The following is a 61,548-nucleotide window of genomic DNA, read 5'->3' as shown; positions in this document are numbered from 1 at the left end:
AAAGCAAAAGATAGAAAGTCCCTTTATGGGGTCAGCCCCGTGGTTAAACTCACACACTGCTTCGGTGGCCCAGGGTTTCGCCAGTTCAGATCCCAGGCGCCGACATGGTAAGTCGTCAGGCCATGCTGAGGTGGCACCCCACACAGCACAACTGGAAGGACCTACAACTGGAATATACAACTATGTACTGGGGGCTTTGGGAGGAGAAGAAGAAAAAAAAAAGAAAATTGGCAAGAGTTGTTAGCTCAGATACCAATCTTTAAAAAAAGAAAAGTCCCTTTATAAAATTTATGTATGATTTGCATCAAACTGTAATGTGTATTTTATGTTTCTTCTTTAACAATATATTTCACAATTTAAAAGGGGCTAAAATGATCTTCGCTCTATATTGTATCCTAGTCACAAAAAAGTTGGAATAGATTACAGAGTTTAATTGAAATTCATGAAGCCCATACATAAACTAGAGGGAAACACAAGGAAATAAATACCTAAGGGGAGTGCTGAGCAACTAGGAACTACTTTTTTAAGAATACAAGTAAAGGTAAAAAACCATGAAGAAAAAAAAGATTGATGGATTTTATTACATAAAGATGCAAACCTTTTTGTAGGCTGCAATATTAAATAAATAAAATATAAAGGGAACCAACCACCTGGGCAAGACACATTGGTGATATAAGGGACATATCTACCTTTTAGGAATTTGGGCTGACTGACACTGAAATTTTGGCACAAGGAAATAAGGTAGGGGATCTGCTAAATGGATGTGTCTGGTGGAGATGTGAGGGTACAGTGGGTTTGAGAATGACAAACGTTTAAAATCCTACAACATGGGAGCTCCAGAATTGCCACACGGGAGGAGCTTGGAAAAGGATGCTTCATTCACTGTAGGTACAGCACAAAGGGCTTTTTGAAGACTTACAAAAATATTGGGGGGGGGGTGGGGGGTGGAGCCTGGAGAGTGGCAGGGAGAGCAGCTCCATATTACCAACAGAAATTTATGAAATTAAGACTAGTAGGGGCCAGCTCCGGGGCCTAGTGGTTAAGTTCGTGTGCTCGGCTGCAGCGGCCCAGGGTTCGGATCCTGGGCGCGGACATGGCACCGCTCGTCAGGCCACGCTGAGGCGGCGTCCCACATCCCACAACTAGAAGGACCTGCAACTAAGATATACAACTATGTACAGGGGGGGTTTGGGGAGATAAAGAAGAAAAAAAAATTAAAAAAAAAAAAAGAGTGTTCAGAGTGAACAAGTCTTTGCAAAGGGCTCTTGACTGAGGAGAACAGTTGGACCAAATAATAATAGTGACGATACTCTTTCCAAGGACACACACTCCTGTTCTGGCAGGGTTCTGATCTACCCTAAGAATGTGGCCTCTTTTAAATTCTATCAGGCTGATTAAATTAGGTGTGCAGGGATTAGCCAAAGATGATGAAAGGATACAGATTCATCACTTCGAAGGTGTGAGTACCGAGATAATTGTCATTCTCTTGTCCAGTTTCTCTTTCGTTAGATGTAATTTCCCCCTCTCATTCACACAGGGGTTTTTCAAGAAAAGCAGCAGTTCTCAAGCGGACCCAAGAGCAAGAAAATTTCGGTGAGTTACCTAAGAAGGCAAAAGCGGGAGAAATCTGTTATTTGTGATACGGTTGAGTTAAATTGTATTTGTGTCTTTGAGGCTGCCCTTGATTTGTCAAAATCTTATTGCCACGGTATTTCTATAGACCGTGTAAAATGTATTTAGTTATTCAACATATATTTATTGAGTGCCTACTATGTCCAGGCAGTGTTCTAGGGGTTGGGGATACAGCATAAACAAAAGAGATAAAAATCCCTGTTTGCCGCTCCAGGAGAGACAGACAATTAAAAATAAGCATACACTTGATCAAGTAGCAATGAATGCCTGGAAGAAAGTAAAAAAGGGTAAAGGAAGGGAGAAGGATGGCCGTCCTATTTAGATAAAGTGGCCTTAGGAGATTTTTTTTGACAAGATGATGATTGCTTTAAACCAAGTTCAGTAAGAATTTGGAGTGTGTATTTGGGAAGTCCTGGTAAATTTTGCCACATCTTGGCAGTGTGATCTTCTTCTCAGTGACTAACTTCTCTGAGTCCCCCTGTAAAATTAAGAGAGGATGAGGAAAATGCATTGTAAATGATAGTGATTATCACAGTTTATGAATGCAAGCTGATTATATTATGAATTTTATGGATGTAATAATAACTTCCCCAGGCCCCAAAGTAAGAATATTCCAATCCACTGAGGGGGTTCTTGGCACAGTGCCTGGCATTTATAATTAGGAATGGGATTTGGGACCAGCCACGGAGTAGGCACTCCCCTGATTCTGCGAATTCAGAAAGTGTATGATTGCTAACTTCAGTTCCCTCATCTATAAATTGGAAATAATGGTGGTGCTGACCACTTAGGGTTATTTCTTTACATTGTTAAACTGACATTTATTGAGCCACATTGAATCATGCATCAGGCATGGTCCTAAACAATGGAAATGTATTCATTCATTTAATCGATAACAGCCCAGTAAATCAAATATTATTTTTTAACAGAAATTTACAGTCAAGGAAACTGAGGCACAGAGGAGTTAAACCTAGAGTACATTTAGGGTTCCAACCCAGACAACTTGGAACCAGAGGCTGGCAGCATTACAAAGCGCTTAGCCCTGTGCCTAGCACGTAGTAAGAGCTCAATAAATGTTTATAGTGGTTGTTGTTGCTATCACTTCCAGCCAGGGGCTGCAGCAGAATTTCCACTTAGGAAGAGCTTAGGGTAGCCAATTTGTCGGAAAGGGAAACTACGGGGTGCTCGCATAGCAACCATAGTATACTGCATAGCAACCATAATGTTTACTGAAACTGGGGGGCTTGGAGGAGTTGGTGGGGATTGTGGGGAACAGGGAGTTAGCCGACCAACGTTCGGCACCCCCACTGTACCGTGGAAACTAGCACGGTAACAGCCGCAACCTGAGCTCCCCTTCCGGAACCGCCCTATTAGCCGGTCCTCTCGGCAGCCTCCCCCTCCCTTTCGAGGCAGATGGTTTCTTCCGTTTCCCCGGCTGGTTCAGGTTCCGCGCTCCGGAGTCCCAGAACGCGAGGTCACGTGGGCGGGCCGGTGCGCTTTGTGACGCCGCGGGCCCCGCCTCCCGGCCCGCCTATCCGCACACGCCGGCCCCGCCCCGCGCGCGTCGCCCGTGCAATCGCTGCTTAAGAGACCCCGGAGTCGGGCGCTCGCTCGGAGCCAGGCCGCGTCCGCCATAGTGCCTGGCTTGGAGGTGTCGCCTGCGCCTGGTGAGGGCCCGAGAGCGCGGGGGGGCAGAACAAAAAGGGAGCCGGCGAAGCCCTTGCCGTCGCCCGGCGCCTTCCGGGCGTATTCTCGCGATTCTGGGCCGAAAGGCGACGGGAGCGAGAGGCGAGAGAAGCGCGGAGCCCACGGCGAGAGGAAGCGTCGGGGAGCCTCAGCGGCGTCGCCAGGGTCCGCCAAGCCCCCCGGCCGCTGGCTGGGGCCCGGGGTGGTGAGGAAGTGCTTCGAGGCCTAGTTGAGGCCTAGCCCCGGCTTTGTGTCTGAGGCGGCGGCGGCGGCGGCGGCGGCGGGGGGGAGGCGGAGCCGGAGCCGGGGGCGGCCTGCGGGAAGGCCTCTCCTCCGCCGACCGCGCGTTTTCGGCCTAGGCCGCGGGGCCGCGCGGGCCTCCGGGGAGCAGGCGACAGGGGTTTGTGTGCGGTGGGGGCCTGGGCCTGGGGAAGCCGCCGCCCGTCGTCCGGAAGCCAGGAGGAGGCGAGAGGCCGCTCGTGGACTCCGGGCCTGACCCTCTCCCCTCGACCTCCTCCCGGGGCCTGGGTCACCCCGATCCACGGAAAGAGAGACCAGCCGGGAGGTGCGGCCGCGCTATGGACCCCTGACCCCGCGGGGTCATTTGGACTCTAACGTGTGGACTGACCGCTCACTGACTGCACCGCCTGCCCCCCGTCTCCTGCCGGCCTTTAGCATGAGCGAGGGGGACCCAGCCGGGTGACATTGTGCCCGTTGGCGGATTCTCGATTTCCCCTCCCCGGTCCTCGTCCACCTTCTCCCACATGAAGTGATTCTGAGTCTCGGGGGGGGTCTGGATTATTGTTTTTACGAACCCCTGCTTGTAGTTGGGGTGGGTATTTAATCTGAGGCCTTAGGGTCCTTCGGTGTCTTTGAGTGTTTTGTGTGTGTACATATTTGCTCTTAAGTTTATAAATATACATATATTGAGAGTGTCCACGTCTCCTCGCTGAACCTTAGGAATCCTTTGGCACCATGTCCTGTGTGCATTATAAGTTTTCCTCTAAACTCAACTATGATACCGTCACCTTTGATGGGCTCCACATCTCCCTCTGCGACTTAAAGAAGCAGATTATGGGGAGAGAGAAGCTGAAAGCTGCCGACTGCGACCTGCAGATCACCAACGCGCAGACGAAAGAAGGTAAGAGCCACATGGGCTCCGGATACTTGCTGCTTGAAGCTGGATCCTGGTTGTGAGATGCCTGGCAGGGGACTAACCGCCATTATGTCCCTTGTAGGGTTGATCGTTCTAATAATTTTCATCCAACTTTGATAGCCGAGGGTTACAGCAGGCTGCTTTGGAGTTTTGCTTTCTGCGTACTTGGATCATCTGTAACAGGCTAGTCCCAAAACGTGGAAATCTGATTATGCTTCTGAATTGTTTTTGAAAATGAGGATTTGCGTGGGAGAGGGTGGCGGTGTTATCCAGGTTCTTTGGGTGCCTGCTTGCCTCGTGCCCCGTTGCTAACTTGTTTTTCATCGATGGAGGGGAGGAGAGCACATGCAAGGCTGCCTGTTTCTTAAAGCAGCGATAAAGATAACTTCTCCAACTTTCTAAACCCAACTACGTTTTTGGGTTTAATGGCAAATTCCCCTTCTTCTCTCTCTCCCTATTTATTTATTTTTATTTTGGAGTTGTCTGCGTTGTTGAGAAGGGATCCTCACTTTAATATTTTTGAAGATTTAATCCAGCTAGTCTTTTATGTTGGAATTGCTTTTGGAACTTGCTATGTTCTCAGGTGACCACTTTTGTGTGTAAATTCCAGTATTAGTAATACAATAATTAAGTAGTTGAGCTCCGAGTTCATCACATTACTCTTAAAAAATTTAGCAATTCAGTAAAGATCAAAAGTACAGATTTTTCTTTTTTTGAAGTAGTAATTGCTAGACTTTACATGATTATGTTGATACTAAAATACTGAAAAATTGTAGGCTGCTACCATATGAGTACAGATAAACCACCGATTGAAATCTTTTTAAGTTCTTTTTAAAAGCATTTTATAATATTGAGAATTTAACCGCAGATAAGAAAATATGACAAACACCCTTTTTAAATTCTGACTCTGAACTTGTTTTGGTTTCTTTTTCTCAGAACTGTAATGCTGATGTGTAGTTTTCAGTGGGTTGGTCTTTTGAGTTTTATTGATGGGATGAGAAGAAATAAAGTGAAATTCTGATTAGATTAGGATATTTTATTGATCACTAAATTTGGCATAAGGTGTGCCATTGGTTCTTTTAGTTGAAATGGAGGGAGCACTGCTAGCTTATGGTTTGACAGGTAGGGTAAATCTGGTGTAAAAGAGCCATTTTTTATTTACATCCAGAAATAAGTATAATTGTATTATGTTAAGGAACAGCACTACTGGTATATCATGACTCAAAAATGTTCATTAAGGAAGAACTTTATTTACTCACATGATAACACATAAAAGAATATTCTCCACTTCCCCCTTTTTTGAAACATGTCATACCTAAGGGACACGTCATGTGAGGCTTTGGTAATTGTAATTATGTGTAGCATCCCTCTACTTAAGGAGAGGCAGCATTGTTGGTGGTCATGAACAGTTGAGAAACAGCTTTTTAAAATATTTATTCAAGAAAACATCTTAAGGAAATTTTCTTTAAAGCCACCAAAAGCATCCCTTAAGTATTAGAGTCACACTTCACAGAACAGATGGATTTATAAGAAATTTAGACTATCGTGGTATGTTAATGGTACTTACAAAAGAGAGGAAAGAGAACATAAAAGAAATTAGAGGTATTAAGGCAGTTGTAATCGTATACTATACAAGTTTCATATTTTAATGGAGTGTTACATGCTTTAATCATTTGGGGCTGGACTTTGTCCACCTAATAATTTAATACAACTTTATTAAGACTGACATAAATACGATTGACGGAATTCTTGTCTACAAATTTAAGATTTTTGTGATATTGTGTTATTTTTTTTCCTAAGCGAGGAAATTATGTGGTACATTATTTTTACAAATCCTGAAGGCCAGGGAAATGCTTTGCCCACCAGCATATTTTCTTTTATATATTTGCGTGAACTGTCCTTATTGGAGAAAGCTTTGATCTTAGATTGGTTTAGAGAAGGAACTTCAGGGGAGAAAATGTGCATTTTATGCAGCCCTCAAATTAGGGGAGGAAAAGATAGTCAGTGATAGTAGTGCAGAGTAAGTAAGAGCAGAGTAAGAGATAGTAGTAGAGTAAGGGACTACTGAGTTTTATGGGAAATAGGATCCAGTGTCATAAGGCAGCTGAGTAAGACTGCCACTTGATTTAAGCACCATACAGTGAATTAAAGAGTAAAAAATAAATGTTTATAGCTTCATAGTTAGGAGATTGCTTAGGAGGGAATGCTGAACTGGATCACTTTAGTTTGAATTAATGTTTAAATTACCTGCTGTGTTTCTATAAAACATTCCTTACAGTTTCAGAAATCTGTCCATTTCTGTCAGGATCCATCAAGGTTTAAGACCCTTAAATCTTGAATAGCCTAAAATGCTTAGTTCAGAATTTCATGTTTTAGACTTAAGAATCCTGCTTCTTTATTTCTACACCATGTTTCAAAATGAATCTCAAATGACCTTATGTTTTCCATATATAACTTTACTATATAAACTTATTTTCCTACTTTTCTGCATCTTCCCCTCCTCCCACAAACAACAACAAAACAGCTTTCATTCTGAACTTAGTGTGAAAGATTTGGAAGCTGAGGATGAAGTGTTTTTGAAAGACTTATAATCTTTCTCTATTTTCTGAAATTCATCTTGTTTTTCATTCCATCCATGGTCTTCATGTTTTTGCTTCAGAAATTATGCTGGCTTATAGAAAGAGTCCTTTGAGGCTAACAGGAGGTTAGGGAGATTTTTTAAGGGTAAGAAATCATGAGTGTAATTCAGATACTTAAAAGGTCAATTAGAGCAGCTAGCGTTAGGCACCTGGCTTTTAGTTTGACCAAGTACTGTGCTGATCAAATTAATACATTGTCTTGGAAAGCTACCGTAAACACATTTGCTCTTTTTTCCCCCAGTGAACGCTTTTAAGAGTTGTTACATATTCAGAAACTTTCTGTCAGGTGTTTGACAGCAAGTTTTATTTCTAGAATTTACTTTTTAAAGATCCTCCATCCCCCTGCTCCCAATTGTTCTTACTCAGAGCTTGCTTGGAATTTGGGATTATTAGGAACTATCCAAGATAAGGATGATAGTCTTACATTGGTATGCCTGAACCTAGGAAATTGCATCACTCTAGTTGGATACTGTGAGATAGAGCCTACTGCTTGAAGTATACTAAGTTTTCCTGAACAATTTAGTTTATGTCAGGGAATCCTAATAGTATCATGATTAAAATAATAAAGCTGAGATAGATAGATAGATAGATAGATAGATAGATAGATAGATATAAAAGCTTAACATGCGTACATATGTGATAAACTTGAAATAATTGGAAGAACAGAGATATTCACCCACTTGGTGCTGAATAACTTAAGTAAAGCAGGTAAACTCAGTAACCTTAAGAGTGGACCCTAATATCTGATTGCGTGATTAAGGGAGATGGGTACATTTTTTCTCTCTCCCTGTGGTGGGTTGTTTTTCTTTTTGGTAATTTTACAAATTCCTTCCTTAATAAATCTTTTTACCATAGTTAAATTCATTGGTCCAGTTTTTAAATTTCATTCTGAGAGAAGTATCACAAGTAACAGTCGAAAGAGTAGAAAAATAGGATCCCGGCCTTCTCAGAAAGTGCTCTCAGTGTTCATCCAGTTGCTTAAGCCAGGAATCCAGGAATTCATGCCTGATTCCTCTTTCTCCTGCATCCCCTTACCCCATATTCAGTCCATCCCCAAGCCTTAGTGTTTCTACCTCAAAACTGACTCTCCATTTCTCTCTCTGTCACAGCCCATCATTATCTCTTACCTGGGCTCCGCAGCAGCCTCCTTATTAATCACCGTTTCTACTCTTGTTCCCCTACGAATTCATTCTCCACTTAGACACCAGAGTTATCTTTTTTTGTTTTTAACATAAATCAAATTGTCATCATTTTTCTTTAAAATCCTTCGATGACCTCTTGTTGTACTTAGAAACAAAATATAAATCAGCGTATGATCTGTACCTTTGTACCTGTATTTCAAATCATTCTTTTCATTTTCTTCAGCTAGTCTGGCCTTTTTTTGTTATTTTTTCACCTCTTTTCTCTGTATCAGCTTTTTTGCACGTCTGGCTGACTTCTCAGCCTTTAATTCTCAAAACTCAGAGGGGCCTTCCTTGGGTCAACATTCTAGTCAAAGTTGTATCCCCCATTTAACTTTTTGTTCTAAAACCCTTTCTTCTGTATTCAAAACGTGTCATAATTTTTTTAGTCTGTCTTCCCCAGTAATACTCATGTTTAGGGGCTAGGAGAGACAGAATTTCTTCATTCTAAATAACAACTTTTTCTCATAGTTCGGATGTTCAGCATTACTGGCTAAATAAACTAGAGAATAACTTAGTCTTTCCGAGATTTGGGGTTCCACAAAAGTAGAGGTGCCAGAGCCAAGAACCTGCTGACACTCTTTGATGTCCTTTGAAGAGAGGCTCCTATGGCTTTGGATATTTGTTCTGAGAATATCAGTAATCTAGATGCCAGGAACATGTAGTTATTAAGGCTTTTTTATATTTAAGTTCATTTCTCATAAGATTTATGTTTGGTTGAAGTTTTCTAATTGAGGCCTGAGACTTACCCAAATCTCCAAATAGAAATTCAACTCTTTTTCTTTTTATTTACAGAATATACTGATGATAATGCTCTCATTCCTAAGAATTCGTCTGTAATTGTTAGAAGAATTCCTATTGGAGGTGTCAAATCTACAAGCAAGACATATGTTATGTAAGTATAAAGTCTCATGTATTTAACTTCTCAAAATAGACTTTTTTATACTTTGAGAAAGAACAAGTATATTTTAGAACTAAACTCATTTCTTTACCCTAATGAATATATCTTCTCAGTCCTTAAAACTATGAGGATGAGTTGGTTTGTTTTTTCCTGATTTCTTCCCCAAGTTAAGTTAACCTGTAATTAGGAGTAAGAGCTATTAGGAAGAATTTTTGCTCTATATAGGCAGTATTTACAAAGACAAGAAAATAATGTTCTTGAGGCTGGCCCGGTGGCACAGCGGTTAAGTGCACACGTTCCGCTTCACTAGCCCGCGGTTCGCCAATTCAGATCCCAGGTGCGGACATGGCACCGCTTGGCAAGCATGCTGTGGCAGGCATCCCACATATAAAGTAGAGGAAGATGGGCATGGATGTTAGCTCAGGGCCAGTCTTCCTCAGCAAAAAGAGGAGGATTGGCAGCATTGGCAGCAGATGTTAGCTCAGGGCTAATCTTTCTCCCAAAAAAAAAAAGAAACTGATGTTCAAATAAGTGAATAGATATATCTGTGCTCTTCTTTGGTTTTATTTGTCTACACACTTTCTTTTTTTTCCTGTTTTTTCACTATAAAAATGTGTGTGTCTTAAGAGATCTGTCCTAAATATTCTGACAGCATCAAGAATATTCAGTAGTGCTGACATTTGCTCCTCATCAATAAGGGGCTCTTTTTGAGAGGCTCTTAAGTTTGTAGGCTTTGTGGACACAAATGCTGGAATCAGGCTTAGGTTTGACTCTTTACTGCTTCACACCAGTTCTGTGACTTTGGCTAAGTTATCTAAAGTTTGTGCCTCAGATTCCTCGAAATAAAATAGGGATATGAGTACTTAACTCAAGAGAGTTGTAAGAATTAAACAGTGCCTGGCACATGGTAAATGCCTGTTATTGGGGTAAGAACAGAGCAATATCCTAGGACTAGTCTAGAGCTTAAGAAAATCACTAAAAAGGCAGGATTAAAACTTTATATCTTTATCTTTCTCTACTTTCTTGCAATGTTAATGGTTTTAGAATTATAATATGTGAAAAGAGTAACATCTTGGGCTGTTTAAAAAGGGTAGTGATTTCTACTTAGAAGTTAGGTAACCTTATTTGAAACAGTTTGGCAAATTCTGAGTTTGGTCATTGAGAAATTCTGGAATTTGCCAGTCCTAGGAAATGGAATGTGTTCTTGGAATTGAGGTAAAATAAAGTCATTTCTTGGAGCTTTGCCTCATGTGGGCAAGTATTCATTCTAAGATTATTTTCATTAGTTTGCTTTAAAGTTATATTCCATATCTTAATGTTTGGAGGTCCTTTTGTGTACTATTTTCTGTATAGTAACAACTTAAAAAGCTGAATTTTTTTTTTCTGTAAATACTAGTGAACTATGAGTTTGTAACTTAATATAATTTTAAGAAGTTATAAAGAATTAATTCTTAGAGTCTAGTGTGAAATTACGCTTAACCAAGTGTTTTTTTAAAGTAGCAAACATTCAGTTTCGTTAGATTTTGTGATGTTCAGAAACTCTTGGGGAGAGAACTATTTGAAGGACATGGCACAATAAGTTGCCTCTTAGACAGAATTGCATATGAAATCATTGTGTGTATGATTTCCTTGGTCATGTAAAATGCCTCTGAGTTTGTTGAGCAAATACTAGAAAATGAAAATTTCGTTTTTGTCTGAGGACTTCCAAATCGTGCACAAACTTAGAAACTCCTTTCAGATGGTGTCTAACATTTCTCCATAATGGGGATAGCATAAACTTAAAACTAAATGTTTAAAGGCTATATTTAGCAACTCAACTCCTGTCCCTTTTCCTGTGTGAACTTTTAAAGGAATTTCTGCCTGGGCTTATTTGTATTTACTTTTAAAAATAGATTTGTCTAATTCTCCATAATCATTTAACTCATTCTTTAAAATATTCTGTCAGACTATGTTGCATTTTTCTGGAAGTTAGAATTTTTGTTCAATCTTTGGTCCTTTTTTTTTTTTTTTTTCCTTCTGAGGAAGATTAGCCCTGAACTAACATTTGTGCTAGTCTTCCCCTATTTGATACGTGGGTCGCCACCACAGCATGGCTGATGAGTGGTATAGGTCTGCGCCCAGAATCCAAGCCCATGAACCTGGGCTGCCAAAGCAGAGCACGCTGAACTTAACCACTATGTGGAACTTAACCACTACACCACAGGGTTAGGCCTGGTTACTGTTATTTGAGACTTTCAAAAATGTTTGAAGTAACTATCAGCCCACCTTTCTGAATTTGAAATTTAGTTTTTGGAGCACAGCAGTTTCTCAAAGATCCAAATTATAAACGTTAACAATAGTGGTATTGCTTGAAGAAAATCAGATGTGTAAAAATTTACATCTGTACCTATTTAAAAAACTGGGGAATAATAGAAATGTTCAAGTTATTAAATAACCACAAAATTTCTTAGCATAACAAAATCCTCATACTACCTTTCAGAAAATGTTTATTGTAAGTGGCAAGGTACATCTGTTCTAGAATTCCCCAATGTGGATTTTTTTTTTTAAAACTACAGATGCACCTTAAACTGTTCAAAGGTGGTAAAGATTAATCAAAGCAGTGTATTCATTGCTTCAGAAATTGGCTGTTTTTAAACCTTTGTATCAAAGGAAAATCGTGTTCCCAAAAATGTGTGATTGGAGATATGTATTAAGATATTTTAGTGCAAAAATTCATAAATAATTGCTCATAGGTAACTAATATTTTTGTTTTTCTTTTTTAGAAGTCGAACTGAACCAGTGATGGGAACTTCAAAAGCAGTATGTAAAAACACAATCTCACACTTTTTCTACACATTGCTTTTACCTTTATAATGTAGCAGTGAAGTAAATCATTTTAGAACTTACTATGCAACTGATCATAGTGCATATTGTAAATAAAATGTATTTTGATGACAGCTCAGTTGAATATGGATATATGTAGCATAATTTGCACACTTATTTTGTAGAAATGGGTAATTTGTGCCCCCAAAACCCTGTTTCCTATTAAATATAGCATTCTCCCTGTATGACACTGTGTTGTACAGTTAATGTATGATCCTTTTTAGATCGTGTAGGTTTTACACTAATGAACATGATAACATGTTCTACATCTGTCTGTCTATAGTTAGTATTTTGTATGTATGTACAGGCTGTTGTGTGCTTTTTGTTTCTTGCAATAAAAAAATGTTTGGAGTGTATATTTTGCCATTTTCACGTTGTATCACTTAGTTTTTGTTAGTTTTTTTTTTCTGCCTGATTGATGGCTTTCAAAAATGCATTAGCAACATGCAAAGCTTATATTAAAGTTTGATGCTTTCTTCAAGTTCAGACACGTCATAGAAAGGAGGTTTCCAGAGACCATTGATGCAGCTTTATTATAGTTTTGCTTTGTTTGACAATTTTGAGCTCCTATTCTTTGTTTATATCCGTACTACACAGTGAAACCTGAAATTGGGCCCCCCATGAGTATATAAATGTCTCATTGATTTTATACAATTGAGTACGTTGTTTTCAAATTTTAATGCAAAATCTTTGACTTCTAGTCTGCTCAGTTGTCCAGATTAAAACATTTCCCTCTTTCTCATAAGACATTAAAATGCTGCATTAATTATAAGCTCATTGAAAGCTGTAGTTTATTGAAGGTAACTCCTTTTAACCCAGGGTAAGATCTTAATTTTTATTATCACAAATTAACTTTAATTATGACACCATTTTGACTTTGAGCTCTTAAGTAAAAGGTAGCGGCATTCCTAAGCTGTGGGGTGAAACATCTGTTTGAGAACACAGGTCTGTAGTAATTGGGTGCTGTAAACTCGGTGGTTCTCTAAACATTTTACTACTCAGGCTTGATTTGTACACAATACAAGATGTCTGAAATCTTCATTTAGAATTCAAGGGTATTGCTTGCTGTTTCACTTTATCCTTTTTAAATACTACTGATCTTTAATTGTGTATCAGGCATTTCACTAACCTTGGATCGTTGGATCTTAAACATGAAATCATAGAATATCTGAACTTTGGACTTGTTCTCTAAAGTATACGGCCTTTAGTTCTCATGGAACTAAATATAGTGATTCAAAGATCAAAACTCTTAGTGTTTCGGGGTTTTTTTCCCCTCTTTTGGGGTCTGTGGAGTTTTTTTAAGCATAATGCTGTAAAAACTGTCCAAGTTTCTGTTTTGCTGGTGATTGGTTTAAAACTGATTTTTATGTATCCAAATGCTAGCACAAATTAGATTGACTATCCTGGTGACTGTAGTAGTTAATGTAACACATTTTGTGTAAAGTACATTTTATATAGTATTTAAACTAATTCAGATGAAGTTTTATTTCTTGAAAACAATTATTTCCTTTTTGTTTATTAGCATGTGTATAAACACAAATCACATGTTCATAAATAAAGTTAACATTCTTTTAGCCTTGTGTGTTCCCTGGCATGTCTGTATTACACTTATAAGAAGCAGTTTGGTTTACACTTAATTAGGTTTCTCTTTTCTTTCTTTTTTTTTTACTACTTTAAAAATGACTTTAATTTTTAGGTAGAATTATCTGAAATCGAGACATTAGATAATTTAATATCCCCATCATTTATTTGCTTGGGGTACATTTGCTGACATTTAGGATGGAGAGAGAAAGTATTCATCAAGCATAGTAGTACCCGTCTTAGGAGACTTCAGAATCACTTGTATTGTACACATTCACAAAACCAAAGTAAGACGGAGTTGCTAAACCAGATTTTTAAAGTTCCAAATAGTAAAAGTAAATGTGTGTACATTTTTGGTAACTGAAGCCAACTCCAATCAAGGATGGCTGTTTCCGTCTGTATTCCTCAGCTTTGTTTTATTTAGTCATCCTTCCATGTTGGGACTCCAAAGCTGGATGTTCTTCCTATTAACTAAACATCAGAATTACATTTTGTAGGATCCTTGAATTTCAAGCAACTATAGTTGGCATAAAAGATTTCAGATTCTTGCTCCCAGAACCAAGACCACAAATTAGATGTGCGGAGCTGTGTTGATTTTAAGATGTCTACGGTGTGCATCTTAGAGATGCAGTTTTTTTGAAGACTACTTTCTTTTTTAACATGGCAGGGTTTTTTTATCGTTAGTATCTGAGAGTTACTATATTTATTGATGTTTAGTACGTATAAATTCCTCATCATTTTTAAACCATTCCTTGTCAGCATTTTTTGCTTATTTCTTAGTACCTGGTACGTTGGTATATGTAGAAAACAATTGGATGCCTTTGTAAATTTGTGATAAATTTGACCTCCTTGTGGATTATAAGGTATTTAGGTGCTATAGTGATTATTTGGTTGAAAAAGTGATTTAGATGCCGTTGCATATCTGAAACCACTTTCAACTCAATAAATATATGATAATAGTAACAACTTGACAGAAAGCTAAAAAGAAAGGACAAGAAAGCCCAGCATAAGAACAAAAAGACAATTATATTTTAAGTGTTAGCAGTGGGAAGAACCAAAAATGCTAGTTTTATAGTTCCAGTGATGAGAAAGTTAATATAACTGATTGCTTTCTTTATAAGGAAGTGATCAGTATTCATATTCTAGATAGTAATGGTCTATTTCTGAAGGCTATTAATTTGTTCTATTGGTTAGAAACATAGATTATGATTGAGAGCAATTTGTTCAGTTCGTGGTGCTTAACTCCTGGTTGATGTAAAATGTAACCCTCTTGAAAATAGATTGAATAGGTCAGAATTAATTCTGAATAAAAATAGGATATTTATGGGGGTTTTTTGGTTTATTTTTTTAATTACCCCTTGAGATTAGTTCTTTAAGGAAAGAATATTTCAAAGCTGGGCAAGAGTGAGAAGCCATTGGTGGATTATATGGAACATAGGGTTACTCTACAGTCCCTCAATGTGGGGCTAAGAACCTTTTGTTTAAATGTGCCTCCCAGTAATAAGATCCGTCAAACTAACTTTTAAAACCCAAAGATCGTTATAGGGTTTATTTTAAATTTCGCCGACATTTGTATTTACGTTTATTGAATTCCTACTGTGATGGGCATTGCCAGTTACGTTTCTGTTGTTGCTCTTAAGTCGTGCTGCTTTTATTTTAATATTATTAGTTCTTTGGAATACTTGAAAAATACCTGATGAAGACTCACTTCTTTGGGTTTTTTTTTTTTGATCCAGATATCTGTCTTTCCATTTTAAACAAGAGTTCTGACCAGTAATGCATGAGAAATTCATAACGCTGAAAAGCAAACCACCTGCTACATGGGAAGCTAATAATGTTTTCATTTTGGTACACTTGTAGGGAAATTATATCTTTAGAGTTACATGCTAAAGATATATGTGTGTGTGTATACTTAATATATATATATACTCATACATGTACACTTTTTAAAAACTGATAGTAAAATAATTTCGGGATGAAATAATGAAAAATTTTAAAATGTCTCGTGAAAATACATTTTTTTAAGGCCCTCTTGTATCCTTCATATATAATACTTGCTCCGTTTGATTAAATTAGCTTTCTTTTCTCTACATATTAAAGTCCATCATCATACATGACAGCCGTTGGCCCTTGCCCCAGGTTACTTTTTGTGTCTCCATTTTGGGCTTAACATCTTTGCCCTGATACAGTTGCGGTTTCTTTGGCAAGAAGCTGTTGTTGTTCTATGTACGGGAGAATAAACATACTGAGACTGAGAAGCACATGCTCAAAAAAAGAGAAAAATAGCAATTATGTGGGAGCTGTTTTGTTAAAGCAATTATCTGAGCCTTTAAAGAGCTGCATGGTTTTACAATGTTGTATAATGGCGTTCCAGGCAAGTTAGAAGGATTTCTTATTCTTTGTTCTAGTGTACGTTGTTTTGAGCATTATCCAATTGAGACCATTGACAGACGCAGGACTCTAATTTAGTAGTATTTAGTCACCACTCTGAGCAGATTTCCTATTCGATAGACTTTTCTTTACCCCATTTTTTCATTGTAATTGAGTCCTCCTCAACTGTTAGCCTTTATTACTGTATGTGAAATAGGTAGAGAAGGATAAAGTAGGGTGAGCTGCACTTTCAGCTTTAAAATAGAAAATAACATTCTTTAGAAAATTTCTAAGAAAATGCCCAATATTTGAACATTAAGTGGCAGTAGGGACTAAATGATCACTTCCAGATGTTTTCAGTGTGGAACTTGAATGTGTGTTTAATTTTTTGTGAACAGATTGATGACTCTTCTGCGTCTATTTCTCTGGCCCAGCTTACAAAGGTATATATATATATTCTTGAAAATATAAATCTTTTTCTAACATTTTTTTAATGTGCAACAGTTATTTTAAGAGGGGTTGGGGGAGGAGCTATTTTGCAGAAACAATGTACATATTTTTTACTATCCTGTAAAGAGTAGTTGCCATTTTGAGAAGATAGGGGGCGTATTTTGTCAGCCTCACCATAATGTTGGAGTGTTCATCTTCAAGACAGAAGAAACACATGAAGCTACACTTACTCGTTTTTTTCCCTCAAACATTTTGTTTAATTATACATTGGAAAACTAACAAAGTTCTGGAGGAATTCCCTGGTTTTGGCTGTAAATTATGTGGACTGACTTTAAGCAGCCAAAATAGAAGCTTTCCTTTATATGGACGATTGTGTGGTTATTTCTTGAATATTTGAATTGATCCCTTGAAGGTCAACATTTTAAATGTGATACAATTGTTTCTTTATGCTATAGACTTGTAGTCTGTCTGCATTAGGAGAAGTTTTAAACAACCTAATTTGTTTGAACACAGACTACATGAATTGTGTAAATGTATAAAGCTGTTTGCAGGAATATACCAGTGTGTATGTTTGGCAGAGGGGCAAATTGTTACCTCCTGAAATCATTGTATATGCCATGTTTGCTCTAAGATTGCTTGCATTTTCTGCTCAACAATGTGTACCTTTTGTTTGGGAAAGCACTAGTGATGGATTACTTTATAAAACAATAGATTTAGCTTGCAAATCTTGTCTTAAAAAAGTAAAAGGCAAATATTGCAGAATAGGCAGATTTTTTCTTTTTTCTTTTTCCTCCTTCTCCCCAAAATCCCCCAGTTCACAGTTGTATATTTTAGTTGTGAGTTCTTCTAGTTGTGGAACATGGGACGTTGCCTCAGCATGGCTTGCTGAGCGATGCCAGGTCCACACCCAGGATCCGAACCTTTGAAACCCTGGACCGCCAAAGCAGAGCACGTGAACTTAACCACTCAGCCACCGGGCTGGCCCCCAGGATAGGCAGATTTTTGAGGGCAAACAAGGAAGTTTTCTAGTTTTCCAAAAATCCTTTTTTCCATACTATCAGAAATATAAAACCAAATTTAGCAACCAAGATTGAGTAGATAAGTTTTCCATTAGTGCTGTCCCTATCTTGTCCTTGGCTTTGTTACAGGTTGTGTCCCTTTCCCCTAGAATGTATCTCAAAAAATGTCCTAGTAACAAATATAGCTTTTTAAGCTCCTCTTCTGAGAAAACTAAACATTAAAATTGATGATTCTAAAACATAAAATGAGCTAAAACCATCCTCATAATTTTCTAATGCAAAGTGATTTAGCCTAGAGTTAACATCTTTAGTGGTTTATAGTTCACTATGTCAATTCTTATGTACTGTAAGGACCATATATGAGTTTGGTCTATTCCTACCATTGTTTCTTTGTGGGAAACAGTTGGGGAGTTTTGGAGGTTTGGGGGATTTTTTTTTTTTTTTTTACTATTTGTAAGTTGATGTTTGGGTTCAAACAAATTAGTTGTTCAACATCTGTAAACCAGTTTTCTGTAAATGTGCCATTGTTCAAAGCTCTGTTAATGTTAAGCATTCTCTGTATATAAAATTACAATAAACTGTTAAAACTGGTTGCTTGTTTTGTGGATGAATGTAAAGATAAAACCCAATGAATGGCTGATATGAGTGCTAGATGCTTGAAAATTCAAATTATTAGGATTCACTCCCTTAGACCCTGCTTATATCTAGACTATTGTATATAATACCTTAAAGATGAAGGTCATAAAGCTTTGGAGAGTTGGATGAAAAATTATCAACTCTCAATGCATGTGCTTTACACTTAATTTGAAACTGACACCACTACGTAAAGAGCCTTCTGGCCTTTAATATCTGTGCATAATGTGTTTAATGTTTTATCCCCAACCCTACCTCCAATTTGTAAGTATAAATTATAGTCATCATGCTGTGACACTTGAATTATTTTTAAGGTTTAAAAACATCAAGTGTTTCTTTCCTTACTTAATCTCAGTTTTTAACTCTTAGAGGAGGAGTATGCAAAACTTAATGTAAGGTACAAACAGGGTCTAAGGTTTGAGTGCCCACAGAAGCACTTTCTTCAGTCCCACAGACACTCAAACATCATGTAATGACCTAAGGAACTCCCAGTGCCTCTTCTAAGTTATACATGTAAATACTGTTTTTATGTAAGATTAGATACTGCTCTTTACAGGATGAGCGGTGTTGTCTTTGGCTGTGTGGTCTTAAATGTGTTTCTAATGTGTGTGTCAAATAATTACCTGTTAAACAGACTGCCAATCTGGCTGAAGCCAATGCTTCTGAAGAAGATAAAATTAAAGCAATGATGTCGCAATCTGGCCATGAATACGACCCAATCAAGTAAGTCCATAAATACTTTACACCAATAGGTACCTTGGGGGGGGGTTCCCTCCCCCCCAGTCAAAAGCATTATTTGTTCAAGTCTTTGTGTACATGTAATTTTTTTTCTCTTGCAGTTACATGAAGAAACCTCTAGGTCCACCGCCTCCATCTTATACCTGTTTTCGTTGTGGTAAACCTGGCCATTATATTAAGAATTGCCCAACAAATGGGGTAAGTGCAAAGTGCAAAGTATACCTTATTTTTCTTACAGTTACTTCTTAGCCATCTTATTTTTCTTGGTAAATACTGCCTTCTCTATTAGAATGGCAAGTGAGCACAGCCCTTGGAGCCAAATTGCTAGGCTTCAGAGCCTGGCTCTGCCAGTTAATAGCAGAGTGAACTTGGGCAAGTTACTTGATTTCTCCAAGCCTGTTACTTGTTCTCTGTGAAAGAGAGATAATAATAGTACTTAACTCACATGGCTGTTGTGAGGATTAAATGAGATCATATGTGTAAAGCACTACAAGTAGTATAGGCAGTAAGCACTGCGTGTTAGCTAACATTAAATAAAAGTAACTGCTTTCTATCTTCCTCTTCTCTCCTTTCCCTTCCAAATAGGATAAGAATTTTGAATCTGGTCCTAGAATTAAAAAGAGCACTGGAATTCCCAGAAGTTTTATGATGGAAGTGAAAGATCCTAACATGAAAGGTGCAATGCTTACCAACACTGGAAAATACGCAATACCAACTATAGATGCGTAAGTATTCAAATTAGGTACGACCTGTGGAGACTACAGTCAGTCCAGGTTATAGTGTTTTATTTAATCTTGGGCTTGTATCTTGGCTACTAGGATTCCTTGTGAACATTGTATACCAAGACTATTAGTCTCCACGTGCTGCATTTCTGTGTTAAAAATGAGGCTGCAGTCTGCTCCATTTAAAGCAAATTTAAAATGGATTTGGGGATTTTTGTTATCACCTAGTGCCACTTCCCTTGTAGTCTTCTAATTTTTTCTTTTTCTGTCATTCCCTGCTTTCTTCCTCATTCACGTACATACTCTCACATAATGTTATATGCTATTTGCATTTTTTAAGTGAACAAGACAAATATCTTAATCATTTTGAGAAACAAGAGGCTTAAGAATAAAAGTTCTGCAAGATGTCAAGGCATTTAAGTGCCAAGAATAAATGAATACTGAGGTATCTTGAATAAGTTTAGATATACTGTGTGAGTCTTAAGAATCTAAAGTATGGTTTATTTTGTAAACCGTTAGTTCAGATCAGCTATAGTTATGCAAGCTATAGCTTAATGCTTATTTATAATGTATTTTCAGATTTTAATTTATGAGTTTGTTTTTTAATTAAGTGGATAGACATGAAAACCTAGTGGCATAGTTCAACTAGATAACTTCCAGTTTTATCTGCTCTTACTAATATATTTAATTACCTTTCTGAATACCATCAACAGTTGTGAACTCACAGTATACCACACAATATTGTGTTCCTTTGGACTGTGGTTCTCTAACTTTATTGTTTATAAGAATCTCTTGCAAGAGTATGTTCAGTGGTCTGGGTCCCCTGCTCCCATTTTTTGATTTAGAGCTTATGTGATAGGACTCTGATTCTGCATTTTTAACAAGACCTCCGGAAGATTATGAGGTTAGGGGATCCTCAGGACATAACCTTGAGAAACATCAATTTAGAGAATAGATGTCCATATTCTCAATGACAAAAAAATCATATATAAGAACACAGTTTTCCTCAGCTTCATGCTGTATTGTTGAAATGTCACGTAGTGAGCAGATGAGGACAATGAAAATGGCTGTGTTACGGAATGATATTGAAGAGATCTAGTGTTTTGGGGTGTGGACTTTAGTAGATACAGTGTTTTATTTTCAGATAACAATTAATGTTTCCTAAACTCCTAACCCTGTTCACTTTCTCAACTTCACCCCCATCTGTTTTTTATCAGTCACCATCCTGTTTTTGTGGTTCATCTTAGATAGTCTTTTGTTATACTGTTTCTAATTCAGACATTTCATACATGCTTCCAAACAACTTTAGGTTGAAATTGATGATTTTTACGGACACAATTTAAGAGCAGACCGCTTCATCATCATATAATATAAAAATGTATGGAAGTAAAAGTATTTAAATAGAAATTTGTGTTGGAAAAGTTAACATCAGCTGTGAACCCTAACTAGTAATTAACTTCATTGCTTTTGAATGCTGAAATACAAAAGCCCATTTGTGCCAAACACTCAGCAAATACTGGGGAAAATGGGAGCCCAAATATTTTAAATGAAACTTTCACCCTCTCCACTAACACCACTGATAAGCAACTCAGACTCTTCTTCTGTTTCTTTTTCTATCCTCTGTTCTCCTCTTTTTTTTTTTTTTTTTCTTTTCTCTCTTTTGGGCAGTGGGAGACTCCTCTTTCACAAATTGGGAACAATGGGGCATAAGCAAATTGATACTTATTTCTGGAATCGTGGTGATGTCTATGGAGCAACTGCAACACAAATAACACACCTAAGGTACCCTCCTCTGTCCAGCTGAGAGTCTTCCATTTTCAGCCTTGAGCTAGACACACCCTGTTCCTAAAGGAAATAGAAAGGATTTCCCTAGGAATTCCTGTTTACAAATTTGCCTGATTACAGAGAAGGTGGGAGTGTTGGAAGCACTGGTGATGAGTCTGAGAATAGCATATTTTTGCTTTTTGATTTTTAATATATTTAATATCCAACATTTCTACAAAGTGCATTTCCACAAAAAATGGACCCAAAATGTCTAATGAGATGTTACTTTATATTTTTGTAACACAGATTCTAATCATTTAAGTCATTAATATTTCTTAATTGACTATAAATAGATTAATCTCTCTTTTAAAATACTAATTATAAGTAGATCACTGGATTTGAAGTCTAATTCTGGCTATTAATTATTTGCGTGGTTGGTGACATATTTCTCTAGAACTATCTGCCTTAATAGTGTAGTATCAGTACCAATTTTAGTTTCCCATGTTATGGCATTCACTCTAGTACCTTCACAGATTTTGGGAACTGTTAGACTGTGAATGGGAAATATTCCCCCCTCATCCCCAAAAAACATAGTAAGGTAGAGAATATTGTGATTTGGGTGTTGTGATATCTAAGTTCAAATTCCTGCCACTTAAGTGTAACTTTGTGGGACTGAATGTGTGGCACTGAACTTGACCTCTTTGGCCCTCAGTTCTTAGAGTTATGGATTCTAAGATCCTTTTAGCCTCTTTTATAGCATTTCTTTGTTTCTTTTGTTACACTTATTGAGGATTTTGTTTTATGTCCTGTTTCGGGGGAGGATGTTCATAATAACTACCTTGTTCTGGAAGGTATTACACTTATATAAACTAATTTGGCATTTTACTGAATTATAAGTTCTCATTACGGTATAGTAGAAAACAAATGTCTTGGAGATACTTTGCCTTCTTAACAATGTTAAAATACTAAAACTTTCTTTTACAGAGAAGCATATGCAATTGGGAAGAAAGAAAAACCACCTTTCTTACCAGAGGAACCATCGTCGTCTTCAGAAGAAGATGATCCTATCCCAGATGAATTGTTGTGTCTCATCTGCAAAGATATTATGACTGATGCCGTTGTCATTCCCTGCTGTGGAAACAGTTATTGTGATGAATGTAAGAAATATATTGAACTTTTGAAGATATATATTTTATTTTAATTTGTGTATTTATTAATGCTGAGGAAGATTTGTCCTGAGCTAACATCCACTGCCAATCTTCCTCCCTTTTTGTATGTGGGCCTCCACCACAGCATGGCCATTAACAGATAAATGGTGTAGGTCCATGCCTGGGAACCAAACCTGGGCTGCTGAAGCAGAGCACACCAGACTTAACCACTAGACCACCAGGGCTGGCCAGACCACATATATTTTAGAATGTGTGTATTTACTTGGAAAGGCTCTTAGTGACATTGTTTGTTTTATAATAAAATATGAAATGTAGGTAATTGATAACTTTATCAATGAGCATTTAATAGCAATAACTATTTTTGTTGCTACACTTTTTTTTAAACAACAGCCTCTTTGTCCTTTTAAATGTTAGAATTGACCACCTTCTGTACGTTCATTGGGGTGACTGCACTGAGGTTTTATAAAATGTAGAACTTTTGTTTCCTGTATGTTTTAAATGATACAAAAAATTTTAAAAACCTTTCGGTCCTCACATATTCTGAAAGTATTTTTAAATGGTACCTAAATCCCTTTCCTGGATTGTGAAAAATAGCTTATTCTGTAATTCCTAAATGTAATGAGAACTGTTCTCTGTAAACATTTGCCATGTGATTACTTGTGGCTTTTTTTCCTAATTATTTATATTACCACTTGGTTTTTTTCTGCCACTTACCTAAATTTATCCCTTTTTACTTAGATTACAGTGGAATCATCTGAAAATTTCACTGCTCAATCCCGCTCTGACCTTTTCATTCCTAAACATAGTTTTGGAGTCTAAGTCTTTATTTTGGGGTTTCTTCAGTGAAGACCAGAGTCAAGAAGAGATCACTTAAGACCTTGGTTTAACAAACCATTTCTTATTACTGGGTTTTTACTGCACTGAAGTATAATCAGTGAATCTGTAATTGAGTGTTATTCTTACCTACTGTGTTATGTCTCTGATTTCCTTAGCTGAATAATGCTTCCGTTTTTTTCATGCCTTTTTCTTATGATGCTTTTTTTTAAAACCCTGTTAGCTGTATAGAGTTTCTCTCTCTTTCTAGACTGTCTCTTATTTCTGGTTTTGTTTTGTTTTGTTTCCTTTAATATTCCAACTGCTAGCTACGTGAAGAAAATAGTATCTGGGAAAGAGTGATTTTTTCTCCCAATTTACATGGTGGTTTTAAATTATATCCATAACTTCTTAAGGTAGAGACGTTAGGGAAGAGTGTTATCGGCGAGAGATTTTACTTTTAAGTTTCTTAATCTAAGAATAGAAATAATTAGTGATAAGTGTTTTAAAAACAGTAATGTAAGTGAACAGATGTGAGCTATCTTTTTAATTCATTCCCTAAACACTGAGTTTTCACGATGCTTTTATTAATATTTAAAATTTTATACATAGGTATAAGAACAGCACTCTTGGAATCAGATGAACATACATGTCCAACATGTCATCAAAATGATGTCTCTCCTGATGCTTTAATCGCCAATAAATTCTTACGACAGGTAGCTATCTTTGTATCCCTTTTATGGAAAAAAGTCCTTGTGATCTTTTAATTGATTTAACTGTACTTCTGTAAATAAAATACTATATTACATTTTCTGCTTTTTTATGTTTGGTGTCTGTAGGCTGTTAATAATTTCAAAAATGAAACTGGTTACACAAAAAGACTACGAAAACAGTTACCCCCACCACCACCCCCAATACCACCTCCAAGACCACTCATTCAGCGGAACCTACAACCTCTGATGAGATCTCCAATATCAAGACAACAGGATCCTCTGATGATTCCAGTGACATCTTCCTCAACTCACCCAGCTCCTCCTTTATCTTCATTAACTTCTACTCAGTCTGCCTTGGCCCCTCCTGGGCCTGGAAATCCATCTTCTACCCCAGCTCCTGTACCTGATATAACTGCAACAGTCTCCATATCAGTCCACTCCGAAAAATCAGATGGACCTTTCCGGTAAGTATATATTTCTCTTGGTTAGGAAACAAGTAAGGTGATTGATGTAGTTTTTTATTATAGTCTGTTCAACAGTCATTTTAGTGACCTGCAATATGTATCATCCTTGTGGACTGCTGTGCTCAGTAAGCTGGGTGACTTGAAAAAAATGACTTAGTCTTATTGGAGGAACAGGCAAATGAAGGAGATTCATTTGCCAAATGGTTAAGCATCCCAAGGTCGAAAACTATACAAGTTGCCGACAAACCCCTGTTAATGAATTATATACTATAACAGCTCTGCAGTTCAGAGGAGGAAGAGTTTGCTTGTGGTCATAATGATGATATTGGAAAAGAGCAGATTTGAGCAGAATTAAGAACAATTTGGACAGATGGAGAAGAGGGGATAAAACATGGGTAGAGGTAGAGAGGACAGGAATAATAATTGTTTGGGAGCATAATTATGTAGGAGAGTAGTGAAAACTCACTTAAATCCTACTACTTCAGAAATGAAAGGGACCTTTTACCGTGAAATCCAGTGGCTCATAAATTCCTAAACAAATCAACCAGCTTTTGAAAGATAGATGCCAGGGGTCTGTTCCAAATGTACTGAAGCAAAATCTTTAGGGTTAGGACCTTCACGCGTATGTTTAAGAAATCTCACTGATTAATTTGTTTGATTAATGGCGGCAATAATGCTCGGAGAGTTCATTAGCTTATCCAAGATTACCCCTTTGATTTAGTGGTAGGGCTGGAAGTAGAATTTACTCTTAGTCTTGTCTTTTTTTTGTCCCACACTTTGATTTTCTTCTTTTTTTGAACTTTACTCTTCTCACAACTGAACCAATTTCTATCGTATTTGTGGTAGATAGTACTTCTTAGATAGGTTTCTTCTTACTTTTCACTGAAATATGAAGAACTCTCTAAAAGTCCATCCTCTCTCACTTTCCTCAAAAGTTTTCATCATCATCATTGATTTAATTCACCTTAATGCGGGTGATGGATAAGCAGAGTTAGTAACAAGATGTAATTTTTACTCTTAATCCTCTATTTCTGATGACTTTAATGCGTTGTCAATTACATTGTTTTCTAGGGATTCTGATAATAAATTATTGCCAGCTGCAGCCCTTGCATCAGAACATTCAAAGGGAACCTCTTCAATTGCAATTACTGCTCTTATGGAAGAGAAGGTAAGTTTTGCTGACTTGTAAATTTGGAGATTTCTTTTATAGTAGAGTTTTTGGCGTTTTAATTTCTTTTAACTTTCTTAAACTATTCTTTTTGTTCTTGTTTTTTCCTCAAGGGTTACCAGGTGCCTGTACTTGGAACCCCTTCTTTGCTTGGGCAGTCATTATTGCATGGACAATTGATCCCTACAACTGGTGAGTAAAATCATTTTTGTTTGCACTTTTTTTCTTTTATAAAATAGTTTTAACTTTATTTAATGTGGAATTTTATGTTTTCTTACTGTTTTTGTTTTTTGTTTCTAAGGTCCAGTAAGAATAAATACGGCTCGTCCAGGTGGTGGTCGACCAGGTTGGGAACAGTAAGTATATGTTCAAAGTAATCTTAAGATGTTTGCTTTCAAACTAGATAATGGGAATTAGAAACACTAGGCAAACACTAGGTAGTGTGTTGCTGAATGTTTTTTTATTGTAAACCCCTCTTTTATATGCCATATTAACATAGTTTTTATGTAAAAGTCACAAATTTAAGATTATATGAACATTTTCTAAAAGAATGAGTGATTTTTTTCTAAAATAGTAAAATGTAAAATTTTGTAAATTCTTTTTACATTTGTGTCTTAACAAATGGTGATCTTGACAGGATCTCAGCTAATGAATAGATAAGAATTACTTGAAAGTTTATTTTAAATACTGAACTACTTATTATTCCTAATATATTAAACTTTTTCCTGTCCTTAATTTGGATGTTCACAATTTGATTTGAGTAAATAAACATGTATTGAGATTAAAGTCTACCAAACACAAAATTTCTCATTTTGAAGAGTGTATTAATGAAATTTTATTGTATATTATAATCTATAGGGTATGATTTTCTGCCCCAAAATACAGAGAAGTTTGATCTTCTCTATAGGATATTTCATGGCATTAAAAACAGTAGATTTATTGATTTATTATCTTTCTGTTTATATAATCTTTACTGTTTATATAATGCATATAAATAGGCTTATATAATTATATAAACTGGCTTCTATTCTAAAACTTTGATGTTTTTGTTTGAAAGATAAACCAAATTTCTTATTGAAAAAGTGTGTTAATGAAAGACTAGCAGAATATGTCAGAAAGAACACAGGATTTGGAAACAGGTAGACCTGGGTTTGAATACCAGCTCCTCTATTTGCTAGCTACCTGAGAGTGGGCACGTGGTTTTCCTTCTCAGCCTCCATTTCCTAATCTGTCAAATTGGAATGGTGCTACCTGCCTCACATGTAGAAGGCCTTCATAGTGCCCTGCAGATGAAAGGGCTCTTTTCCTTTTCCAGAACAGTCAGTTCACAGAGTAACTTAACAGAATGCTAATTAAAACATATTACAGAAAATAATCTATATTGAGGTTTAGTTATTGTTACAATACAGTTAATCAGAAAAAATAACTCCTTTTAAGTAAATGTAATGCTTGCTCATATCTCCTCTATCTGGAACAAGTTTCAGAATTAGGATCAGGGAGTTGGGAGAAGTTTTCAGAATGGTGAAAATAGGTGTCTTAAAGTCTGCACACTAAAAGGTCATGTATTATACTCAAGCCTGTTTTACCTTTCCTTCCACACAGTTCCAACAAGCTTGGATATCTTGTTTCTCCACCACAGCAAATTAGAAGAGGAGAGAGGAGCTGCTACAGGTAGGCTTGCTAAAAATTTTGCAAAACAGTAATCTGATGACACACTGAAAAATATAACACAGCAGATTAAAAATTAAAATACAGCAGTGGTGGGGCCGATCATTTAGTTTATGCTTATCTCACTTAGGTCCTTGGTAGTTGCCCTTAAGAGGCCTAGAAAACGATAGATAACGTTTAGTATTTCAAATAATGGTTTTTAAGGCTGCATCTTTAATATTCCTTCCCAGTGACTACTTTCTCCCTGTCAGTACACAGCAGGATATATTGGCTTACACTGACTCTTGAAGGCAGAAGGAAGTGATTAAGGCCCAGACAATATTTAAGGTGTTGGTTTAAAATGAAAGTTAACCAGCTCGGCTCCCAAGTGTAAAGAATTGCATTTATTTCTCTTCTAGACTCAATTCTCCCAATTTTCTCTGACCTTCTCTTTTTCAAAAGAAGAGACGAGATTGTTAGGGTCTCTTGCTCTGGACAGACACAAGCCATGTTAATCTAAGAAGTAAGCCATAGGTCTTGCTATGTAGGTTATCCTTGCCATCAGAATGAAGGGGCCAGCCTGCAAATTAACTTTTGTTATATCGAGAATATTAAGGGTATCTTCTAGTGCTCCACTGAGAATTGCTAAGCTTATGAAAGTTAGTTACTACTTTGTTATTAGATCATGTGTTAGTAGAAGATAATATTTACTAATTCAGGCTTTCTGAAAAGAGGCTTAAAATCTAAACCCCTCTACTGCTGTTTTTTATTAGTTACCTATAATTTAAAGAACCTTTAGCTTAAAAGAAATAAGCCCACTCTTTCAAAGAAGCCATTATTTCTTTGATTAGGCACAACTCAGAAACTTTGGCCAGTTTTGTTATATTTATGTAACGCTTTGAGAGAAACCATTGAGATTCTCAATCGTTAATTACAAATGTTAAAACTAGTATTTATAGGGGCTGGCCCCGTGGCCAAGTGGTTAAGTTCACGTGCTCTGCTTCAGCAGCCCTGAGTTTCACTGGTTCAGATCCTGGGCACGGACATAACACCGCTCATCAGGCCACACTGAGGTGGTTTCCCACATGCCACAACTAGAAGGACCCACAACTAAAAATACAACTATGTACTGGGGGGCTTTGGGGAAAAAGAAGGAAAAATAAAATCTTTAAAACCAAAAACAAAAACCTAGTATTTATTCTACTTTGAAGGATCTTTACTGACTTTCTCCCTCAGAAAGGAGATTACAGGCAGTGGTTTTTCTTCATCTAAACTTTTGGTCTCAGAACGCATTTTGGGAAGAAGTAAGTCACAGAGGCATTAACCTGTCAGTTCCTTTAATCACCAGATTCGGAAGTAGTAGATAACTGTGGAATGATAGTAAGTCTGAACTTCACAAAAGAAAACTTTAAAATATGGCATCTCCATATTTGAAAGGCCCTGTAAACATATCATCCCAGTCCCTAAGAGGCCTTAAAAATTAGTTTTGTTTTGGAGTTACTTTTACATATAAATTTCATGTGTTCTTATACTTATTTGAATAATTGATGTTATTCTGCTGTTTGTAAGTTTGAAAATAGTTATGGATAGAAAAGCCAAGCTTACTTGTCTCAGATGATTTTAGTTTGAAGGAATAATATCTTGGAATTTATTTCTCCAGAAGTATAAACCGTGGACGGCACCACAGCGAAAGATCACAGAGAACTCAAGGCCCATCACTACCAGCAACTCCAGTTTTTGTACCTGTCCCACCCCCTCCTTTGTATCCGCCTCCTCCCCATACACTTCCTCTCCCTCCAGGTGTTCCTCCACCACAGTTTTCTCCCCAGTTTCCTCCTGGCCAGCCACCACCTGCTGGGTATAGTGTCCCTCCTCCAGGGTTTCCTCCAGCTCCGGCCAATTTATCAACATCTTGGGTATCATCAGGAGTGCAGACAGCTCATTCAAATACCATCCCAACAACACAAGCACCACCTTTGTCCAGGGAAGAATTCTATAGAGAGCAACGGCGACTAAAAGAAGAGTAAGTGTTTTAATTTGAAATTACTGTACACTTTCATTTTCTGATGTAACATTAAATAGGTGTCTTTGGAAACGTTTTTCACTGTTTCCAGTTAGTAAAAGAAAAACCACCTAAAAATTAAACCAAAGCCATACAAGCAGCTTCCTGAGGGATTCCTAGTTATTTGTAGTTTTAAAGTGGAAAACTAAATGGCAATTTCATTCATTTCATTCATGATCTAATTACATTTGTCTTGTTAGTTTTCTTAAATGGTTTTTGTTAACTTTCACTCTTTAACTTTATTTTACTAGGGAAAAGAAAAAGTCCAAGCTAGATGAGTTTACAAATGATTTTGCTAAGGAATTGATGGAATACAAAAAGATTCAAAAGGAGCGTAGGCGCTCATTTTCCAGGTTAGTGTTTTGCAAGCCTTCACAACAGAATTACAAACGGGACTTTGAATATCCAGGGATTAGCTATGGATATAAATAACATTGCACTTACGGAATTTTCTGATTCGGTCTAGGTTTATAGAACTGGAGACGTAGCTTATTTCCCAGTATCTGTTTATTGAAATAATATCTCAATGTAAATTCTATTGTAGAATTAGCAGTTATGGGGATTAAATTGCCCTTGTCCCTCCAAGTTATTTATAATGTGAAATAATTGGGAAATGTTTCTGGCAGGAAAGAAGTAGGAGAATAGCCAAAGAACATTTCTGAGGACCATTTTACCCAAGGCTACAGCTTCTTGCTGGAACATTAACCTGTGTAATTATGAAGTAGTAGTAGAATACAAATTACTTTATTGATAGAAAAACTAAATTATAAAAATTCCCTGGAAGTTTGTTTAAAAGACTTATTTTTTCAGCTTACACTTGAAATGTGGTTCCTTTTAAAGCTAGATAATGGCCAATATAGAAGAAAAAAAAATACTCCTACTTAAATAATCAGATAGGAAGTAAAATTTAAATTTAATTGGCATTTCGTTTAATGTTAAGTTAATTAGCTCATATAACTCACGGTACATTAATGCACTTCACTCTGATTGTTAAGATTTCCGTTTTGTTTTGTGAGAAGTGATTCCTCTGATCTCTGTGTACTTTATTCCATCCCAATAGAGGTCACTGTGCCTCTTTAATCATCTAAGATGAAGCTTGATATAAAGAAGTAACCGTGAGGAGAGAAAGATAGAATCTGAGAGTTTGTATTTTCTTTTATATATATTTCTCAAATATCAACTATTGTTTTGTTTTGTTTTTAGGTCTAAATCTCCCTATAGTGGTTCATCATATTCAAGAAGTTCATACACCTATTCTAAATCAAGATCTGGTTCAACACGTTCACGTTCTTATTCTCGATCATTTAGCCGCTCACACTCTCGCTCCTATTCACGATCACCTCCGTACCCCAGAAGAGGCAGAGGCAAGAGTCGAAATTACCGTTCACGGTCTAGATCTCATGGATATCATCGATCTAGGTCAAGGTCACCCCCATATAGACGATATCATTCACGGTCAAGATCTCCTCAAGCATTTAGGGGGCAGTCTCCCAGTAAACGTACTGTACCTCAAGGGGAAACAGAACGTGAATATTTCAATAGATACAGAGAAGTTCCACCACCTTATGACATGAAAGCTTATTATGGGAGGAGTGTTGACTTTAGAGACCCATTTGAAAAAGAGCGTTACCGAGAATGGGAGAGAAAATACAGAGAGTGGTATGAAAAATATTACAAAGGTCTTGCTGCTGGAGCACAGCCTAGACCATCAGCAAATAGAGAGAACTTTTCTCCAGAGAGATTTTTACCACTTAATATCAGGAATTCTCCCTTCACAAGAGGCCGCAGAGAAGATTATTCTGGTGGACAAAGTCATAGAAGTCGAAACATAGGCAGCAGCTATCCAGAAAAGCTTTCAACAAGAGACAGTCACAATCAGAAGGATAACACAAAGTCAAAAGAGAAGGAGAGTGAAAATGCTCCAGGAGATGGTAAAGGAAATAAACATAAGAAACATAGAAAAAGAAGAAAAGGGGAAGAAAGTGAAGGCTTTCTGAACCCAGAGTTGTTAGAAACTTCTAGGAAATCCAGAGAACCCACAAGTGGTGAAGAAAATAAAACAGACTCATTGTTTGTTCTCCCAAGTAGAGATGATGCTACACCTGTTAGAGATGAACCGATGGATGCAGAATCCATCACTTTTAAATCAGTGTCTGAAAAAGACAAGAGAGAGAAAGATAAACCAAAAGCAAAAGGTGACAAGACCAAACGGAAAAATGATGGATCTGCTGTATCCAAAAAAGAAAATGTTGTAAAACCTGCTAAAGGACCCCCAGAAAAACTAGATGGAGAGCGTGAAAAATCTCCTCGATCTGAACCTCCGCTTAAAAAAGCCAAAGAGGAGACTCCAAAGACTGACAACGCTAAATCATCATCTTCCTCTCAAAAAGACGAAAAGGTCATTGGTACCCCCAGAAAAGCTCACTCAAAGTCAGCAAAAGAACACCAAGAGACAAAACCAGTCAAAGAGGAAAAAGTGAAGAAGGACTATTCCAAAGACATCAAATCAGAAAAGCCAACTAGTAAGGAAGAAAAGGCCAAGAAGCCCAATGAGAAAAGTAAGCCACTCGATAGCAAAGGAGAAAAAAGAAAACGAAAAACTGAAGAAAAAGGTGTAGATAAAGATTTTGAGTCATCTTCAATGAAAATCTCTAAACTAGAAGTAACTGAAATGGTGAAACCATCACCAAAGCGCAAAATGGAACCTGATATTGAAAAGATGGATAGGACCCCTGAGAAAGACAAAATTTCGTCATCAACTGCCCCAGCCAAAAAAATCAAGCTCAACAGAGAAACTGGTAAAAAAATTGGAAGTACAGAAAATATATCTAGTACAAAAGAACCCTCTGAAAAATTGGAGTCAACATCTAGCAAAGTGAAACAAGAAAAAGTCAAAGGAAAGGTCAGACGAAAAGTAACTGGAACTGAAGGATCCAGCTCAACTCTTGTGGATTATACCAGGTATCTGGTTATGGGGGGGGGTGGATGTGGATGTTTGTTTTGGGAAAGAATTTCCTTTAATTTTATCCATGCTTGCACTTTTTATTAAAGTGGAATATGTTTAATTAAGAATGTACTGATGTTGGGGGTTAGGCTGGTTTACTCTTAATCTTTAAAGAAAGGAATTGTTAAAGATAAGGTTGAAAGTAGATTTTGGGAGTGAACCACATTTGTTTTTATGCAGTCATTTACTTAAATCATTTATATCTCTATTGGAGCAGAATAATTGTCTTTTCAAAGTTAAAGGGACGTTTATCATGTTTAAGGTAGCCTTTTTATATTTATTGGTTTAATATTAGTAAATTTTTCATTAATTAGAAATATTTTAATTCTTTTTTAGTACGAGCTCTACTGGAGGCAGTCCTGTGCGGAAATCTGAGGAAAAAACAGATACAAAGCGAACTGTCATTAAAACTATGGAAGAATATAATAATGACAATACAGCTCCTGCTGAAGATGTTATCATTATGATTCAGGTTCCTCAATCCAAATGGGATAAAGATGACTTTGAATCTGAAGAAGAAGATGTTAAATCCACACAACCTATAGCAAGTGTAGGAAAACCCACCAGTGTTATAAAAAATGTTAGCACTAAACCGTCAAATACTGTCAAGTATACTGAAAAAGAAAGTGAGCCGTCAGAGAAAATTCAGAAACTCACCAAGGAAGTGAGTCATGAAATTATACAGCATGAGGTCAAAAGTTCAAAAAACTCTGCATCTAGTGAAAAAGGGAAAACCAAAGATCGAGATCATTCAGTGTTGGAAAAGGAAAACCCTGAAAAGAGGAAGAACAGCACTCAGCCAGAGAAAGATACTAACTTGGACCGTCTGAATGAACAAGGAAATTTTAAAAGTCTGTCTCAATCTTCCAAAGAGACCAGAACTTCAGATAAGCATGAGTCCACTCGAGGTTCCTCAAATAAAGACTTCACTCCCAATAGAGACAAAAAAACCGACTATGACAACAGAGAGTATTCAAGTTCCAAACGTAGAGATGAAAGGAATGAATTAACAAGAAGAAAAGACTCTCCTCCTCGGAGTAAAGATTCTACATCTGGACAGAAAAGTAAGCCAAGGGAGGAGAGAGATTTGCCTAAAAAAGGAGCAGGAGATTCCAAAAAAAGTAATTCTAGTCCTTCAAGAGACAAAAAACCACCGCATGATCACAAAGCTACTTATGAGACTAAACGCTCAAGTGAAGAGACAAAACCTGTAGATAAAAATCCTTGTAAGGATCGTGAGAAACATATATTAGAAGCAAGGAACAATAAAGAGTCAAGTGGCAATAAATTACTTTATATACTTAACCCACCAGATCCACAGATTGAAAAAGAGCAAGTTGCTGGACAAATTGACAAGAATGCTATCAAGCCTAAACCCCAGTTAAGTCACTCCTCTCGACTTTCTTCTGATTTGACTAGAGAAACTGATGAAGCTGCTTTTGAACCAGACTATAATGAAAGTGACAGTGAAAGCAATGTATCTGTAAAAGAGGAAGAAACTTCAGGAAAAATTTCTAAGGAACTGAAAGATAAAGTAATGGAAAAACCAAAAGAGAGCCTGGATACTGCAGCAGTCAGTCAAATAGGCGTGAACAGGAGCCAGAGTCAAAGTAGTCCCAGTGTTAGCCCAAGTAGAAGCCATAGCCCTTCTGGAAGCCAAACCCGAAGCCACAGTAGCAGTGCCAGCTCTGCAGAAAGTCAGGACAGCAAGAAGAAGAAGAAGAAGAAGGAAAAGAAAAAACACAAGAAACATAAAAAACATAAGAAGCATAAGAAGCATGCAGGCACTGAAGCAGAATTGGAAAAAAGCCAAAAACACAAACACAAGAAAAAGAAGTCAAAGAAGAGCAAAGATAAAGAAAAAGAGAAGGAGAAAGATGACCAAAAAGTGAAATCTGTCACCGTGTAGAAGGACAGATTTTAAAAAATTGACTTAATTACTAAGTCATCTGTATTAAATTTTGTTATAATGTAAAGAGATTGAAGCCTTGTAAATAGTGATATGGGAGACCCTGTGCTGCACTTAAAATATTGCTGCTTGATTATTTGATTTTTACATCAGAGCTTTATAACACGAACTTTTGTACAGAATTGTGAGTTGTGACCATGTAACATGAGAGGTTTTGCTAGGGCCTATTATTTTTAACCACCATTAATTAGTTGGGGTGGAGTTTACTGTACTGTGAAATTTTCACATTTGAATTTTTTTAATTGCCTGGCAAAAGCTGATATCAGTTCTAAAATATCAGCAGAATGATTTGCTGAATTCATTACAACCCCGTTATGTCACTTTTTGATTACAATAAAAGTTTTCAGTAAACTTTCAAATGTTGAATATTTGCATTATTTGAAGAAAATAGTGTCATATTTCTTCCCCTTTCTATTTCCCTATTTAAAATATCCTTTGAGCCTTTAATATAAGCTGAACCCAATATACCAAATTCTAAAGTAAACATGGACGATATACTTTGTCAGTGGGCTGGTAGTAGGTGGCCAGAAATGAGAAATCAGGATTAATTGGAGATCTGCTTGAATAAATCTAGAAGGGTCTTGAATACAGCAATTAGAAATTTGAACTTGAATTTCATAGATGAGGAATTATGGTTTGTTTATGGCCATGTGTTTTTCTTGAAACCCTGACAAATGAATATCAAATTCTTTGATAAAGTGGCAGCTGAAGAACACACACCAGTGAGCATCTGTGGCCTACCCAGTCTGTGCTCAGATGACAGAAGCAAGCAGTAATAGGTCCAGGAGCACTGGGTAAGACTGTAATGGGTTTCCTTAAAGGCTGAAGGAACTATATTGTCAGCAATGAAAAGCTATTGTAAGGATTTGGGGAATTAGGGTAAGAATGTTACTTTAGAAACATGGTGGTATAAATAAGGATTAAGAGACAGTGGCTAGAAGGAGGAAAAGAGACCAGTCCAGTCCGAGCTGGTGATCCGGGAGTATTTTGGCAGGGGGCATTGGACTGGTGGAAGAAGAGAAGAGGGTTTATATTGGCAGCAGCTTGCTTCTGTTAACTCTCCCTGCCTTGATTCAGTATTTCCAGAGTGTGCTATGTTTATAGTACTGTATACCATTGTTGGTACTCAATTTTAGAGGATATACAAAGACGCTTTCTTGAATATGTGTGTTTTTAATGCAACATTTAACATTTAAAGAAAGATATTAAGTAATTTAGAGAAAAATATATAAGTGACGTGAATACTGTTGACATCATGAAGGCTATTCAGGACTGACTTAAATTTGGGAAATGCCTTTAGATGAAACCAACTTTCTTGGGCTGGCTCCGTGGCCGAGTGGTTAAGTTCGCGCTCTCCGCTGCGGCGGCCCAGGGTTCGGATCCTGGGCGCGCACATGGCGCTGCTTGTCAGGCCACATTGAGGCGGCATCCCACAACTAGAAGGACCTGCAACTAAGATATACAACTGTGTACGGGGCGGGGGGGCGTTGGGGATATAAAGCAGGAAAAAAAAAAAAGATTGGCAACAGTTGTTAGCCCAGGTGCCAATCCTTAAAGAAAGAAGAAAAAAAGAAACCAACTTTCCCTTAAAAGGCTCTGCTTTTGCTGTGATTTTTAATCACATTTGTTTATTCCCTACGTCTGTCACAATATGGAATGTCTGTTCTACCCACTCCCGGCCCCGTCCTGCCCCCCACACAACATGCAACTGCCACTTCTACTTTCAGATGCTCCAGCTAGGCTGCACTCTTAATTCTTTTTTTTTTTTTTTCTTTAAAGATTGGCACCTGGGCTAACAACTGTTGCCAATCTGCTTTTTTTTTTTTTGCTTTTTCTCCTCAAATCCCCCCAGTACATAGTTGTATATTTTAGTTGGGGGTCCTTCTGTTTGTGGGTGGGATGCCACCTCATCATGGCTTGATGAGAGGTGCCATGGCCATGCCCAGCATCCAAACCAGTGAAACCCTGGGCCACCGAAGTGGAGTGTGTTAACCACTCCGCCACATGGCCAGCCCCGTACACTCTTAATTCTTACTAATCTAGACCCAAAATCTCAATTATATCTTCCACATTTACTGAGGATTTGGGCAACCAGAACTCACCTTTTATCATAAATTTCATCATGTGAGGTCGGTTTCATTACCTAGGCTAATTGTTCTTTAATTTTAAGCTCAACTGACCTTCAGTTTAACAGCAGTCCACTCCGATGACAATTTTCTGGAGTTAATCATCATCTGTGACCGTTGCCCTCTTAAATTTAAACTCCAGTATTTCGTCCACAACCTGGTCTTCCAGCTCCATCCCCTATTGGCCTTATTTAGGCCTGAGGTTTTAACTCAGCCCTTAGTCACTCTTCTTTCTGCTGTTCTTTCTATAGTTGCCTATACCCCGTCATGTCAACCATATGCTAACACTCCCAAAACCTCCTCCCCCTTATCCGTCTTGCTGTACCTAAACAGCTTAACCCCTGCACCTAGATAAGGGTGCTGAGCCCTGCAGAACACTAACAAAATTTAAAGGCCTTAAAGAAAATTTAAAAAATAAGTTTGCCAGGCCCTGTGCTAGGTGCTTGTACGTTTCTAATCCTTAAAAATTCTAGTGTTTTATAATGTCTAATGCTACTTTGGGCAAGAAATCCACTGCCTATGAAGGTTCAGTCCAACCTTGGATACTCAAGCTAGGGCCTCACTAGTCCAACTCACCCAGCTATTGAGGACTCCGCCTATGGAGGAGCTGGACAACATGTAAGACCCACCTATTTTTGCTAGTCTCCAAAAAGGCCATGTTATGTCTCCATATCTTTTGCACTTGGCTGTTTCATCTGGCTGGAGTTTCCCACCTCCTTTGCCTGTCTCAATTTTCCTGCTCATTGTTCGAGATTTAGCTTGCTTTTTTGGAATTATTCTCGCACAGTGCCTGCCGGCCCACCCCCAGACACACCCGAGATGCAGTAGCATCACTGACCAGGCTGTGTAACGTGCCAAATTGTTTTCTATGGGCTGTTTTTACTTGTCTCCCCTTCTGGACTGAGTGTGAGCTCCTCAGAAGGAATGTGTCTGATTTATATTCCAGAAGCCAAACCGTGCCTTGGACTTAATGTTTGAATCGATAAGATGAAACAACTTTTTTTTTTAGCTTTGAAGTTATGTTTTGCAAACTTCGTGGAAACCAGCAGTATGTTAACTTTTTCAAGGGAGGAAAATAAGCTTTGAGTACTATACGTTTGAGGGATAGTATTCTTCCAAAAACTAGCCACTTCAGTGTGCCAAGGATATTCCCAAGCCTTGCAATGAGGAGCCTGAAAATAGCTCCTCTGTAGTCTCAGCAAGCCGAATGCCAGGAGCTAAATCCCCTCCAAAGTGTCGACACCAGGGATTTCAGGGAGGTGGCAGCTAGTTAATGGCTTATTCACCCCAGTTGGTGCAAATGTCCCCATCTGTATCTTGTCTACTTTTTACTGTCTTTAACTCCTTTAATGAAAGCTGCTCTTATTGTACAAAACTATATAGAACAAAACCTCTGATTTGGAACATCATCTTCTCTGAGTCCTTCTACACTACTACCATTTACTTAAGCTAGCTTCAGCGGGTCTCTTATTTTAGCATCAAAAAAAACCTTACTAATACATATATATGTAGATAATGTACCCTGCTTTTTTTCCCTATATATCACAAACACCTTTTTTTTTTTTTTTGAGGAAGGTTAGCCCTTGAGCTAACATATGCCACCAATCCTCCTCTTTTTTGCTGAGGAAGACTGGCCCTGGGCTAACATCCTTGCCCATCTTCCTCTGCTTTATATGTAGGAGGCCTGCCACAGCATGGCTTAATGAGCAGTGCATAGGTCTGCACCCGGCATCCGAAGTGGCAAACCCCAGGTCGCCAAAGCAGAATGTGCGAACTTAACCACTGTGCTACTGGGCCGGCCCCCAGACACGTCTTTTTAACACTAACATTTTTCACAAACATTTTTAAGAATTGAGAAGGATCATGAAAGAAGAGAATTGAATAAAGCCACTTAAATCCTTGATAAAGGGTGATGTGGAGCTGCCATATGTGGTTAACAATTCAGCACACTAATATGAAAGAAATGGGGTTAACAGCAATATTCAAAGATTCCGTGTGAGTTCTTTCAGTAATATAAACAATTTTTCAAGGCTTCTCTTTTTTACGTCTTTGAGATTATTTTTAAGATCATGTTAAAAGGACTTTTAAAAAATAGTTGTTGATAATTTCATTACCCACTTAAAAAAAAAACAATGGAGGGCCAACAGCGATCACAAATTAAAGCCAACCCCAGCATGAACATTGCTTTTCCACTTTGAAATGTGGCTATTTAGTGATTTGCTGTGAAGTTGCCTTGGCCAATGTGAGTCTTTCAGTTTAGTTTTCCGTTTCTAAAGTCTTTAGTGGTAAAAGATACTAATACAGTAGTGGACATACATTTAGGATTCAAAATAAAATATTCTTTTGTAGAGACATTGGCACCTTAAAATTTTGATCATTGTTTATAAGTGTGTTTTAACCTGGGCTTAATAATATTTAAATAAAGCTGGTAGACTGCTTCTTTCCCTTGGCCTAGAAAAACTAATTAATGAAAAATAAACAAGGGGTAAACTATACATCAGTGCTAGAAAAATAAGGAAAGGATGAAAGAGGCAGACATAGCCAAAAATTTCTGCCACAATACCACATTTTCAAAGTTTTTTTAAAGAGGAGAAGTAAAGACAGACACCCAGAATTCTCTTCCTTGAGAAAACAGATGGCCTCTTTGGAAGTGTGAATAGATCACCTTGGGCGTGATGAACGCCTCATAATCTGGAAGGACAAGGGCAGATTATGGAGCACATGAGGAATATTCCTTTTGAGATCACTTTCAATATGATAGAAACAGTACAAAGGAAACGCGAAGCATAGGCTGCAATGTTGGTGGGATAGGGGGAGATTCTATCCAAAAATAGATTTGGGGGCCGGCTCCATGGCCAAGTGGTTAAGTTCGCGCGCTCCGCTGCAGCAGCCCAGGGTTCGGATCCTGGGCGCAGACATGGCGCCGCTCGTCAGGCCACATTGAGGCGGTGTCCCACATCCCACAACTAGAAGGACCTGCAACTAAGACATACAGCTATGTATGGCGGGGTTTGAGGAGGTAAAGCAGAAAACAAAAAACGGATTGGCAACAGTTGTTAGCTCAGGTGCCAATCTTTAAAAAAAAAAAAAAAATAGATTTGCTATACCTGTTCTCATTGCCAAGAAGGAGACCAGGCCACATGGGCCTCAGGCCCTTGGCTGTTACAGGTAAGGGGGAAAAAGTGCTCAAAGCTTAACAGTTTTCAAGTCATTATGGTATTTGTACTAGAATAGGTGGACAAATCAGTGGAATTGAATAAAACTCCAGAAACTGACCCAATATAAAAGTATATAACAACAGTTTCGGCAAATGTGAAAAGGATAGATTTTTCAGTAAGTAGCTTTGAGAGAACTGGATAACCATTTAGAGTAAATTTTTTTCACATCTTTAAATTCTAGATGGATTAAATATTTTTTATCCAAAATTTTATTGAATAATCCAAGTGTTGATCAGTTTTCCTGCAGCCTTCTAGGATCACCTTCTCTTTAATAGTTTAGGTCTTTATTTTTCCAATTGGCCAGTCAACTGGAAAATCAGGATCTTCCCCAGTATTTCTGATGATGCTTGTGAGATTTGGTTTATCTTGGTTTGCTCCTTTTTGGTTTCCTGAAGTGTGTTCCTGGTGCTGATTCTTCTCTTCTGATCCCACTAGAGTTTCAATCTTCATAAGTTTTATGACATTTCTCCCAGAACACATTACACCCTCTCATTTACTGTGCACAATGTCATCCTTTCTCTTCTGTCCTACACCGTAGGCTCTTCATCTTTTAAACTGAAATTAGTCATTAAGATATTTTTCTGAACCAAGAAGCAATTCCCCTGTGATGAATTACGCCATTAGAAGGCAGAAGAAGCCGCAGTTAGTTCTTTAAAATAGGAACTCTCTTTTTCCCTGTACAACTTTTAAAAATTACAAACTCAACTATTAGAAATACAAATGGCCAATTAACATTTGAAAAAGTTAAATGTCACTGGTAATAAAAATGCCAATAAAACAAAGTTCTCTTGCTTTCAGGCACTTAGAGTTTCCTACAAGTCCAAAACTAAGCTGAGTCTCCATCCTCCACCACCTTAACGTTTCCGCCGGGATTTGTCTCTGGTGCTCAGTTTCTTCACTAAGTTTGCCCAGATCATGATACACATTCTCAATCTGCAGGCTTGTAAAATTTTTAATTGTATTTCTAACAAAGTCATACATAGTTTTAAAAGTCATAAATTTCTTGAAGACTTACAACAAAACACTTCACTGACTCCAGCTCTTCCAAGGCCGTCAATTTCAACTCTGTTAGTTCTTTTTTCTTTTGCTGGGAAAGATTCGCCCTGAGCTAACACCTGTTGCCAATCTTCCTCTCTCTCTCTCTTTCTGTCTCTCTGTCTCTGTCTCTGTCTCTGTCTCTGTCTCTCTCTTTCTTTTTCCCTCCCCAAAGCCCCAGTACCTAGTTGTATATTCTGGTTGTGAGTCCTTCTAGTTCTTCTGTGTGAGCTGCCACCGCAGCATGGCTGCTGACAGAAGAGTGGTGTGGTTCTGTGCCCAGGAACTGAACCTGGGCCGCTGAAGTGGAGCACACTGAACTGTAACCACTAGGCCATCAGGGCTGGCTCTGCTGATTCTTTAAAAAAAAAAAGAACAAAAAGTCTTGTTATTTGTAAAAAGCATACTCCTCTTATTTCTTGATTTTTCAGTTTCAAGTATTAGCTAGTACTGACTTTAACCCCTCCCTCTCTCCCCCCACTCCACGTATATCCTCTTCCATCCTCCAAAGGAAAGTTTTACTTATGGGCTAAATCAAAATGGTGTGTTCGTTATTATGTCTATATATATATATAGTTCAGAATTGAGTCATTTGGCGTATTAAGATTCCCTTGTAAAATTTTGGTTTTCCTGGAATTAATAATTGGCTTATTTTTAAAAACTTTCATTTCCTATAGATTATCAAAAATGTAAACGTCCTCTAAGCATATTCAAATAAACCAAATGTTCCTCCGGTTTTATGTTTTTTCTTGTGACAGCCCTCCTAGAACCTGTTTTCTACCTATTCCTGTAAAAATGGGTTGTCCTCTAGGCCTGCCACACAGCCGTGACCCTACAATCCCTTTCTCCTACCATTCCTGGGAATTTTCCTCATCCCCCTCCTGCAGGGGATCTTTGTGTCTTCCGTCCTGTGTCTCTTTCTAGGTTTCTTTCCTCGTTTCAGGTGGAGGGCACAGGATCTAGGAAGTTTGAGAAAGTCTGCATGAGAGGTGGATGTTTGGCGAGCTTGGAATACCCCAAGTCTTCTTGGTTCCCCCCACACTTGGCTTGTGCTGTAACAGGGCCTGCAATTCTAGGTTGCAAATTATTTCACTCATGCTTGGAAGCATTTCTCATAATACAGCTTCTGGTGTTGCTGATAAGAAGTTCAAAGCCATTCAGACCTACTGCAAGGCATGTAGTAGTGAAACTGGCAAAAGTGATTGACAAAGAAAAAATACTAAGGGCAGAAAGGCAAAAGAAAACAACCTACAAAGGAACCCTAGCAGGCTTTCAGTGGATTTCTCTGCAGAAACCTTACAGGCTAGAAGAGACTGGAATGACATATTCAAATCTTTGGAGGACAAAAACTTTCAGCCAAGAATATTCTATGCAGTGAAAACATCCTTCTGATTTTATGGAGAAATAAAAACTTTCCCAGATAAATAAAAGCTAAGGGGGTTCATAGCCACAAGACCCCCCCTACAAAAAATCCTCAAGAAGGCCCTCATACCTGAAGAAAAAGGGATAAAGGGGTTACAAAGCACAGAGTAAGGAGATAAATAGGTAGACAAAATCAGAAAATTGTAGCTATACATCAGAATAGGTTAGCAAATACTCAAGTATAACCTTAAAGATAAAGGGAAGGAAAACACCAAAAACAAAAATAGTCTTGTCGTTTTAACCACAAACTCACAAGACAAGATGGAATAAGATATGAGAAAAACAACTTAGGAGGGAAAGAGGAAAGGTACTGAATCAACTTAGTCTAAGGAAATAAGAGGCTATCAGAAAATGGACTATCTTATCTGTGAAATTTTGAATACAAACCTCATGGTAACCACTAAACAAAAAAGCAGAACAGGGACACAAATAATAAATAAGGAGAAAACAAAGAAACAAAACATAAAAAAACTACATAACTCAATTGGTAGACCAAAACACACAGGACAAGAAACAAAGGGAATATAGGAGAACTGGAAAATGAGTGATAAAACGGCAGCATTAAGCCCTCATATATAGATAATCACCCTAACATTAACAAAATGAGAAATAAAAACCGCATGATCATCTCAATAGATGCAGAGAAAGCATTTGACAAGATCCAACAACTATTTATGATAAACACTCTTAACAAAATGGGGATAGAAGGAAATTACCTCAACATATATGCCATATACAACAAACCACAACCAACATCATACTCGATGGGCAAAAACTGAGCACTATCCCTCAGAACAGGAACGAGACAAGGATGCCCTCTATCACCACTCTTATTCAACATAGTACTGGAAGTTTTGGCCAGAGCAATTAGGCAAGAGATAGGAATAGAAGGAATCCAAATAGGGAGTGAAGAAGTGAAACTCTCACTGTTTGCACACGACATGATCTTATATATAGAAAATCCTAAAGAATCCATCAGAAAACTATTAGAGATAATTAACAATTACAGTAAAGTTGTGGGGTATAAAATCAACTTACAAAAATCAGTTGCATTTCTATACTCTAATAATGAATTCACAGAAAGAGAACTCAAGAATACAATTCCATTTATAATCTCAACAAAAAGAGTAAAATATCTAGGAATAAATTTAACCAAGGAGGTGAAGGACTTATACAATGAAAACTGTAAGACATTATTGAAAGAAATAGATGACGACATAAAAAAATGGAAAGAGATTCCACGCATATGGATCAGAAGAATAAGCATAGTTAAAATGTCCATACTACCCAAAACAATCTACAGAGTCAATGCAATCCCAGTCAGAATCCCAATGATGTTCTTCACAGAAATAGAATAAAGAATGCTAAAATTCATATGGGGCAACCAAAGACCTCGAATTGCTAAAGCAATCCTGAGAAAAAAGAACAAAGCTGGAGGCATCACAATCCCTGTCTTCAAAATATGCTACAAAGCCATAGTGATCAAAACAGCATGGTACTGGTACAAAAACAGGCACACAGATCTATGAAACAGAATTGAAAGCCCAGAAATAAAACTGCACGTCTATGGACAGCTAATCTTCAACAAAGTTGCCAAGAACATACAAGGAAGAAAAGATAGTCTCTTCAATAAATTGGGTTGGGAAATCTGGACAACCACGTGCAAAAGAATGACAATTGACCATTATCTCATGCCATGTACAAAAATGAACTTAAAATGGACCAAAGACTTGAAGATAAGTCCTTAAACCATAAAACTGCTAGAAGATAATATAGGTAGTATACTCTTTGACATCGAACTTAAAAGGATCTTTTCGGGGCCAGACCCGTGGCCAAGTGGTTAAGTTCGTGCACTCCACTTTGGCAGCCCAGGGTTTTGCTGGTTTGGATCCTGGGCACCACAGCATGGCACCACTCATCAGGCCATGCTGAAGTGGCGTCCCACATGCCTCAACTAGAAGGACCCACAACTAAAATGTACAACTATGTACTGGGGGGATTTGGGGAGAAAAAGGAGGAAAAAGAAAAAGATTGGCAACAGTTGTTAGTTCGGGTGCCAATCTGAAAAAAATATAGATAAATAAATAAAAGGATCTTTTTGAATACCTTATCTTCTCAGACAAGGGAAACAAAAGAAAAAATAAACAAGTGGGACTTATCAGACTAAAGAGCTTCTGCAAGGCAAAAGAAACTAGGAGCAAAACTAAAAGAGAACCCACCAATTGGGAGAAAATATTTGCAAATCATATATCCAACAAGGGATCAATCTCCATAATATATAAAGAACTCACACAACTGAACAACAAAAAAACAAACAGCCCAATCAAAAACGGGCAGAGGATATGAACAGACATTTTTCCAAGGAAGATATACAGTTGGCCAATAAACACATGGAAAGATGTTCAACCTCACTAATCATCAGAGAAATGCAAATCAAGACCACACTAAGATACTACCTAACACCTGTTAAAATGGCTATAATCACTAAGAGTAAAAATAACAAATGTTGGAGAGGATGTGGAGAAAAGGGAACCCTCATACACTACTGGTGGGAATGCAAACTGGTGCAGCCACTATGGAAAACAGTATGAAGATGCTTCAAGAAACTAAAAATAGAAATACTATGTGACCCAGCTATCCCACTACTGGGTATCTACCGAAACAACTTGAAATCAAAAATCCAAAGTAATATATGTACCCCTACATTCGCTGCAGCACTATTCACAATAGCCAAGACATGGAAGCAATCCAAGTGCCCATCGACTGATGATTGGATAAAGAAGATGTGGTGTGTGTGTATACATATACATATATATACACACATATATACATACAATGGAATACTACTAAGCCATAAAAAAGACAAAATCATCCCATTTGCAATAACATGGATGGACCTGGAGGGTATTATGCTAAGTGAAATAAGCCAGACTGAGAAAGACAAACACCATATGATTTCATTCATATGTCAATATAAACACATGGACGAAGAAAACAGTTCAGGGGTTACCGGGGGAAGAAAGGTGGGCAGTGGGCACAGGGCATGAAGAGGAGCACTTATATGATGATGGACAAGCAATAATACACAACTGAAATTTCACAATGATGTAAACTATTATGAACTTGATTATAAAAAATAAAAAAAGAAATTGCCAAACTGTTTTCTAAAGTGTCTGACCATTTTACATTTCCATCAGCAGTGTATGAGAGTTCAAGTTGCTCCTCATCCTTGTCAACACATAGTATGGTCAGTCTTTTTAATTTTAGCCATTCTAATAACAAGTAGTATCTCACTGTAGTTTTAATTTGTATTTCCTGTAGAATACTTTTTCATGTGCTTTTTGCCATTCACATATCTTCTCTAGTGAAGTATTTGTTCTTTTACTCATTTTTAAATTGAACTATTGTATTTTGAGAATTAGTTATATATTCTGGGTATAAGCCCTTTGTCAAATATGTGGTATGCAAATATTTTCTTCTAGTCTATGGCTTGTTTTACATTCCGTTAACATTGTCTTTTGAAGACGAGTTTTTTACATTCAATCTTTTAGACCATGCTTTTGGTGGTGTTTCTGAGAAATATTTGCCTCACCCAAGTTCACAATGATTACTCCTATGTTTTCTTCGAAAAATTTTTATGGCTTTAGGTTCTACACTTCGATCAATGATTTATTTATTTATTTATTTATTTATTTTTTCTGAGGAAGATTCACCTTGAGCTAACATCTGTGCCAATCTTTGTCTATTTTGTATGTGAGCTGTCACCACAGCATGGCTGCTGACAAATGGTGTAGGTCCACACCCAGGAACTGAACCCAGGCTGCTGAAGCCAAGCGTGCCAAACTTAACCACTAGGACATGGGGCTGGGCCCACTGACCCAGTTTTTAATGCCAGCTTTCTTGAGATATATTTCACAAACAATAAAATTCACTCTTTTAAAATATACAGTTCAGTGGTCTTAAGTATGGTCACAGCATTGTGCAATCATTACCACTATCTAATTTTGTAACACTTTCATCTCCCCAAAAGAAACCCCATGTCCATTAGCAGTCACTACCCATTGCTTCCTCACCTCAGCTCCTGGCAGCCAGTGATCTACTTCCCTCTCTGTGGATTTGCCTGTTGTGGACATGTCATGTGAATGGAATCATACAATATGTGGCCTTTTGTGTCTGGCTTCTTTCATTCAGGTTCATCCATGTTTTCAAGGTTCATCCATGTCACATCATGTATCAGTGCTATTTCTGTGACTAAATAGCAATCCGTTGTATGGCTCTTCCACATTTTGTTGATCCATCAGTTAATGGGCATATGACTTGTTTCTCCTTTTGGCTGTTATGAATAATGCTTCTATGAACATTTGTGTGCAAGGTTTTCTGTGGATATGTATTTTCAGTTCTCAATCCTGTAATTGGAATTGCTGGATCTTATGCCAATTTGTTTTCCAAATTGTACCATTTTATAGTCTCACCAAAAGTGTATAGGAGTTCCCATTTATCTACATTCTCCCCAACACTTGTTATTATCCATCTTTTTGTTTACAGCCATCCTGATGGATGCGAAGTGGTATTTCACTGTGGTTTGGGTTTGCATTTTCCTAATGACCGATGATAATAAGCATCTTTTTTACATGCTTATTGGCCACTTGCATATATTTTTTTGGAAAAATGTCTATTCAAATCCTCTGCTTGTTTTCACTTGGACTATTTGTCTTTTTACTGGTGAGTTGTAAGAGTTCTTTTTATAGTCTGTATACAAGTCCCTAATGAGATATACGATTTGCAAATATTTTCTCCCATTCAGTGTGGTGTCTTTTTACTTTCTCTATGATGTCCTTTGAAGCACAAAAATTTGTAATTTTGATGATGTCCAATTTATCTTTTTTCTTTTGGTAGTTGTGTTTTGGTATCACATCTAAGAAAACATTGCCTAACACAAGGTCATGAAGATCTATTCCCCCATTGCCTTCCAAGTATTTTATTATTTTAGCTCTTACATTTAGGTCTATGATACATTTTGAGTTAATTTTCGCAAATGGCAAGAGGTAGGAGTCCAGCTTCTTTCTTTTGCTTGTGGATGTCCACCCGTTCCTAGCACCACTTGTTGAAAGACTACTCTTTCCCCATTGAAACTTGACACCTTCTCCAAAATCAGTTGACCATAAAAGTAAAGGTTTAAATCTGGATTCTTAATTCTATTCCATTGATAGATATGCTTATCCTTAAGCCAGTACCCCACTGCATCATTATAGTAAGTTTTGAAATTGGGAAGTGTGACTCCTTCAACTCTGTTCCTTTAAAATATTTTTTGGCTCTTCTGAGTCCCTTGTATTTCCATATGAACTTTAGCATTAGCTTGTCCATTTCTGCAAAAAAGGCAGCTGGGATTTTGGAAGGGGTTACACCGAATCTGTAGATCTCTTTTGGTAGTGTTGCCATCTTAATAATATCAAATCTTCCAGTCCATAAACACAGAATATCTTTCCATTTATTTACACTTCTTTAATTTCTTTCAGCAGTATTTTGTAGTTTTCAGTGTACAAGTTTTGTGCATCCTTGCTTAAATTTATTCCTAAGTATTTTATTATTTTGATGCTATTGTAAATTGAATTGCTTTTTTAATTTGATTTTTGATTGTTCATTGCCAGTGTATAGAACTACGATAGCTTTTTACATATTGATCTCATATTCTGCAGTATTCTGGAGGAGCTTTGGGAGTTTTTGTCTTTCTTGGAATATGTTTATTTTACCTACGTTGTAAACTTTATCAGCATAAAGTTACTCATAATATTCTCTTATTATCCTTTTTAATATCCATAGAATCTAGAGTAATGTCACCTCTCTACCTCTTGATATTGTAATTTGTGTCTTCTCTTTTATTTTTCCTGATCAATATAGCTAGAAATTTATTGATCTAAAATTTCAGCTTTTGGTTTCACTGATTTTTCTGTACTGTTTTTCAGTTTTCTATTTCATTGATTTCTGTTCTAATCTTTATTATTTTCTTTATTCTCTTTACTTCGTGTTTCCTTTGCTCTTCTTTTTCTGGTTTCTTAAGGTAATAGCTGAAGTTATTGAGTTGAGATCTTTCTTTTCTATTACAGGCATTTAGTGGTACAAATTTACGTTTAAATACTGCATTAACAAATTTTTATATATTGTGTTTTCCTTTTCATTCAGTTTGGATTTCTTTCTAATTTCCTTTTTGATTTCTGCTTTCACCTGAGTTACTTAGAAGTGTGTTATTTTGTTTCCAAATATATTTGGAGATTTTTCAGATCTATTTCTGTTATTGATTTCTAATTTAGTTCCATTTTGGCCAGAGAAGATACTTTGAATGATTTTAATCCATTTAAGTTTATTGAGATTTGTTTTATGACTGAGACTATGATTTATCCTGATAAATCTTCTGTGCCCTTGAAAAGAATGTGTATTCTGCTGTTTTGTGGAATGTTCTATAAATGTCAATTAGGTCAGGTTTGTTAAAATGTTTGAGTCCTCTATACCCTTATTTTCTGCATAGTTATTCTATTAATTATTGAAATATAGGAAATATTGCAATATCTGCCTATAATTGTGGGTTTGTCTGCTTCTCCATAAGGTTCAATCCGTTGTGCTTCATGTATTTTGAAGGTTTCTTATTTGGTGAACAAATGTTTAAGATTGGTATATCCTTTTGATAATTGACTCCTTTGTCATTATGAAATTACCCTCTTTATCCCTTGTAGTAGACATCTCTCTCTGTCTGATATTAATGGAGCCACTCCAGCTTTCTTTTGATTAATGTTTGAATGGTATATCTTTTTCTATCCATTTGTTTTTAACCTATTTGTATTTTATATTTAAAACAGATTTTTCTCACCACATAGTTGGTTCTTGCTTTTTGATTCAATCTTACAATCTGTGTTTTCGAATGTGGTGTTTAGACCATTTACATTTAATGTGATTATTGATATGAATGAGCTTAAATCATCTGTTCTTTTTTCCTTCTTTTCCTTTTTTTCTGCTTTCAGATGAAATGAATATTTTTATTATTCCATTTCATCTCCCTTGTTGACTTACTAGCTGTGACTCTTAATTATGTTATTTTAGTGGTTGCTTTAGGGTTTATCATATGCATCTTTAACTTATCACAGCCTATTTTCAAGTGATTTTCCACTTGACGTGTAGTTAGTATAACAATCTGACAACATTATACTTTTATTTCCACCCTCCTGGTCTTTGTGACATTTTTGTCATATATTTTACTTCTACTTATTTTGTATACCCACAATACATTGCTATTATTTTTGGCTTTAAATGTTATTTTTAATAGACAAATAATAAGAAACAAACTTTGGGGCTGGCCCCATGGCCAAATGGTTAAGTTTGCATGTTCCTCTGTGGCAGCCCAGAGTTTCACTGGTTCGCATCCTGGGCGCAGACATGGCACCGCTCATCAGGCCACGCTGAGGCAGCGTCACATATGCCACAACTAGAAGGACTCACAACTAAAATATACAGCTATTTACTGGGGGGATTTGGGGAGAAAAAGCAGAAAGAAAAAAAAAATGAAGATTGGCAACAGTTGTTAGCTCAGGTGCTAATCTTTAAAAAAAAAAAAAAAGAAACAAAACTTTACATTTACCCACATAGTTTCCATTCCTGTGCTTCCCATTTCTTTATGTAGATCCAGGTTTCCATCTAGCATCACTTTCCTCTACCTGAAGGGCTTCCTTGAACATTTCTTATAGTGTGGGTCTGCTGGTGATGAACTCTTTTAGCTTTTGTATGACTAAAAATGTTTTTATTTTGCGTGCATTTTTGAAAGATTTTTTGCAAGGTATAGAATTCTAGGTTGGCTTTTTTCTCTTTTAGTTCTCTAAAGGTGTTACACTATTTTCTCACATGCATTCTTTCCAACAAAAAATCTGTTGTCATCCTTATCTTTGTTCTTCCATATGTAAAATGTCTTTTCCCCCCTCTTACTGCTTTTTTATTTTTTGTAACAGCTTTATTGAGATATAATTCACGTACCATACAATTCACACATTTAAACTATATGAGTCAGGGGTTTTTAAAACATTCACAGAGTTGTGCAATTATCACCACAATCAATTTTACAACATTTTCATCACCCCAAAAAGAAACCCAGACCCTTTAGCTCTTACCTCGTCCCCAAGATCCTCATCTCCTCCCACCCTAGTCTGCTTTCTGTCTCAACAGCTTTGCCTATTCTGGATATTTCATATAAAGGGAGTCATATGATATATGTTTTTTTAGTGACTGACTTCTTTCACTTAACACAATGATTTCAAGGTTCATCCATGTTTAGCATGTATCAGTATTTAATTTCTTTTTGTGGCCAAGTAATCTTCCAGTGTATGTATAAACCACATTCTGCTTATCCATTCATCAGCTGATGGGAGTTTGGATTGTTTTAACTTTTTGGCTATTGTGAATAATGCTGGCATGTATACACATTTACAAGTTTTGAGGTGAACATATGTCATTGATGTGTTTTACCTTATTGTCACATGATGGCTTCCTCCCATGACCACATCCAAATAGCAACAGGTGACCAAAAAAAAGGACTTATTTTCCTTCTGAGCCTCTCTCTTATCAAGTAGCAAAATCTCTCCAGAAGCTCCAAACGGTTGACCCTTTCAGCCCTCTGGCCAGAACTGTCACATCCCCGCTTCTGCAGCAATCACTGGCGAAGGAGTATGGATGCATCCCTGGGCCGGAAACATTGCTGTTGGAATAATCACGGGCTTTTGCTGATGAGGAATATGAGTTGTAGAAATGTGTAAGGCAAGATCTCTGCCCTTGTTGTCTGCATGTTGTCTGGGGGAGGCAACAGAAACACAAACAGACACAGCAAAGGCCAATTGCATAGTCACACAAACTCAGGTGTGGAAAAAAAATGTAAATCCTCTATTTGTCTACAACCAAACCTAATTTCTACCCTAAGCCCCCATTCTCCCCTACATAGGAAACTTAATCTATCATGTCATATAAACTCAGTCAGGGGTAGGCAGACAACTGTGTCCACCACAGACACCGTCTCTGCCCCTACTGTTTAGAATGGTGCAGAACGAAACTTCTGATTTGGAACAGACTCTTTCCTCTCAGAAGCATTTTATGTTGCGGTCTATCTGGTCTTAAAACATCATCCACCTTCGCACAAACAAGCCCCAAATTGCAAAGTGACAGTGAATCATACTATCTCCTTCTAAGGAAAGTGGTTCCCACAGTTTGTTTACTTGTTTATCTGAGTGAGCACTGGAGCTTAATATCAACCCTGGGGTGGAAAGCGACAAGAGAAAAATCTTTATATTGACTTACTTTAAATCTGAAGCAGAGAAAATCACCCAGATGAGTTTATTTGCAAGTGACTAGATTAAATTTCCTGTATTGGGCAGAATGGGGAGCGGGACTGGAGGTAGGGGTGAAGTTTGGTTGTAGACAAATAGAGGATTTACATTTCGCATGGCTGAGTCTGTGCGACTCTGAAATTTGCGTCTGCTGCATCTGTTTTCATTTCTGTTGCTTCTAACAGACAGCATGTACCTCAAGGACAGAGATCTTGCTTTATGCATTTCCTCAACATCTCTTCCCTCCTCTCTCAGTTCCTGGCACATGACCTACAACATAGTAGGAGCTCTACAAAACTGTTTGTTTAATAAAAGATGTTTGAGTGAATGAATAAACAAGAAAAGGAGCTTACTGCAATGGGAGGAAACAAGCCCAACAAATTTTTAAACCAAATCTGTTTAACTGTATCCTGATTAAGGAGATGAAACGTAAAAATGCACGCGTGCGCACACACACACACACACACACACACACACAGACACACAGATGGAGAGAGAAGGAGAGAGAGATCTACAGACAGAGCAGAGCTATGATCACTAAGAGGAGGCAGCCTAATCAGGGAGCAGACGGGGCTCCACCTGACTCCTACTGCAGCTGGGGAAAAAAAAAAAAAAGGACTAGAAGGTTCAGCGAGAGCAGTCTCCTCTTCTCCTGCAGTTTCACGGTCTCCCCACCTCCGCCCCACTCCCACTGCTCTGTGAGGAGGCATGGAAGCTGTGGGGAGGTGAGGCAGCCGAGCTGGCCTTTCCAGAACGAGGCAGGATGGTGTGAGCTCAAACGCCCTGCAATTGCTGGAGCAACGGTGGCGACACTTGAGTTATTCACAAAGGCTGGAATTCAAATGAGGCTGGCACTGCTCCAAGTCGCAGTAGCTTAGGAGGAGAGAGAGAGAGCGTATTAACTATTCATCAAGATCTGAGTGTTGCATGGCTCTGAGGGTTCTCCATCTGCATCTCTCCCTCTATCACTGATTTTTAGGGGGAGGGGGCTCCTCCAGAAGCACTTTGTCAGTCTGTGAGCTGGAGGTGGGGGTGGGGGCTGAAGTTAGGCAGATTTGTCTCATCACATGATGGGGGACCTGTATCATGTGATGACTCCGGTGATGTTGGAGGCAGCATGTGACTCCCTGGGCTACGTGGGCTCAAAAACAATTTAAATACAAAAACACAAGCAGGTTCCCCTCCTCTCCTTTGCCTTTTGGTCTGGCTCTCCCTACCTTTGGGTTGGCGCCTGACTGAATGGAAAACCCATCGTCTTGCAGCCACTAACCTGTGAGCAACGGCTACCTGGAGACCAGGCCCCTCTGCTGGGGGTCCCCCAGGAGCTGTGCCCCATCATTCTGCAGCCCACTGACTCCCAGCCTGGTAAGTTACTGAAAACTTGGAGCAATTATTCGTGAAGCTGTCCTAGACTGCCTCATTAGCATGCGCAGGGCACCCTCGTTGGGCACGTTGGAAGGAAAGTGCCCGCCAGCTCTGGGGAGCTGCAGCTCTCTGGCGGCCAAACATACGCAGCCTTCCCGGGGAGCAGTGCTGCGCTGGTTACGCTGTGCCGGTTGCAGGAGCTTCTGCATCGCTCTCCTCCCTCTGTCTTCCCAGCCTGCCTCCTTCCCATCTTCTCTCTCCTCTCTCAGCCTCGCTCCTCTGAGTCTCTCTTTCTCCTCTCACTGTCTCCTACCCTCACTCTCCCTCTCCAACCCTGCTTATTTTCTCTTTTTTTTCACTCCACTTTCTACCTCTCCCACTGCTTTTCTTAGGAGTTCCTCTCTCCTTGCCTTTAAAGTTATTTTTTTGGATACCTATATCTTATGTTCTTTCTGTCCAGACCTGCAGGACCAGCTTCTGAGCTCTTGGTGATTGGAAATGTACTAACTATCCCTTCTAAAATGCTTTCTTGCTAAGACAATGTAGATGGCCCAGTTCCGGTTGCGTATGCGTGTGTGCGTACATGTGTTAAGGGTGATTGTTATATTTCTTGGGGCCACCAGAACTGTTTTCCTGGTTGGGTGTTTGTTGGCTCAAGATGCCAGCTCAGTTAAGGGATCATCAAGTGATAGGAGGAGCAGTTACATGAGTTGGAGGACGATGCTCTCTGACCCCAAATGTCTGACTCTCTGTGGGAGAAATCGGGTCTGAAAGCAGAAGCCAAAATCCAGTCCTCAGTGCTTAGAGGCTTGCTCAGGTGTCACAAGGCATCCCATAAAGCTGGCTCAGAGTATGAGGCCACACCTTTGCAGAATGAGGTAGAACCTTGGATGAGAAATTAGCCATGGGGAAGACGAATGCAAATTCAATCATGGCAGTGTCTATAGCCACATAGGAAGAAGATGTTGGCTATGCCAGAAGCTTCTGGTTCACTGTTATCCAGGTATGTTAACATCCATTCAACAAGAAATAATTAACAATTATTAAGCACAATTCACCCAACTCAAAAGGAAGGTGCTATTTTTATTCCCATTTTAGAGATGGGGAAACTGAGGCAAGACCAGTTAGTTAGGTCACTCAGCTAGTAAGTTATAGAGCTAGGACATGAGCCCAGGCAATTTTTCTCCAGAGTCTGCACAGTTAACCATTATGATAAACTGCCTCAAAAATACAAAAATATGTATCCACATTACTATGTGACAGGTGGTGTGCAAGGTTTGGGGCTACATTTGTGAACAAAATAGAGACATCTTGTTCTCATGGAGTATACAATCCAGTGGAGAAGGCAGCTATTAGACATATCATCATACAAAACGATATATCACTTCAAATTAGGATATTTGCCAGAAAGGAGAATAATAGGGTAGCATGAGAATATATAAGCAGAGACACTCTGCAGTGGGGGGGTGAAGGGGAAGAAGTGGTCAAAGGAGTCCCCTCTGCTGATGTAATATTTAAGTTGCGACCTGAGAGAGGAGCAGGAGTCAACCAGGTTAAGAGCCAGGAAGAGCACTCCAGATAGAGGGAATAGCATGTGTGAAGGCCTTGAGGTGGGAAAAAGCTGGGACCACTTGAAGAGCAACAAGAGTGCTGATGGGCTGAGCACAGTGTGTGGGTGGGACCATCCAGGAGATGAGGCCATCCCAACTATGTGGGTCTCTGTAGGCCTTGCTAAAGTGACCTGAGTTTCATCCCAGGATAAATGAACTACCATTTAAACACTTTAAGTAGGGAAGAAGTATAAACGGATCTGCAATATGAAAAGACTTCTTCAAGAGGTGTACCAGTTAGTTTTTGCTGCATTACCAACCACCCAAGACTTAGTGACTTAACAGTCATTTATAGCTCATTATGGTGCGAGTTGGCAATTGCAGCTGGGATCACCTGGACAGTACATCTGTTCTTGCATGGGTTCACTCATGTAGCTAGTCAGCTGGCAGGCTGGCTGGGGTGGTTGATTTTAGATGGTCTCACTCACGTGTCTGCGGATTGGCAGGGGCAATTGAATTTGACTTGCATAGGTCTCCATGTCTAGTGAGCTAGCCCAGTCATCTTCATATGATGACTGGGTTCCACAAGCAGCAAGAGAAGGGAAGGCCCAGTGCACAGGCACTTTTCAAGCATCTGTTGCATTGTATTTGCAAGTGCTCCGTTGACCTAGACAAGTTCACTGGTCAAGCTCAGATTCAAGAGATGGAGAGTTATACCTCTTGACCAGAGGAGTTACAAAATACCAGGTCTATTTGTTTCTAGTCTACTACGTGAATTCAGAATAATAAACCACATACTTCTTCCTCTGCTATGGGAGGAACTGAGAGCCAAGAGGAAATGTAGAGCCGATTTTGCTATGATTGGAGATGAACTTAGACCTGGTCATATATCAGACTCTGTTTTCTGTTTCGAACAAGCAGGAGTCTGAGCATCTGTTTTGCACATGGTTCAGGCGGGTGTCTAGAAAGTGGTGTAGAATGTCTCCTTCTCTTCTCACAGGATTATCTGGGAATGACTTGGAGTCCGGCAAGACTTTTGAGGTTGTCACCCTAGAAGGACATTTGGACTACATGGAACTCAGAATGTGTTTAGGTGTTCTAAGCAAGTCAACAGCATGTGCATAGGCCCTGAGGCAAGGAAGTATGTGGTTGGTTTGGGAAATAAGAGGCACTTTAATATAATTGCAGTGGAGATGGGACGGGAGTGGACAGATTAGAAACATATTTAAGAGGTGGAAAGAACAAGCCTTGCTGACGGATTTGATGGAAGTTGAAGGAAAGGGACATGTTAAAGCAGGCCTGCAGGTTGATGACACCATTTCTTATGGTGGGAAGACTAGGAGAAGGTCAGAATATTTTTTGGTAGAAAAGGCTAGGAAAAACATAAAGGATTCTATCAACCAGGTCAGATGTTTCTGGGGCATTGAGTCAATTTATGACAGGAAAGTGTCTTTTTGAGTTGGCAACATGGAGGCAGCTGAAGACTTTGACAAAGAGCAATTCTGGTGGAGTGGTGAGGATGGAAACCGGATTGGCATGGGTTAAGGAGCGAATGAAGGTAAATAACCTGTAAAAGAGAGCATAGAGGGGTTGGCCCCCTGGCCGAGTGGTTAAGTTCGCGCGCTCCGCTGCAGGTGGCCCCGTGTTTCGTTGGTTCGAATCCTGGGTGCAGACATGGCACTGCTCGTCGGACCACGCTGAGGCAGCGTCCCACATGCCACAACTAGAAGGACCCACAACGAAGAATATACAACTATGTACCAGGGGGGGCTTTGGGGAGAAAAAGGGAAAAAAAATAAAATCTTTAAGAAAAAGAGAGAGAGCATAGAAATCAGGCAATATTTAGATATGAGTCAGGAGAACTGTCTTGATTTTATGTTTACCTTAAAAAGAAAAAAAAACAGGAGCATCTAGATTATATAAACTATTGAAGCAGTCCATTTGAAAAGGAGAGAGGGGATGGGATGCAAAGTGTATGTGAAGTAATAGGCAATGACAGATTTTTATTTTTCACAGGAGGGAATAATGAGAAAAAAGATAGAAGTGATATACGAAAGCTTGTAGATTTGGTGTTGAGAGAATAAAGAATTTCCTATCTGTCAACGTTTATTTTCCCAATGAAGTCTAAGGCAAGGTCATTAGCAGAGAGAAAAGGACATAGGAAGAGAGAAGATGAGTACACATAAAATGGTCATCTTGGAGAGGGTGAAATAAGCCTCCTAAAGAAAGAAGTAGAATTGCTGGGCAAAGCAGCGTGCCTACTGAGAACAGAGAGCATGTATTTGAAATTGTGTCATTTTCCCCAGTAACATTCAAGCACTTGGGTTCAAGAACCTGAGATGATAGAGTGCAGTCGGGTTGAAGTTTTGCTGGACAAATTCCACAGAAGAGAAAAGGGCAAGGATGTTGAAGGAGTTTACAAGGCAATGGTTGTCCAGGGGAGCCACAGGATCCAAGCTGGACCAGAATGGGGATGGAACCAGGAAGGAGTGATGGAGAATGAGTGAGTGGTCGGCTCAGTGGACCAGAGGTTATGATGAGGGGAAAGACCTCATCCCAAGGCTTTCTTGAAGGCCTTTTTTTTTTTTCCCTGGAGATGCTGTAATTTTATTTTTTTTTTATTGAGTTAATGATAGGTTACAATCTTGTGAAATTTCAGTTGTACATTAATGTTTGTCATTCGTGTTGTAGGTGCACCACTTCACCCTTTGTGCCCACCCCCCACCCCACCTTTCCCCTGGTATCCACTAAACTGTTCTTAGTCCACATTTTTAAATTCCTCATATGAGTGGAGTCATACACAGATTATCCTTCTCTCGCTGGCTTATTTCACTTAACAGAATTCCCTCAAGGTCCATCCATGTTATTGCAAATGGAATGATTTTGTTCTGTTTTGCAGCTGAGTAGTATTCCATTGTGTATATGTACCACATCTTCATATCCATTCATCTGTTGCTGGGCACTTAGGTTGCTTCCATGTCTTGGCTATTGTAAACAGTGCTGCAATGAACATTGGGGTGCATAGAACTTTTGGGATTGCTGACTGAAGGCCTTTCTTGAAGGCAGTCTAGCATCAGCCTCACGTGAGGCCCTGTCTCAGAACTTCTGAATCCAATTCTGTATTTTAACAAGATCCTCAAGTGATTTCTATGCACATTAAACACCGCGAAGCAATGATCTAGATTGTCTTCTGAAAAAAAAATGGTGCTATTCTGGGCAAGATGAGAAGGTAATGAACTCAAAAACGTCACACTTCTTTATTTTTTTTTTTCCTTTCAAAACATATCTTGATTTAGCAAAAATTCCTCTTTTTTTGCCTCTGTTTTTATTTTATTTTAATTTTTATGATGCAAAATTTCAAGCATATATAAAAATTTGGTGAAACCCAGTATACCATCATTATTTTCAATAATTTTCAGCTCATGGCCAATCTTATTTTCTCTACACCATCCCCCCACCCAGGATTATTTTGAGTCAAATCTTAGACATGATGTAATTTCATCTGTAAATATTTCTTTAACCACCTCTAAAAGACAAGGACTCCCTTTTTAAACATAACCACGATACCATCACCACATCCCAATAAAATCAAGAGTAAATCCTGGGGCCAGCCCAGCAGCGTAGTGGTTAAAGTTCGAGTACTCCACTTAGGCGGCCCGGGGTTTGTGGGTTCAGATCCCCAGCGTGGACCTCACACTGCTCATCAAGCCATGCTGTGGCAGCGTCCCACATACAAAAGAGAGGAAGACTGGCAAGGATATTAGCTCAGTGACAATCTTCCTCAAGTAAAAAGAGGAAGATTGGAAATAGACGTTAGCTCAGGGCCAACCTTCCTCACCAAAATAAAAAGGAATAAATCCTTATTATCATCAGATATCCACTAGTGTTCACATGTCTGCACTTGTCATATTTGTAATTTGCTTGAATGAGCGTCCAAACAAGGTAGATGCCAAACATGGCAATTGGTTAATACGTTTCTTAAGTCTTTTGTAATTTATCGGTTTCTTCTTCATCTCTTTTTTTTCCCTTGAAATTTTGTATTGAAGAAACAAGATAATTTGTCCTCTAGATTTCCCCAAAGTCTAGACTTTGCTGATTATTTACTCATGGTATCATTTAGTATATTCCTCTACCCTTTGTATTTTCTGTAAACTGGTAATTAGACCTAAAAAGAATTGCGTCTGTAAGAGCTTTCACAGTGAAATATATCACACATAAAACCCGTATAAAAAATATATATAGCCTGAAGGATAAAAATATCCTAACAACCACCTAGTGCTTTGGAAGCCCTCTGGGAACACCCCCTCCATCTTCCCTAGAGGTAACCTCTATCTTGACTTTTGTAATAATAACTCTTCTGCTGGTTTTATCACATCTGTGTGCATCCTCAAGTAATACGCTATTTAGTTTTTTCCAACTTTTTGAGTTGTATGTAAATGTCATCATTCCACAGATACTCTTCTGTGACTTCTTTATTTTGCTCAGTGTTTTATTTTTGGCGTTCATCCATGCCGATGTTTGTAGCTGTAGTTCATTCATTCTCACTGATGTATAGTAATCCACCATGTGAACGTGCTACCCTTTATGTATCCATTCTCCTCTTGCTGGGCATCTGGGTTGTCCCTCCAGTTTGGAGGGATATAATGCTGCTACGAGCATTCTTGAACACATCTTATACAGGTCAAGTACCTGGAGGTGAAGGTGCTGGATCACAGAGAAGGCACAAGTTCAGCTTTGCAAGAAAACGCCAAACTGTTTTCTGCAAGTTGTTTTTGTTTCTTCCTAATCCTTACACCTTTTAATTTCTTTTTGTTGCTTGATTATACTAGCTAAGGCTTCTAGGACAATACCATAGATATGGTGAAAGCAATTATCCTTGTCTCATTTTGATCTCAAAGGGAAAGCATTCAACATTACACAATTAGGTAATATGTTTGCTGAAGGGGTTTTTTAGAGTTGTGTTTTTTACCAGATTAAGAAAGCTCCTCTCTATTTCTACTTTGCTCAGAGTTGTTTGTTTTTTAAAAAACTTTGTGTGTGTGTGTATGTGTGTGTGTGTGTGTGTAAGAATCACCCAGAGCTAACATCCATTGCCAATCTTCCTCTTTTTTTTTTTTTTTTTTTTGCTTGAGGAAGATTAGCCCTGAGCTAACATCCGTGCCAATCTTCCTTTATTCTGTATGTGGGATGCCTCCACAGCATGGCTGATGAGCTAAGCAGGTCCACGCCTGGCATCTAAACCTGTGAACCCGGGCAGCCAAAGCAGAGCACACGGAACTTAAACCACTCAGCCATGGAGCCAGCCCCATTCAGAGTTGTTGTTTTTTTAAATATGAATGGTTTTTGAATCTTATCAAATACTTTTTCTGTGTCTTTTGAGATAATAAAACGATTTTCCTACTTTATTTTTTTAGTGTAATGAACCATAATGATTTTCTTTTTTTCCCAGCTTTATTGACATACTATTGACATATAACATATGTACATTTAAGGTGTACAACATGATGATTTGATACACATATATATAGTGAAATGATTACCACAATAAGGTTCGTTGACACCTCCATCCTTTCATGTAATTATCTTTGTGTGTGTGATGACATTTAAGATCTACTCTCTTGACAACTTTCAAGAATATAATACAGTATTGTTAATTGTAGTCACCACGCTCTACATTAGATCCCCAGAACTTACTCATCTCAGAGCTGGAAGTTTGTACCCTTTGACCAACAACTCTGCCATTCCCACCCCCACCCAACATCTCCACCATTCCCATCCCCAACCACCACACTACTCTCTATTTCTATAAGTTCTGATTTTTTAGATTCTAAGCATAAGTGAGAACATACGGTATTTGTCTTTCTCTTTCTGACATTTCACTTAGCATAATGCCCTCAGGGTCCATCCATGGTGTCACAAAAGGCAGGATTTTCTTCCTTTTTATGAATGACTAATACTCCATATATATATGTATATGTGTATGTATATATATGTATATACACACACCACAGTTTCTTTATCCATTCATCTGTTGACAAACATCTCGGTTGTTTCCATGTCTTGGCTATTGTGAATAATGCTGCAATGAACATGAGGGTGCAGCTATCTTGAGTTAGTGACTTCATTTCCATCAGATGTATACCCAGAAGTGGGATTGCTGGATCATATAATAGTTCTATTTTTAATTTTTTGAGAAACCTCCTTAGTGGCTGTACCAACTTACATTCCCACCAACAGTGCATGGGCAGACCTGGATCCTGGGTCCACAGGGTCCAACCAGGGGCAGGGGACCCCTGGGGTGGGCCCAGCATCTAAATTCATGGCAGCTGGTAGGCTACTGGGATAGGCCAGGAGCCTGATTTCCAGGGAGTAGCCTGGAGGCTGAGGCCACAAGCGGCAGGCTGGTGGTAGGGTGAGCCTGGAGCCTGGGGCCACAGGAATGAGCCCACAGCCTGGGGCTTCAGAGGCCATCTTGGAGCATGGGTCTGCTGTGAGTGGTCTGGTACTGGCGCCAGCCGAGAGCCTGGGTCTGTGGAGGCTAGCCTGCTGCTGGGGCTGGTTGGGAGCTTGGGTCTGTGGGAGCCAGTTTGGAGTATGCCATCTGGTTCTGGTCCCAGCTGGGAGCTTGATTTCATGGGAGCCCACCAAGAGCGCGGGAGCCTCCTGGGGCTGCTGGATCTGGGAGGCGCCAAAGTGAGCAGGAGGCCTGGGTTCACCGGAGCCCACAGGCTACAACCTCGGGCTGCGGGAGTCAGCCTGGTGATGGAGCGAGCCAGTTCTGGGGTCCACAGCAAAGTCAGGCACTCACTTCATTTTCCTCTTGTGGGGAGGATTTCTAACACGGCACTGGCCTGCCTGGGCTAGGGGTGAGAGGAAACGGGGCTAGTGTGAATCTATTTTCCTTCCCTCCTCAGCGCATCTTTTCTTGTTTCTGTGCTTCACCCAGGTGCTGTAATCTATCACCTGGAATCCTCGGTTCTTGTTAAGATATTTTTGTGTGCAGATAATTGTTAAAATTGACTTTGTTAGGGGGGATGAGCACTAGAAATTCCTATACCGCTATTTTGCTCCAAGTTCCTGCTTTCGATGATGAATTTTCAAATGTTAAGCGAGTCTTGAATTCCTGGAAAAATCCC

General features: G+C 38.5%; 1 protein-coding gene across 5 annotated transcripts; it reads left to right on the top strand.

Annotated features, from left to right (window-relative positions):
• The first annotated feature begins 3,129 nt into the window (after nt 1-3,129).
• RBBP6 (RB binding protein 6, ubiquitin ligase) lies at nt 3,130-34,699 on the top strand. 5 transcript variants are annotated; one of them, XM_070232088.1, is made up of 20 exons: nt 3,181-3,296; nt 4,276-4,456; nt 9,087-9,186; nt 11,955-11,991; nt 16,404-16,448; nt 18,742-18,830; nt 18,947-19,043; nt 19,431-19,570; nt 21,236-21,349; nt 22,316-22,488; nt 23,926-24,029; nt 24,153-24,490; nt 25,562-25,658; nt 25,772-25,850; nt 25,960-26,014; nt 27,261-27,329; nt 28,966-29,328; nt 29,619-29,720; nt 30,571-32,328; nt 32,708-34,699. In XM_070232088.1, the coding sequence occupies exons 2-20, from the start codon at nt 4,291-4,293 to the stop codon at nt 34,278-34,280; spliced, it is 5,499 nt and encodes a 1,832-aa protein (XP_070088189.1). In that variant the 5' UTR covers nt 3,181-3,296; nt 4,276-4,290; the 3' UTR covers nt 34,281-34,699. The 5 variants fall into 5 exon arrangements, with proteins under 5 accessions (XP_023471873.1, XP_070088190.1, XP_070088189.1 ...); XM_023616105.2 differs by lacking the exon at nt 21,236-21,349 and having other exon boundaries at nt 3,130-3,296; XM_070232090.1 differs by lacking the exon at nt 21,236-21,349 and having other exon boundaries at nt 3,225-3,565; nt 3,640-4,456.
• The last annotated feature ends 26,849 nt before the right edge of the window (nt 34,700-61,548 follow it).

The sequence above is a fragment of the Equus caballus genome, chromosome 13 (genome assembly GCF_041296265.1).
Source record: "Equus caballus isolate H_3958 breed thoroughbred chromosome 13, TB-T2T, whole genome shotgun sequence".
NCBI lineage: Eukaryota > Metazoa > Chordata > Mammalia > Perissodactyla > Equidae > Equus > Equus caballus.
This window is presented reverse-complemented; position numbering and strand designations above follow the sequence as displayed.

Coding starts and splice junctions, on each gene's coding strand:
- RBBP6 (XM_070232088.1), top strand. CDS start 4,291: ATGTCCTGTGTGCATTATAAGTTTTCCTCTAAACTCAACTATGATACC. Junction 4,457..9,086: donor CAACGCGCAGACGAAAGAAG/GTAAGAGCCACA, acceptor TTTTATTTACAG/AATATACTGATGATAATGCT. Junction 16,449..18,741: donor CTCTGGCCCAGCTTACAAAG/GTATATATATAT, acceptor CCTGTTAAACAG/ACTGCCAATCTGGCTGAAGC.